The sequence below is a fragment of the Nymphaea colorata genome, chromosome 2 (genome assembly GCF_008831285.2).
Source record: "Nymphaea colorata isolate Beijing-Zhang1983 chromosome 2, ASM883128v2, whole genome shotgun sequence".
Lineage (NCBI taxonomy): Eukaryota > Viridiplantae > Streptophyta > Magnoliopsida > Nymphaeales > Nymphaeaceae > Nymphaea > Nymphaea colorata.
The window spans coordinates 4,308,355-4,380,443 of record NC_045139.1 but is presented as its reverse complement, the minus strand read 5'-3'; the positions used below and the strand labels follow the sequence as shown (position 1 = coordinate 4,380,443).

The following is a 72,089-nucleotide window of genomic DNA, read 5'->3' as shown; positions in this document are numbered from 1 at the left end:
GACGTGGTTCTTCACTGGCAGGCCCTAGCATCACCCATTCCCTACGACACTCAGGTGAGTTGCTCCGTGGATCTGAGCAATCGCCGACAACGGATAAACGTTGCCTCGACCGACCGACACCTCCCCTGCCCCTGTCCTGCGACAGAGGTGGAACTCCATAGCCACCGCACTGATCCATTGCCTTCCACTCACACCTTCTCCGTTTCCCGGCGGCATTCCACTCCATCACAGTCGCCCGCATCTTCGCAATGTCCTCCAGCCCACACAAGCCCATCCCATACTCCCTTGGTGCTCGTTTCATCTGTAACTTGGTGTTCCTACCCCTGCGCTTGTAGAAGAAGGCTGTACAGAGCTGCAGACCTTCATTTCCATCGATCTCCACCTCAGCCGAGCGTGATCTTGGGCGAAACGAGTTGGGGTCGGCAGCCTACGGCGCCTCCCGTGGCTTCCAGCTACACCAGACCTGGTATCAGAGCTATGTTCGGCCTGGCGATTCAAGATTTGCAGACTCTGTCCAAACGAATGAAAAAATCTTTTAATTCTCATTTTGATGTGTGTGATGACTGAGAAATAAATTTTCAAAAAAATTATTTCTTAGTTTGACGATAAAAAATCATATTTACAGATTTATATAACATGAATTAATCTAAATTATCAAGGTCAACCCTTTTGGGTTCAATCTGATGTTATACCTAGTGTCAGGTCATCAGACTAAAAGAAAAAGGAAAAGGCTTGGAAAATCTATAAAACAGACATCCGCAGTCCATGATGGAGTCGATACTTGGATGCAAGTGAAACTTTTGTGGATAATATGGATAAGACGGTTAATGACGTCATGTTAACAACATAAACTCAAGCTTGAATATAGTGCATATGAAGCTTTTGTTCAATGTCTAAAGAATAGTTATTACAAATTATATAATATATTTATTTGCTTGTCCTTAGTTACTAAGCCAGGTTTTTCACTAGTTAGTTATTTAAGAAACTACTTGCTAAGGTAGTCTAGTCACTGATCTAGGGTTATGAATACCGCTGCAACATGTACAAAAACAAATTTTCTAGGCAGTCTTGCCAAAAGTAATTTCCTTTCTCTTTTTCAAAAGTTTTTTTTTTCTTTTTAAATTTAGAGGCATTGTAATCTTCTGACTTCTATCCTAATTTCTAAGTATTGAAAGAGATCTTTCTAATAGCTATTATAAATGATGAATGGACCTTTTTAAGATCATCATGGATTAGTGAACCCTCCTCCATGATCATGACATGGGCATAACTCAAGTCCACATCCCAACGCCGACCAACTGAAGGATTAACTGAGAGGTATGGGGCGATCATTTGAACCCGTTCAATTCTCTAATATATATAAGAGGATGTCTTGCTTTTGTTCACTAGTATCCATCTAATTATTTATAGTTTTATGTGCATGGTAATGCCTAGTGCAAATTCCTCACTCCTTGTAAATTATCACATATCTTAAAAGTATCATCTGATCGTGTGTTTCTTTGTCCATTATTATTCAAAATGGACTGTCACATCCACAATATCCTAAAATATCAACAAATGGCATCTTTTATAGATACAATTATCTTCCAAAATCTCACATTTTCCCAAAAATAATACAACAATAAAGGCAATATTTTCTCTTTGGCGTAATATAATTTTATTAAAAAATACATCCTAAAAAGGAAAGACATCTTCACCCCTAGATGCAGTGAAAGAGATCACAAGGATATATAGAGGCTCGAGTAATAACGTTGACCAATCCAAGGAACATAGAGAGAGAGAGAGAGAGAGAGAGAGAGACCTCAAACCGTTTTTTGTACTTTCTCTTCTTCTTCTTTTATATGAATGCTTCTTCTGTGTCTTCAAAACTTTTATCTTGGTTTTTCCCTTTAGATTGTGTTTGATCCGAAGTTGCATTCTCCCATGCTTTAGTCTTGTTTTTTTTCTTCATTGGTTTTGGATTTGCATTTATTGTCTTAAGAATGCAGTTGCATTGCTAGTGCACCTTTTCTTCTTTGCAAGTTCCAATCGGTGAACCTATGTCTTCCCTTCTACGTGGGCAGGCTTAAATTTATAGGATGGTGTCCCCTTGGCAAACCAATAAAGTAAAATTAAAACCAGAGGACTGGGTGGGCTCGGGCAATCTGTTGCCAAGGCAAGCCACATTCTTTTGGAGAACTAAAACAGGATTCTGTTCTACTCTTGCAGGATATGAAATATTAGGATTTGGCATGGTGTGTCATTGTGTATCATTTCTTTAGGTGTATGGTTGTCGCCAATTGATGATATCTGGTAGAAACTGCGGTTGGTTTTGTTTGTTTTACATGGCTGTTATCATGTTTTCATGGATAGTCCCAACACTGACATTTCCCAGCCTGACCACCGCTTTGTCCTTGCAAGGCTGCGTAATTGGGGCTTAACCGGGCTTTCCTTTCGGAAAGGTTTTGTTTATAACATGAGGAAACTGCACTTAAGAGTTAAGATATGAGTTAGCGTCCTCATCCTCCAGCAAATGCTGCTTAGGCTGGCACGAAAGGTAGTGCTCATGGAATGTATTGCCTTTGCATGTTTTATCTCATCTAGTAACAATTTCCCTCCAACAACTAATTTATTGATCTACTGTTCAAAAGGGTCTTTTAACTTCAAGAGAATATTATGAATTCTGATTCCCAATACAAATCATCACTGCATGCACGTCCTAGTTAAAACCATAACCAAATCATTATCAATAGCAACAATCAGAAAAAATGATTTACCATTTGCTGGCATTAAAGGTTGTTTGAATTTGTGGATGTGGCCTTTTCTATTAATTGCTCAATGGGAGTGGTGCGACGGGTATGATGATCTCATGGTGTTCCATAGAAGTTGTTTTAGATGTTAGTATAATGCAAAAAGTGAATGTTTTAGGAGGGCATTGCATGGAAAAAACATTGTATTTGCAGAATGGTTGTTCTTGTGATAAAAAATTAGTGTAAACTATACTTGTTAGCTTTGTACCACACTCTAAGTACCCCATTTTGAAGATGTATTAAGACACAGTACCTATGCCAATTAAACTGGTGAAGTTTTCTTGTACAACCCAACCAGCTACTCTATACCTCTTGAGGTTATGTTTGAGTATCCTTCATAAGAAAAAATATAAAGCAATTTTTCCCTCACTATTTCATTGACAATTTATCTGAAAAAAGAAGTTAAAGACGTTATGAAAAGGGTTGAAAATAAATTAATTTTCATTACATGTTTATTCTATTAAACTAAAATTCTCAATAAGATGATAATGACTAAGATGACCTTTTATGGAAAAAAAATAGGCTCTTCCTATGAGAACAAAAGCGACAAAGGGGAGCACTTGTTTTTTAGAAGAACTAAAATACTTGTATGACAGCCGCTCGCGAAAGGTGAAGTATTATTGCAAAGTGGATATGACATGCAAATCAAAGTTGATTTTTTGCAGTCTTTTTCAATTTCCTTTGAAGGTATTTTTTTTTGTTTTACCAAAGGTAATTTCGCATTTCGTAAAGAGCAGGGTGTGAACACTTCGTAGGGGGAATAACCGGACATGGGTCCGGGTTTGTAAAGCGGGTTGGTCCGCTAATTTTGTAGCGCTCCGGGCGCGGGTTTTCTTTTTTAAAATCAATTTAAAATATTTGAATTCAATCTTTACGCTCATAAAATCGAAATATAAGGTGTTACAGTTTGATATGTGAAAAATAGTTATTTAAGCATGCTTTAACATCTTTTAGTGAGTTAATTGTAATTTATTGAGTGCGAGAAACATTTTTTAAAATAAAGTGAACTATCAAGCATTCATTTGGAAATTTTAGTTTTATATTAATGAAATAAACACTTCTTTTGGGATGTTTCCATAGAAGTGTCGTAAGGTAGAGTGAGCATACAGCATCAGTGTATTTATTGAGGGGTTTTAAAATGCTTTATAGACTTTGATGGGAGATTTGCATGGAGCAATGTCATTAGAGATGTTTTGGGGACTGACAAGTTGCTCATTGGGTTTTTTTATTGGATTTGAAGATGCCTTTTGAGCTCTTAGCTGTCTTAGAGAGTAGAGACAGGCCAGCCAACAAAGCCAGTTTCTGATAGGTTCAAAGCCCTTACTAGTAGCTCAAGCCTATCCGTTTAATTATCGAATCGGGATCGACTGACGGCTTCTTGTCCGTCACTACTCCATACAGTCCTTAATGAAGGTAATTAGTGACATGCTGAAACGCCAGTACTGCTACATTGTTATTTCCTGGTTTGTAATTAGTGCAGTTACAATACTCTGGGCGCTGAACACGTGCAACAGAAGCTCGGGACACGGGGACACGATGTCGCCTCCGTTGAAGATGTGTTGGGATTGAGGAAACTTACAAGTGTGCTTTGGAAGTGTGTTGGTAAAGCTTTAAAGTTAAATGAACGGTATCCTTGTTGAGCACGCCTCTGTTGAAAAATGACACGCTTTACCCATTCCATTTTGAAGAAGGGTACCTGTGCTTCCTCATTATCTTCTTTATGCGTGCTCAACAAGCATACCGTTCATTTAAACTTAAATGAGTTAAATGAACGGTATGCTTGTTGAGCACGCATAAAGAAGATAATGAGGAAGCACAAGTCACCTTCTTCAAAATGGAATGGGTAAAGCATGTCATTTTTCAACGGAGGCGTGCTCAACAAGGATACCGTTCATTTAACTTTAAAGCTTTACCAACACACTTCCAAAGCACACTTGTAAGTTTCCTCAATCCCAACACATCTGTTGCACGTGTCAGGGTCCTGGACACCACCTGAACTTTCCTTGTTTGCCTGTCATAGACGCCTAAAGAACCCGAATCTTCCTCAACTTCAATCGATCGGCGCTGTTTGCTCAGGCATCGGATTTTGACGAGTTCAGGTGCGTTAGAATCGTCTGGATCTCTATTTTCTGCCCTCCAAATTTTGGATTTTTTGGAGCTAGATCCAGGGCGTGGAGGATTTTTGAGTAAGGACTGGTTTGAAGCAACTTCTGTGACTGGGAGCAGCCTGCACCCCTCCTGGAAGACGCTACAGAGGCGTGCCTTTGGGGCTCAACGAGTCCACTGAAGAGGACGACTCTGCAGCGAGCCTGTGTGCGTTGGAAAGCTACGGAAGTGAAGAAATTTTCAGTCTAAGTTTCAACAATTTTGGACAACTGAGCAGAGAGAAATTGAATTTTGAACGGACAGAGGTTTTTGGACTGATTGCGAACCTGATTCCTGTTGGAGCAATTGGAGTTACAGTGGAAGTTGTGAGTCATCACCTGCGCAGTAAGTTCACCAGCAGCTCCAGTGTTCAAGTGAAGAAGGAGCGACTATCCCGGTAGAAGGCAGCAGTCCTTCGGCCATACATTGGAAAATTTGTTGTAGTGTACTTCGATGTTATTTTGGTCTTTAGCCTCACAATTTCTGATCACATTGGTCACCTGCGTCAAGTCCTAGAGACCTTGCGTAAGGAAAAGTTGTTTGTCAATGCCAAAAAATGTAGTTTTCTCACTTTGAACCTTGTCTTCTTGGGGTTCATCGTTTCGTCAGAAGGAGTGCAAGCTGATCCCTCTAAGTGCAAGCTACCGTAGATAGGCCAACGCCAAGAACAGTAGGCGATGTTAGGAGCTTTCATAGACTAGCCACTTTCTATCGCAGATTCATCAGAAACTTCTGCACTATTATGACTACTACCACATAGTGTCTCAGTTGTGAGACTTTTAAGTGGACCAAAGCGGCTGAGGATGCCTTTTGCAATATCAAGGATCAGATGACTCATGCCCCCATATTGGCTTTACCAGACTTCACTAAGGTATTTGAGGTAGAATATGATGCCTCTAAGGTTGGAATTGGAGCTGTGCTTAGTCAGAACAAGAAGCCTGTCGCTTTCTACAGCGAGAAGCTAAGCGGAGCAAAATGTGAGTATTTCACCTATGACTTGAAATTCTATGCTCTTGTACGAGCTCTTCGATATTGGAGACACTATTTAATCTACAAAGAATTTGTTCTATTTACAAATCATGAGGCACTTAAGTATAACCATAGCCAAAAGAAGATGAGTGCTTGTCACGTCAAGTGGGTTAATTTCATGCAAGAATACACCTTCTCCATCAATAAGGAAAGCTCAATAGAGTTGCAGACGCCTTTAGTAGAAAGAACAACCTACTGATGTCCATGTCTGTGGAGGTAGTCAGATCTAAAACTTGCAAGGACATGTATCATGCTGACCCGAAATTTAGCCACACTTTGTTTGAGTGCTCTAGTGCGTCTCCACCCCTAGACTCTAAATTTTCCATTCACAATGGTTACATTTTTCGTGGGAATAAGTTGTGTATCCCTCAGTACTCATTACAATTACAACTTATTGCAGAACTCCATAGTAATGGAATGTCAGGGCATTTTGTGTAGGATAAGACATATTCTTTGATAGATGAACACTACTATTGGCCCAAGATGAGGAAGGATGTCATCAAGTTTGTTCAATGTTGTCGTACTTGCCAAATCGCAAAGGGGCATATTCAAAATAGTGGTTTGTATACTCCCCAACGTATTCTAGATAGACCCTGGGGACCGTTTTCATTCCATGCAGGAGGACAACAGATGTGTCATTGGTTGCCTCTTACATTTTCAAAGATGTGGCACAGTTTCATAGACTTCCTCGTTCAATCACATTAGATCGAGATGCGAGGTTCCTGAGTCATTTTTGGCGTTCCCTATGGTCTCTGCTTAATACGAAACTTCAATTCAGTAGTGCTTACTACCCTCAGATCGATGGCCAAACCGAGGTAGTTAATAGGATTTTAGGAAACTTACTTATGTGTCTTGTAGCATAAAATACAAAAACCTGAGACTTAGTGCTACCACAAGCTGAGTTTGCTTATAATAACTCAGTCAACCGTTCCACGGAGAAGACTCATTTTCAAGTGGTGTATGGTCAGTCCTTAAACCACGTTGTTGACTTATCCCCAGTACCAGGTGCTGGAGAGCATGCTCCGGCGGCACTGGATGCTGTTGAATATATGCATGATGTCGAATGTCAAGTGAAGCAGAAGCTCCAGAAGAGCTATGAAACTACAAGTCCCGTGTTGATCGGAGTCATCGAGATGTCAATTTGAAGTGGGTCAACAAGTTTGGGTCTACCTACAACCTGAGCGATGTCCTCTTGGTACCTACAGTAAGTTAAGTCTTAGGAAATATGACCCTTTCCGTATCAGTCGACGTCTAGGAAAAAATGCATATCTGCTTGAACTTCCTGAGGATTGAAAAATTTCGTCGATCTTCAATGTTTTTGATCTGTTTCCCTACTCTGGTGATAATGAAGAATGATGCAGGGTAGGACCAGACGCGTCACTCTCCTGGTCCAGTTTCTCGCCTCAGGTTCCACCTTCGGGCATTAGTGCAGTCCATGAACCTTCAACCGTGGGATCCCCTGTAGACTTTGAGCTTACGCGAGAGGAGGTCCCTCTGCGTAGATACTCGAGGCGAACCAAGGGTTGACATGTAATTTTGATTTACATATGTTATTTTGTTATTCGTTTTGTATCTAAGTGGGTCTGTTTGGATTCAGGCACTTGTTCATGACCCAACCCGTTGCTATTCTCGTCCGTATAAACGGACGACAAAGTTATTTTGTAGACAGTTGATTTCGAATGAAGTTAAAAGGTTATTTTGTTTTATGCTGTCTTCCTTGTTGTCTTTTAGCACAAGTACTTTAGTTTGAAGCTTCGTTCATCTGCAAGTTCGTTTTTCTGCAAATTAGTTTGCATCAAATATACTTTTGGAAAATAGATCAGTCAATGTGGCCATGGTTTTTAGTTCTCAATCTATTGCAACAAGCATAAATAGTATGTCCGAAGTTGATGGAAACTTGCACAAAACGTGGATATTGGTGCAAGAATTTGATGATAAATTTGTGTGACTCTCAGTATGCAGTAGCCACAGTGTCAACTGGTGCAGGATTTCTAACGTGGCTTTATGAGATTCTATGGCTCTCTTGGAGAAGGGGGAGATGTCTCCAATCTTACCACCCCCGCTTGTGTTGAGTTGGCATAAAATAGGTGAATTTAGTTCTGAAGCATTGTTAAACATGAAATTTTTTTGGTAGGAGGTCCTTCAGATGATCTACATGTCATTTAATCATTTTGGCCTTTATTTATTTTAATGAGTTTTATGTCAGGATTTTTTGTCTGCAATCCATGAAGCTTATTGGGATTTTGTTTTAAAGAAAAGCCATATTTGAATCTGAATCCAAAACCTGATTTTGTAATCTGAATCCAGTTTTTATATTCATATCTGAATCTGAATTTTGAATCGGATTTTGTCAATTTTCAAAATGTAATAGCATTAGATATAAGATATTTGTCTTAAAATGAATCTGATCTGAATCCGTCTCTGAATCCGATTGGATATTTATGTATATCCGAATCTGATCAAATGCCGTTTATTAAATCCGAACCCGATTCGATTTCTTAATCGGATATTAGTTTTTTTTTCATATTTGATTTTTTCGGATTGGTTCGGTCGAATGTCAGATTCAAATTGGATATATTGAAATCTCTATTCTTCTACAACATAGCTAAAGGTCTCCAAGACCCTCTCATAGCACACTTTTAAGGGCAGATTTTTTTGTCAACAAAAAAGAGCAAAAAAATGTATCTTCTTTTTTGCTTACTGGAACTGGGATGGATCATAAAACTTGAATTTTCATTCCTGGTAACTCGCAGATTTCATGGGGAGGGGAGCAAATGTGCCCTAAGATACACCAACCCTAGATTGAAAAAAAAAAAGAGAACATTACATGGGTGAAAAGAGAGAACATTGTTGACAAAAATGTTTTTAAACAAAATATAAACATTTTACTGTGTTTATAAATGTTAATGCAACGCAAAACATGTTTTAATTACAGTTGTTTCTAATAAAAACAATTATTTTTTACTATTAAAAAATTGATGTCATAAGAGCTGTCATTTTGTGATTACCATAAGAGCATGTTGAACCCAAAAAATGACTTAGTTATGAAATGATTAACTTAGTGTATGATTCTCATCATAAAGTTATTAAAACCACATCTATACGCATGGATCTACCAGTAACTCTCTCTCTCTCTCTATATGCAAATAGGAGGTGAAATCCTCCGGCCGTCCAGCCGCTCGTCCGTCCATGGCATCTCTGGTTAAACAGACTGCCAGATGCATTGCATTAGACAATGTGATGTGACGATGCATTGCATTAGACAATGTGATGTGAGAGGCAGAGGATTTTTCCATCCAATCTTGCTAGAAAAAATCCAATAATCTATATGTATAACAGCTTTCTCTATTTTATAATCCAAGAATATATATATATATACACCATATTCCCAAATCGTCCGGGAATGGGATTGGATCCAGTCATGAATTAAAGAATCAGATTCAGATATGGCATTAATTCTTATTCGAATTCGAAAAGCCGAACATAAGAGTCCGAACATAACTCTAATTTGAACAACTATTCACAGCTTCTGAGAATATGAACTACTTATTTGATAAAATTATATATATATATATATATATATATATATATATATATATATATATATATATATGTGGTGATTCCAACACTTTCCAGTTCAAATCTGACACGTTCTAGTCATAATTTGATAGAATATATATATGTCAATTAATTTTTAAGTTTAAATATGGTTTTTAATCATCAAGAAATACTTAAGGCTACCTATGTATCAAAATTTTGATGGTAGAAAAACCTATATTTTCCACAAAACAACTTGAATTAAACATGTTTTATATACTAAACAATTGACATTCATAAGCACTTGTTGTCATGGTTCTTTAAACATTTGTTACAATAATTTAAGCAGTTTGTATATATATATATATATATATATATATATATATATATATATATATCTGTGTGTGTGTGTGAGAGTTTTTGCTGCAATAATGTTTGTGGTGACTGTTTTTCAGCGACAAGGAAGACATGTTACATACTTTGTCCAATCTGACTCTGAAAAAAGTGCTTTGGATGCTTTCTAACCAGTAAATATCTTTACATCGAATTACCCAGTTAAAAGGTTTTCAGTTTTTTATAATTATAAATACAGTAATATATGTTTTTTTTTTTTTACTAAATAGTACATACTATATGAGAAACACTTTTACCCGTTTTAATTCAAATTTGGTTTGGAATAATAATATAAAAAAGTTTATACCACATCTAATTTTAAATCCGAATCTGATCTTTAAATTCATAATGGAAAGATGGTGGCAATCGACCCGTGAGATCCCGTTTGCAAGCCAACAGTCCATCTCATGGAAACAGTTCAGAGAGTTGTTCTTCAACACTTCACAGCACATGCCAGAAACAAAATGATGCAGGAATTTCTTGAGTTGCACCAGAATCATATGAGCTTGGAAGAGTATGTTACTAAGTATCGGCACTAGGAGGTGTATTGCCCACACCTCTACACCATAGATGAGGTTAGAGCAGATCGGCACTTGGAGGTGTATTGCCCGCACCTCTACACCATAGATGAGGTTAGAGCAGACAAGTATGTGCATGAGTTGGAGTTGGTAATGGACTGTGAAAGCTAAGCCTTCAGTTGTTTTTCTTTTTTAGGTTTTGACGGACTCGAGGCAGGTTGATGAGATGGCTGAACTCACTTCCTATTGAGGAGGTTTTCAGTATATTGCAATGCCAACACGTCGTGTTTTGGTCATCTTGATGTCTTGTTTTTATTAGACATCAATGTTGTGATTTGGCAGCATTTTTATCGTATCTATTATTAAGAAGTATGTGTGATTTTTGTATAAACTGAAAATTATTATATAAATGAAAGTTTGCCACATTATTTTGAATAGCATAACTCATTTCATTTTGAATCGTTCTGTCATCGCACCTCAATGATTTATATTTTTTTTTATAAAAAAGGGTTATCTGAAGTCAAAGGGTTGGGATGTGACAACTTGAATATTCAAACCCAACTTTTAAACCAAACTAGAACTGCCCATGCCTTCTTTCAAATAAAATCGTTGTTAACAATCAACCATTTAAAATTCTTGAACTAATTGCAGGTCCCAAGATATCGGATCACCTTGGATTTCCTAACTCGCTATCACGAGAATCAAATGGTAGCAGCAACTTATTTCTTATGAATTGAATTGTACAATATAAAAATCTTTGAATGGTCAAAGAATTGCCTAATTCCACAGCAAGAAACGAAGATCACATTTTGTAATTCGTCGATATATATATGGGCGGACATTCAACTTGTTGAAACTGAATTTGGAAGAAAATATCTCGTGGATTTAAGTCAGTATTGGATTCCTGTTATCAGAATCGCCATAATCAGCCGACTTGAATCGATTCAGTGGCGAAACGGTTTTGAATATTCTGTGTCGCATTCAAGAGCACTATGTGCCAATTTTTTTATTGATTTTATTAATGTATTTTCATTTTTAATTTTCATTATTTTCGATACAATTTTTTTTTTGGAGCGATGCTTTATGATGTTTTTAGCTACGATTTATGATCTTTCTATCAACAAATTATTAAATTGTAGCTATGTGACAATTGAGAATATGAAGCCCAAAGCAAACAAACATAGCATGAGATCTGAAGTCCTACCACCACAGCTTGGTCTCCTATTGGACCTTGGATTCCAAGTTTTCTGTTATTTAACTTGAAATTCACATGTTTTATACAGTGGTAAAATTCCATTGTTTGTTTAAACAATGGCATCTACAAAATATAGATTTTAGAACAGCCTCAGGTCTAATATCAGCAGGCTTCATTGGCTCATAAATTTTAGCTTTCAAGTAAGGCGGAGTTCGAAAATTTTAGTCAAGGGATATGATTATATAATTTAAAATTTTTAAGGGGCACCAAAAAAATTTAAAATTTTAAAGGGCATCAACATATATATATATATATATATATATATATATATATATATATATATATATATATATATATGACAAAATTTACCCTAAAATATCAATATAAAAATAATAATATATATTTTTTAAAAGTCTGTGTGGAAAGTTGCCTACATAGTGCCCGCATCTACTTTCAAGTTGTTTCAACCTTGGCTAGGAGCTTGAGTAGGGGAACCTTATTAGTGAAAGACTACAAAGGGGATGCCTGAAGGCCCATGAGGGTGTCCTGGGACACCTTGTCTCAGACCTGCTGTCCGGGATTGTGTGTCCGTTTGGATTGTCCGTCCACAAAAGTCGGTGTTTTTTCTAGATAGATATCATAGATTTAGAGTGAGCATCAACTCACAATCTCGTGTTTGAGTTAAGAGTCATGTCAGAATTACATCGTGAAACGCTCTGCACAGTCATTCAAACACTGACAAACATTCAATTCCGCCTTCACCCATTGGGAGAGTTGGCATTCTTCAAGAAATCAAATGAGTTCTACGTCCAGCCTCAGAGTGATCTCCTTATAGGGAAGGACATATAATGTCTTCTGGCTTCTTGATTTCCTCCGTGTTTGAGTGGAGAACGGGCTTCGAATGAGGGAAAAAAAAAGTCTGAGACATTCTCATCCACCATTCAAGCAGTCCCTCACCTATGGGTCTGAAGGAGCTCGAGCTGAAAGATGCCTATATGTAGGCGATCCAACGGCATTGGAACGTGCCACGTTGGCAATCTTAGTGTCTCCACAGCTTCTGGAAATAATTATATACAGTAAGAAGGGACCATCAGAAGGCAGAAGCCCTGCCAACAGCATCCTTCCAATGGCCCCCACGCTTCTAACTTCTTGTTCATCTTCATAGTACATAAACAAACACATCCATCTCTCTCTCTCTCGCGCTATATACATATATATATATATATATATATATATATATATATATATATATAGAGAGAGAGAGAGAGAGAGAGAGAGAGGGAGAGAGAGGGATGGATCACTTTCTTTTGTACTGTGAAGATGAACAAGAAGACAGAAGCGTTGGAGCCATTGGAAGCATGCTTTTGGCAGAGCTAGAGAGAGAGAGAGAGAGAGAGTAATTGGTAGATCTCAGACGATAGGACAAGGATAAAAACCAGACCCTTTAAATTTTTTATAAAAAAAATATTTTAAACAAAATATGCGCATCCTAATATATTTATAAACCTATTTTGATATAAAACATGCTTTAATTCAAGTATCTAAGATGTGCCCTTTTCTATTAACAAAATGTTGATGCTATGGAAATCGTTCGTTTTGGCTTATTATAAAAATATCATTAAACTCCAAAAATGATCAACTTAATATACTGTTTCCCATCAACTCATTCTTAAGATCATATCAATAAGGATAGATTATAAGAAAAAACACTTTAGTTATCACATTTAAGCAATCTGGTTTTTGTCCCTAACGTAATGGTTTGAAATCTACCAATTTCACTATATATATATATATATATATATATATATATATATATATATATATATATATATATATATATAGAGTGATTGGTAAATGGACAAAAAAGGATATACGTAAATGGTCTGGTAGTTCCCAACTTCCTAAATGGGATAATATTTACCTCTCTCTCTCTCTCTCTCTATATATATATATATATATATATATATATATATATATGTGTGTGTGTGTGTGTGTGTGTGTGTGTGTGTGTGTGTGTGTGTGTGTGTGTGTATCAAGGTGGACTCCAAAGAGGTATATAAAGTGTAAGAAGACAAAAAGATTGGTGCCCACATGATGATGCAAGCTTTGGTGCCCACAGCGCTAGATTGGAAGAATCAATAAGGAGCAGAACCTGCCAAAAGCGGCACTGTCAGAAAATGCATTATGTTACAACATCACCCAACTCTTGAACCCCAATCTAACAATGTGAATGTACACTAAAATAAGAAAGGATTATGGATAGATCAAGTGTGATTATGGACAAATTGCTGGTACAGATTGTGCAGCAGAACCATAAGTAAGGTGTGGGTCGGGTTCGAGCTGCATGTTTTGCAGGATACATTGCAGTTCAATTTCTCGGCAGTTCAATTGGTGGAACATTGCGTTGTAATATTTCATGAATATGCTCCAACCTTGAACTTGGGATTCATGAATCATTATGTTAACGTTCCTGTTGCTAAACGGCCTCCGAAGGGATGCAGCTCGAGTATTGAACTGCTGACCTTGTTTAACCTGAATTTTTGAAGTCCAACTTCCTACCAAGTTGAATGAATATGAGCTTTTCTTATATGCATAATGTATTGGAGAAAATGAAACCTGATACCATAAAATACTAAATCATCTAAACTCTTTGCATTCAAAACACATGGTTACTAGCAGTTACCTCCATTTAAGGAAGATCTACCTCTACCACGCTATCAACTCATTGTGCAGCATGAAATCCAGAATCAGAGAAAAGAATTTCTTTGAAGAATACAAATTCATGTCACAGCAAATCATTTCTATTTGATTGTATTTAGTTGGGAACCAGTTCAAGTTAATGGGCAGTGCTAAAAAGGCCAGTATTGCACTGAACCATCCCATGTAAAGCCTTCATCATATATCAGCAAACATGAGCATGACCTTCATATTTATAAACAAGGGCAAAGGACTCACAGAAGTCCCTTCTGTGTGTTTGCATGTGCATGAGAATATGAAGTGCCTCCTTTTGTCTGGAGATGGTGAATCATGGATCAGTAAGAACATGATAGGGAATTCAAAACAGAGAAATCGATAAATTTCATATGATTACAAGAGGCAAGCAGGGGCTCCCATTTATCTTGCTAGAACTCTGAATCACAACTTCCAAGTTGAATGAGATCCAAAGCGGCACCATTCGGGGGGGCTTTATCTTCTTGACATAATCTTATAAGGATCTGCCTAACCCCAACAACCCAATAAAATACCAAAGTGTGGACCATGCATATACCAATGAAAAAACTATGCAAGTTAATTTTTTAAGGTGCAAGCTCCATCAAAACTTGACCAAATTCACAAAATGTGACGCCAAAGTCATGAACTGCCAAACACCAGCTTTCCTCTCTTTTAAGTCATTGGGTAGGAAAATGAGTTTGTTTGCATCTGCTTTTGGGGATTTCATTTGCTTTCCTTGCTCATTCAAAAAAGTCTGCTTCCACATGATGATCATGAAACATGTGGCTCTAAGTTCTTTGATCTCTCATGGATTTTCTCTTCTATCTTCTGCTTTCCATGCGTTTGAATGAGATCCAAACCCACAAATCTATGGTTTTAGTTGAGGTCGCAGTGAAAACCGACCAGCTCATGGAAAGGACAACATTTGGTGTTCATCCAATTAAGACAAAGACCACATTGATGATGACCACAATCATCATCAGTCATCAACATCAACCATTCTCACCATCATCAAAGATGTTGCAGTGCTTTTCTAGAAGGGCCTTTCTTGAGGCAAGTTCAATGGAATCTTTTAGCAAGTGGCTGCTGTCTGTTCATTGTCTTTAGTACCTTGGCTCTTGGGGTGAGGCAAGAGCTTCCAACACTCAAAAAAGTGCCCTCCAAGTTGCAATGAAGAGGCAACTTGTTTAGCAGATTTGAACTAATGAAAAAGCAGGGAGAAAACGCTTACCCACCAATGTTGAATTGCTAACTATGTGAGGCCTTCAATGATTAAGTGCAATCACATGTTATAAGTGAGGGTTTTAGGCAGACCACAGAGCATAAAACTGCAGCAGATCATGTGCAGGTTCAGATGGACAGTGAAGTCTTATTGTGTTCACGACACGCGTTCGATTGCCCAAAGGTGCGTTGGACACATGGCGTCTTTCATCAAAAGCCTTTTGGTTGAGAAGGTCTAGAGTCTAGTGCTAATGATTTGTGAGCTTTGTTGGGGAGGGGGAGACATTAGATAACTATTACAGACCACGATAAATGGGTGAATGAGCTGTTAATATTTGAACATTTTGTGTTTAGCCAACAGGTAACTTCAGGTGACTATGTAAGTTGAAAACGCTTCAAAAAACTGTAAACTGATGACCAATGGTGTCAGTGGAAGGCGCCCAGCTCTTTAGTTCAGACTTGATGGTGAAGAAGAAATGTGTTCATGACAAAGAACAGATTGAGACATGAAAGCTAAAACCTGCGGAGAGGGTGGATAACTTAGAGCATGTTCTCAATAATTACAACATCAAAAGTTAAGCCCCTCCTTGCAGACTTTTGAGAAATATCTATCAACAACTTGCATTTGTCAAAAGGTTGAAAGTTTTTCTCGCCATATGAGAGAGAGAGAGTCTCAAAGGGAAGAGTAACTGTTGGTTAGAGCTCTGAAGAACTCCTGATCAATTCCTCAAGCTTGTCCACTTTTTGTGAACGACATTCTATTATATGATTAAATATGTGGACAGGTTGAGTTGAGTTGAGTTGATTCCTAGGATCAGTTGCTCAGAAATGTTAGACTATATAATTAAATATGCTAACAACAAAGAGAAGCTATAAAGGTTTAATGGTACTAGAAAGAGAAATGGGGAGTGAACATATCTTCTCTCAACCTGAACAAGTTCGAAATATAGTGAGATATAACAGAATAAAATTCACTTAAAAAGCCACTAATCTTCACATTCGTGGGGCCTTTTTTTATGCTCTTTTCATACACAAAAGGCAGAGGTAAAAACATTTTATGTGAAAAGCCCATTCGATCCTCCTTCCAATTACAGTCGCCCAATGCAATGCATCATGCAGTGCAGTGTGTTGCGAGAACCTGCACGAAGATCTTTGTGTGTGTATATATATATATATATAAAGAAAAAAAGTAAAAAAATGCATTTTCTAAGAAAATAAATTCGACGCGTTCTTTTGCATTTTTTGCACTTTTTCGTTCTTCTCTTTTTCAATTTAATGCCATCACAAGTTAAACATCATTGTTGCCACCATTAAAACATTACTTTTTATAATTTACCTGGTTACTTTTTGTGCCTTCTTATTAGTTTCTTATTTTTTTTTCATTTTTACTTAATTCGTATGGTGCTTTTCATTGTTTTACTTTCAACGCACGCTACCGATCCGGCTGTTGGCCATATTCAGGTCATGTTGTTGGACCCACTACATCGCACTTTGTTCATGGCTTTGCTTTTGGAATTGGTGATGATGATAAGATCCCGGCCAATGGCTTTTCTCTCCTTTGCCAAGATATATATTTTTAAATTTGTATTGACATCTAATCTAATCTAATTACAAGAAGCTTTGCTTTTGATCAGAAGCTCTCATTGACGATGTCACATCAATCTTATTTTTGCTTCTGGTTCAAGGAACTGCCTTCAATGTTGCACACAGATATGCATCAGCAATAACTTTGTTTCATACATTTTCTACGCATTAATAAGGTTGTTTAACCAAGTTGGTGATCACTTTAGGAGCTTCTCGATGGAACGAATTATGATTGCTATATGATCAAAGTTCTTTGTTTTATGCATAATCTGCAAAATGAATCTGACTCGTCATGTATATTATAAAAATATTACAAAGAAAGAAGCACTAGCAAGATGGTACTGTTGTGTTAGTGATGTCAGTATGACATGGTATCTTCAAACATGTTAAGTTTCAGAGAAACATCTTTTTAATTTTTTAACATTTCCCTAGTCAAGTTCTATCTTACGTATGTGGCCATTAGGTTTAATACAGTGGAGATTAGCTTCAACTTGCTTAATTAAAAAATAACAACTAGTAGAGCACTAGCTCAATTATTGGATCATATGTTTGAACAAAACTTGAGCTCTCAATTCTTTGAGAGAGAAAAGTTGAGTACACAAAGCTTTGGCTTGCGCAAGGGAATGACGACCATGAGACTCATGCTGGCCATGCCGGTGCGCGACATGGTCACGTGGGTGTCATGTGGGCGTGGGGGAGGAGCTAGCCTGAGGTCATGTGATCGAGCCGACGGCACGCAGTGGTTCTACGTGGACTTTGCTCCTACCATTCGACCCACACCTTTTACGAGTCTCCTCTTTCTTTTCTTTTTCTTCCTTTTTTTTCTGGCCATTGATGTGGACACGTGGAGTGTGATCGGAATCACCAGAAAATTAGCCTGTAACAAGGGGACCCACTTGACCCATATCTGGAGGCCCCAAAAGGGAAGAGGGAAGGGGATCACTTTGATGCCCCCACTTGAAGTGGGGACCCTGTTCATTGAATGCTAGAAAAGCCTCTCTCTTCCTCTTTCTCTATGTGGGCCTCTTTTCCTTTGAATGAAAAAAAACTTCTTTGGCTCTTTTAAAGTTTTTCATGTTAAGGATATCTCTCTCTCTCTCTCTCTCTCATATCTGTACACCTAGAATGTCCTGCAATAATGTCTGCTCACATATTGACCTCATACATTGTAAATGCAGTTTAATTTTTATATCAAAATCTGAGATATTTGGGTCCAATTCAATTGTGTAGAACATGTTTAAGATAGTTCTTCCTTTTTTGGTTTGTGAGAACTTTTTTTTTTCGGATTTTTAGTAAAAGCAACTCTTTTTGTTTTGGGAAATGAAATGTAACACATTTGATGAGAATAAAGTGGAGGGTTGTTGTTGTTATTGTGATTCAAATTTCAAAAGATGTTAATACTTTTCTTTAGTTCTAGTAAAATGGGAGAATAAGCACTACCCAATTTTAAAAGAACAGCTAGAACACAAATTTGAAGACCCTTTAGACTTAAGCAACCTTCATCACAGTATGACGACAAGCCAAGCCTGTTTCTCATTCAATCTAAGGGGCCCCTTAATTGCAAGAAGGTTTTTTAAATGAAGAACTTCGTCCTTTTTGCTTAGAATTTATTAAAAAATGGACCCTTTTATGAAGACTTTTTCTTTATACCATTTTGTTTGCCTTTACAACAAAACATGCTCTTTTTGTTCTTTCTGTTTGATTTTAGGATGTACAATGATTTCAGGATAAAAAAAACCTTCGATATGTTTAATTACCAAACGATCCTAAAATGTCAAAAATCGAAGATATACTCCAGCTCACATATATTTCACTTACCATTTATTAGTCTCAAGTTTTCCCATTTCATTTTTCAAAGAATTGGAGAGTCCTGACCAAAAGGAGCTAGCAACAGTTCTTGCACTGGGGATGAATTTGTAATCTCCAAGAAGAAGAAGAGGGTTTTATTTGCAAATACATAAAACTAAAGCACATATTGGAAATCTACTAATATGGTAGGGACAATCCCGGCAAATAAACCTTAGTTGAAATAATAATGAAAAACATGGTTTCAAACCGCATTAAGAAATCTAGAGAGTTCTTAGCGAAAGGCAATTGGTAAAATTTTCAACTCCCAACGTAGTGCTTTCAACAGATGGGGATAAAGATTCCACTCCTGTCAATTTCCAGACAAGAAGCCAATGGCATCTTCGCCCTTCCCAAATCCCAATAGCATTTAGACAACGTGAACATCACAAAGTTAGCAAACTGGGGGGTCAGTCAAATTTCAACAGAAAGATAGAAGTAAAAAAATCTTCCAAAGATTCAATAACTTACAATTTATTTTTGTTTCATGTCCATCACTGCTTGTCATATTCATTCCCAAGTCCATCCCCAGCTTTTGCCAACCACCCATTTCAAATCTGTTCTTGAGGTTGAATTTGCAAGCAATGGTTGTTTTTCCTTCCACAGAATATGTTTCAGAGGGAGAGAAAAGAATGGCTTAACTTAGAATGGAGTGGAAGCATTTTTTATTAGTTATAAACTCATTGTTACTGATTACATAGATATGGTTAGCTTACTAATCATGGTTAAGGAATATCAGGAATAAATCTGTTTTACATTAATTTAGGCAGCAATGAATTAGTCAATTGCTTATGAGACCATGGATGAATGTAGGAAATGTTTTTTCAGAAAGAAAAAAACAGTTTCTTATGAGCTGTTAGTATCAACATAACTAAGGGTCGCTGGGAATTTAACTCGAATGCACAAACATCATATCAGAAGAGAAAAGCACTGGACAGGAGGGTTCCCTAGTCTCTCATTCATAGCCTTGACATATCTCTTTCAATCCATGACGCCTGACAGAAGTTTCTAGCTACCAAGCCGTCCATGCCTTTCCCGTCTCTTTCATTTTAAATTCTTTCAACTGTGGAAAATTTTCATGAAATTACTCAGGGTTTGGACTTTATCCCTGCTTGGAAAACAACAAACTTGAGGAAAGCTTTCTGCAGAAACCGCAGGAACAGTCTGCAGAAATGTGCCAAAGGAGGAAATGCGCACGAAGCATCTCATGTACATCATGATGTGCCAGGAATAGCATTTTCTTATCATGTCTCAATTTAGACGCGACAAATTAGGGATATTCCAAGCAAAACATGTATTTAAAACCATATGCACACAAGAAATCTGTCATCAACATGGGGCGACAGAAGATTTGCAGGTCATGACTGCCATTTTGGCAGAGGCTTATGGCATGAAATACATAATGATCAGTCACAATCTTCCTCACCATGTGAATTTCATGGTCAATAAAGAGTATACCAATATGTTCATACCCAATATCAGAGATTGGAAGACTGGAAATTAAACAAAGAAAGAGTTGACACAGAATCCTCCAAAAGAAAAATCCTCCAGCATGGTCTTCAGCATCCTTTTAAAATGAGAATATGTGAAAGTAAAAAGGAGCAACAATATGAAATTGTAGGAAGATGGATACATGTAGATACATCACTTTTATCAGGAGGCGGAGAAAGAAAGCAGACGAAAAGAAGGAAGAGCAGAGATCATAGAAAAAAGTATGTCATATTTCCCCTAAAAACCATGTACAAGGTACCTGACATACATAATGAGGAACTATCAGACGCATGGCACCACAGAAAGGACTATCACAGCCCTCAAAAAGGGTGAAGAAGGCAAATAGTTCACAGTGTTGGCCTTCCAAAAACCTAGACAGGAAAACCCAAAAGAGGTAAAAAGAAAAAAGGAAAACCCAGAAACACCATATATAACTTATCATCATCATCAGCAGCAGCAGCAGCACCAGCATCATCATGATCTAAGAGAACCATCCAAGTATTTCAAGGGAGACCTGCTTTTCCTTGGATCTAAAGGACTCTTCCTCCATCAGCGGCGCTCTGCATAGGGGACAATTCATCTTGAGCATCCCAAACCAACCGTCCAAGCAGGATCTGTGGAAGACATGGCTGCAACCCAACTTCCTGACCTCCTCCCCTTGCTGTATTCTGCAGAGGCAGACCACACACTCTCTCTCCTCTCCACCATCGCCCTCACAGGAACCATACCCAAAACTTGGGTTCTTCTCCAATTCCTCTGCCAAAGCCATAATCTTGGCCAGACCAAGTCCCAGATTTTCACCCTCATGGCACTCTTGGTGTCTCCATTGAAGAAAGCCAATTGACTCCAGAAAGATGAAGAGCAGAGCTCTCAGGTATGAGACCCAATTTGCTGCTGTAACAACTAGATATATTGGGATTGAATCTGATGAAACATCATTCATGCCCCCATAAATCCCCATTCTCTCTCTCTCTCTCTCGATCTTCCTAATTCTGTATGTGGGAGGACAGACACCCAATTGAGGAGAAGCTGAGCTCTATTTATAAGGGGTGTCCTCCCCTGCCAGATGTGAGAGTTATCAACCTGGAAAAGAGTCATTTTATCAGGAACACGCTATACGTGGATGAGTAGGCGATATTGCCTATGCTACCCTTTACTTTTTCCAAGGTTTTATTTTATTACGAGTTTTTTTTTTAATCTATTTCAATCTTAACTCAGGTTTAAGTTATAAAAAATGGTCAACTTTTGATTAAGAAAACATGTTTAAGTTTTTTTTTTTATTAACCGCCTCGTTATTTTCTCTCTATGTTTCTTTAGCAGCTCCACTTCGAAGAATTCAACAACATGGAAATCACTCTTATAAAGAGGTGTTCTTGGAAGGGGATTTGAGCCTGGGTAAGTGGTTTTGAATATTTAATATGTCAATTTTTTGTGCTGTAAAAAGAAGTTATTGAAATGCGAGGAGGAGCTTCAGCTTAGCTTTCTTCTGAACAATATGATGATCATTCTCACCTAATTATAAAGTCGGACTTGGGGTTTGATCGATTGCTTACCACCTTTAAATTAATTCACATATCATGGAGCCATATCCTTCCTAGGTCTCGGTCTCGGTCTTGAATTTGAATTTCAATCTTTACCTCAAAAGCATGATACCCAGAAGAAGGGGGATGGAAAAAATTTTCTTTCTGCTGTTTCAATTAATATTGAGCATAATGGAAGCAAATTGGGCATAGGAAAGGTGCAGTAAAGAACTCTATACTGTCCACGTCCCAGACAGGTCCCAGAAATCCATCAAGTCACTATCTCATGTCACAATGACACGAGTAGATCCGATACCAGGCACTGAATTCAAGGTGCGAATCGGATTTAAAATACAAATCTAACCTCTTAACTAAAATTTAAGCATGGGTCTGCCTAATTTCAACGTATTTATTCATCAAGATTAAGCAAACAAAATAAGAATTCATTAACAAAAGTCAGCAAATTATTCATCGATATTAAGATATTGGCGGTTTGGCCAAAGACATGCTGCCAAGAAGGTGCGTCCATGTGACATAGTTCAATGGTAGCCAGCTTACGCAAGCTTCAGTCAAAATTAGAGACTTGGCTACCAAGCTTACCTTGGTAATTGCGTGAGTAAAACGCTACTTAGAATTGAATGAATGGATTAGATCAACTCATCACTTGTTTCACTTTGATGACTAAAACGGACCTTCAAGTAAATATTATGGTTCAAAAGATGAACATACTCCTGAAAGGAAGATAGGAAGTAAAAAGAACCCTCCTCTAGAAACAGAATTGGAAGAGTAAAAAAGTTAACTTTTTTCACAAAGGCCAAGAACAAGAACCCCTTCATGTGACAGTATGTGGTTCGTTAATTGTAAAACCTATGGATGTCAATGGATCATATTCGAATCAAATATAATCTTAATTATATCTGTTTTTTCGAATATTCACATATTTGAATTTAGTTTTGAACACAAATAAAGAAAAGTCGTACCCAAACCTGAATATGAAACCTGATTTTACAATTTGAATCCGATTCGAGTCGGTTTTTTACATTCATATTTGAATCCGAATTTTGATTCAAATTTGGCCCATTGTCAAAGTATAAATGCTTTGGATATATAATATGTATTTAAAACTAAATCTGATATTTATATATGTCTGCATCTGAATTCGAATCTGATCAGATGTCATTGCTTAAATCTGAATCTGATCTGATTCCTTAGTTGAAATATCAAATTTTTTCTATAACCGACTTTTTTTCAAAACGATATCCGATCCAAGTAGAATATATTGGTATATCTAGTAAAACCTTTTCATTTGGGTAGTAAAAATGATCTCATATAAACTGACAACCCTCGCAAGGAAAATTAGAGAACCGCATTGGTGGGGAGTTCATTATACGCCTGCCTTATCTCTATTGGATTTGAGAGCATAATTATTTCTCCCCTCCATATAGAACAGAAGCATGTGGCTTCAAAGTGAAGGAATTCCAAGATTGGAAGTACTACTAACGTTTCACGACTTGTTTATTGATCAGATAAGGTTGGATCTGATTGTTAATGTAATAATCTTATCTCTAATCCCAACAGGTCGAGGGGCCACTTTTCTACTTTTAATAGCAATTAAGCTGCTCGTTAGGTCCCCAACTCGAGCAGCAGATCTTGTTTTTATTGCCGACATACGTCGCGTAAAAATCGAGGCTCAATGGGCCACCTCGGGATCTTTCATGTCAAGATGCAGGCCGTTAAATAAATACATACATACACACATACACATATACAAAATTTTATCATGAGGTGCCTGTAAGAACCCAAGAACGCGGAGATCAATAATTTATGCCTCACACGTGGACTGGTTGCTTCTTGTGGATTCTGACCATGGTGACCTAACCTAATGTTCTTTATTTATTTCTTTTCACGTTTTCCTTACGACGACCAAGAACTTGGATGATCTCATGCTTGAAAACGCGCGTAAAGAATACATGTCATCCTTGGCTTGCTTGTCCACAAGATCAATATCTTCTGTGATCTCGGGTTTTTAATTACGACGACCGAGATATATGAAGATCAGTTGTTGGTGAAGGAGCACTAGTTTAAAAATACTCATATCTGGTGGAGCACTTATATGTATATATAAGGATAAATGTTTAAAGATGACCATTCAAAAATGAAGAAATTTTAAGAGAATGGTGTGAGCAACTGCCACAGTAGTTACGATGTGGCTCTGCCACTGCCAAAGATCTTGGATTTGAAAACCGGAGCAAGCGATAGATGTCATCCTTAGCTTCCATGACCACCAAATCAAGATCTTCCATGATCTTGGGTTTTGCAGGTACCTACCGAAGGGCTTGTCATTCTTGATCTTCATATCCACCGACTGTGATATTTAATTAATGGGGGGAGTTCTTACCTCCATTAGTTGACAATGAAATTTTGGTTGTTCTATCATGAGGTCGGGTGATTGGGGGGCCCTTCAATCTTTAGGCTTGATCCGAACAGGTGGATAATGCCAGATCCAGATACATATATTTTTTTCTATTCTATTGGACCCATGTTTTGCTCATGGGCAGCAGCTTAATTAAGCTTATGAGACACTAATTAACTACTTTGGTCAAACCACCGGTTCGTTCGGCCCGGCATGGGTTCAAACAAATAATTAGTTGTCCATAACCAGGTGATCAGACTAAGTAAGACGGACGCAGCTGGAAGGCCGCCGTACCCATTTCGACACTGACACATTTGCACAACTGTTTGATTTTTACAGGTTTTCTATTGAATTTTACATATTTTTTTTGTGGAATTTTGCATTTTTTGTGATGTCTTTCATATTTATTGTTTATATATATCATTGTCACATAAAATGTGTATTATTTGAAAAAAAACAGGTATAATACCTGAGAAATAAGTCAGTTGTATGAAACGGTAATTAGACATGGTTTTTTTAATGCCAAAAAATAAAAAAACGTGAAAAAATGAGTATTAAACTCATTTTTTGTGTTTTTTTATTTTTTATTATTTTTTATTTTTTTAAAATTTTTAGGATTTATTAAAAGTTTTAATTTTTTTAAAATTTGCCAAGATTTTCTTGAGATATACAATTTTGCTGTATTATATCCAAAAAATTCCTCGCCGTATAATACTAGTACACAATATATATGACTGATATATATATATCACCATGTCCATAATTTTTAAAATTGCCATATCTGTACCGGTATTCCTATGTTTGTGACTTAGAGGTGAGGGCAATAAGATCTTTAGGCAGAATTTTACCTGTTATTGCGCATGATGAGTGGAATTAAACTTGGTTTGATGTTTGGATCAAAAGAGACTGTCGTATTAGGCAGGATTTGGATTGGAAGTCTTAAAGCAGATCCAATTCCTACTTGTAATTGCTAATGATATGACTGATCTGTTTCTTAGCTAAAACCCTAATCATGCGAGTCGGGTTCGGGTTACCCATCTTAGTCAAACTGCGGAGATCCATATAGAAGGCTATCAAGACACGTCACCGTCGACGCTACCTGCCAAAGATGGGTCCGTGTCCGGGTCTTGTCGCAGTCGAATGCAAATGCATTGGAAAGCAGAGTTGGATCCAAATTCACAGAATGCATCATTACTGGGTGTGCAAAATGAGCCCATGTTGGGCTCAGCAGCTTTCACATCTATGAAGGTGCAAGGAATGAAGGCCTACCAGTCATGTGATAGAACAAGTACAGCAAGATCTGAATCTGACCACATGACAATCCAAGAGACATGCTGCCTGGATCCAGCTCATTGTAGAGAGGAAGGTTGTGCCTGGACCCAAGCTGCCCAAAGTTTTCAGTGTATCTCTAATTGGAGCAGACAGCCACAGATGACCCTCAGGATGTGCTGACCCACCATGATGAGTGTTAGCTCCTCTCTCCCCACTCTATCTATCACTTGAAAGAGACACCAAGCATGGCCTTGTAAAAAATAATATCTGATTTCTCAGGCACTCACAAATGCAAAAAGAAAGAAGTTGGTATTTCCATTGTATTGATATCCAAACCTCAAATGTAGATCTCAGAAAACCCAGCTCTTTTGGTTCCTCATACACACACAAAACAAGTTGGGTGTGGGTGCGGGTGCGGCGTATCTCAAAAAATTTGGGTACGAGGGTGGGGCGAGGGGTGTATCTATATATATAATATATTTACTATATATATAAAAATGTATGTATTCATAGTATATATATAATTTTAGCATGTTTATTAGCTTAATCTGTCAGTTTATTTTTACTTTTATTATTGTACATAAAGAAAGAAAGGGACAAGAAAAGAAAGAATAGAAAATATTTTGAACTTGTATAAGAAAATATGCGGTTCGAGTGCGTGTCGAAACTGCACTCGTATCAGCACCAGCACCAGCGTCATGTCAACACAAGGGCGGCCCCTTTTTTGAAGAGTCGGTGTGACATATAGTGCAAATGCATTGATGTCTGGATTTTAAATGTGGAGAGTTGAAACCCTACTGTTCATCCACACAAAGACGCATCATTGAAACCCCACTGTTGGATCATCCACACACAGAGAGAGAGAGAGAGAGAGAGAGAGAGAGAGAGAGAGAGAGAGAGAGAGAAAAGAAGTGGTATGCAAGATAAGAGCAGATGCATTGATATCTGGACTTTAAATGTGGATAATTGAAACCCAACTGTTCATCAATTATATGTTTGAGTTACATGTCTTCATTCATTTTGGAAGCCAAAAATTTGCCAAGCCGCTTAAACTTTGCGGTGCTTAAGTTGAAAGGTGCACTTCTACCATCCCTCAGACGCGATAGCCCTTTACCCCGAAGGCAAGAGGAATGGGGCCTTCAGGCTTTTTTCTGTAAGGCACTTCTACAACCCTACCTAATCCTTCTGCTCACCTGAAAATTGGATTGTATGCATTTATTGGATCTGAGTCGGATCCATTTGTATCTAGTAGTCAACTTGATTTGCTGAGGGTTGAATGAACAAAGCAGGTTCACATCAACGTGGAAAACGATGGAAGAAGCGGCTACAGGAAAGAGATGCTGCAAATCATAAGGTCCATAATTTAATAGATTGTGGTGAGCAAATTTGCAGAGTCACAGTTGGTTGAATTCAATATACAATAGATGGGAACTGAAAACAAGTAAAAGGCTGACATGATTTTGTAGAGCGCCTACAATGATGGAGTGAATTTTTTAAACCGGTGATGCGGAAGAACCTGAATTTATATACAATATAAAAACACATTGAAAGGATGTTAGACCACGGTTCATTCTTTTAGATTATATCTTTCCAATCATTTTATATTTTATTTTATTTTTCCTCCTTTTTATTCTATTCAGGTGCCAATCTATTGTTATAGATTCTGGCTTTTGTCATACTTTGTTTATTTATTCATTTTCTAGATCTTTCTATTTTGTTTTATTTGGTCCGAAGCAGAGCATATATATATATATGGGGTCTCTGACGGGTATATGCTCCATGAAGCCTACTTTTCGAAACTTTAATTCGGTGTTGGATTTGAGTCCATGGAGCCTACTTTTTGAATTTGAAACTTTAATTCGGTGTTGGATTTGAGCGGACTAGGTCGAGTCATATGAAACAGCCTTATTTGACTGAAGTCACTATCTCATAACCAATTGAAAATTTGTTAACTATATATTTAATATGCAACCAAAATTTTTTTTTAACTCCACCCTTGTTAGACGCTAATGAAAAGTGTTTTTTTTTCTTTTGTTGAAAGTAACTTTGTTCTTTAATTATTAGTCAAAGAAACTGCACCCCATTTCCCAAACAAAAGGAAAAGCACAATCAAGCATCAAATGCAATTTTCTAAAAATATGTCATTTTCATTTCTTTAATTCAAGAAATAAAAGTGCAAAAATAAGTCTAAATTAGCCCATGTATTTCAACTAGAGTTTCAAATTGATAACAAAATGGAAGAATTTTTCCATGACCAATAATGCATTTGATTGGTTTGCAGACAAGCAGCTACCTGACCATAATTTTCAACTAAGGTCCGATCCAAAGAATCTTTTGACAATAACAACAGTATGTTATTTTTTCATAAATCTGCCTCAAAAATTAAGACAAATACATGAAACCATATAACACGTCGATCTATAAATTTACCCTAATCTTTACAAAGATTAATAGAATAATAACTTAGTATTACTGTTATTAAGTACACACCAAAATTGACAATATTACTTGGATCTTGGTTCATAGTTGTGCTCGAAAGTTATCGAGATGAAATGTCGACCACTTTTCTTATGAAAGCTACATTACGTGATCCTTTCTCCTCAAAAATGTTGTTTCCAAGGCTTAAGAATCTTATTCTGGACATATCGGGGAGCTCAAGTCTCGAATGTTGTCGGACAGCTAAAAATAAAAAAAATTATTGCTAAAAAAAGAGTTGCTTAGGAGCATTAGCGAGAGTTTATGGTGTTCTAACAGCACATGGCGCTTTTAACAACGATTAATGGTACTTTTAAATTTTCAGACATCCGGCAACTTCTAGTATAGTAAATCCCTCGAAGTAAGGGTCACAATTGCTCTTCTGACTCTGATCCCGGAGTAGTTTGGATGTGTGTTTCATTAATCAGCATAAAAGATTAAGTCAGATTCATAAAACATTAGTTTTTGAAATAGATTCATGAGACACTCTTATAGTGCTTACTATCAAATAAACCCCAAAATTTATGTATGATGTAATTTCACCCTAAAGTTTGGTGAGGAAAGCCTAAGCCTTCCGTTTGGCTTGAACATATAATGGTAGACACAGAAATTCTATGCTTGCCTCTCCAAAGAAAAATTAAGTTGAGGAATACTCGCAGTCGTGTTGAGCAAGGCTGCAGTCCCATCCTCATTCGACTGCCCACAACCTAGGCTCAAAGCTTGGCCCGACTGGGTAAGAATAAAAATAATATTTTTAATATAATTTGATATATAAATATAATTAATTATAACAAATATATATATAATTATATCCATATTTAAATAAAATAATAGTAAAAAAAATAAATTATCGAGATGAGCAAATAACTTATCAAACTGGCCCGTGCCGGGCCCGGGCCCTAGTGCCTAGATACCTAGAACCTATTGGGTACCTGGCCCTATGGCCCTATGCCTACCCCAACCAATACATGCAAATAAATAATTTTTGTAGCTTTTCTGCGGCTGCTTAAACATTAATGTATGGCAACGAAAGAAGCCATGTTTCATAGTTTAATTTGTCAGTCGCTTTAATTATATGCTTTTAGAATAAAAATTTATGTGAGGTTTCAAAATCTGAAATCAACTTAGTGATTCTGGAAACCGTGGCATCGGATTCGTTAGACCATCTTAGTTAGTAAATGGATATGGGTTTCACATCAAGGACTGCTGTATGACTAGACCTAGAAGAGGAGATGACCAGTGTCCAATCTGTCCTTTAAACGCCACACCAGCATTTGATGGTAGGAAATACATTTTGTAAGCGTGAATCCGTCACAAAGATTTAGTAAGTTCATCGAATAATAGATTCATAAGATACTCACGAAGTGTTCTTACTGGCAAACAACTTTCCTCAATAAACAAACATTAGCCTACAAATCAATCAGTTTGTGAAGCCGGAATTGACAAACGGACAAACTAAGAAATGGACAAACCGACGGATCTTTCAGATTGTGAACTGATCTGGTGGTGCTGTCAATTCAACTCGAATGGTTGTGACTTATGAGTCTTTATATGCACATATTTATATGCGCATAGGGTAAGTGGTAGACCCCAAACCACTAGGTGAGAGATAAAAACTAAACAGTTAAAATACTTTTTTTTGGTACAATGTATAAATATGACATTAAAAATGTTTTAAAGAAAAACATATAGTAATAATAATCCTTGAGTTTAATAATATTTTTATAGTAACGAAAATGAATGACTCTTATTATAACATGACACTTTTAATAGTATAAAAATCAAAAGTTAATTCTCATAAAAAAACAACATGAATTAAAACGTACGTTTTACTTTAGATTTGTATATAGACATATTAAAATGTTCGTGTTAATTTGTATCAAATTTGGTTTTTATCCATGACCTCGTTGGAGACCAGTAATGTTGAGTATTCTCTCTCTCTCTCTCTCTCTCTATATATATATATATATATATATATATATATATATATATATATATATTATGACTCTCACCAAGGTAAGCGGAAGGCATTAGGATAATGAGAATGTCAAACGTAAGACATTTTTTCTTTTCTTCTTCACAGGTTGAAAAATCAGGGGTGTTTTTTCTTTTCGTCTCCGGTTGAAAGCAATCACGACTCTCATTTCCCAGTCCGTGTTTGTTGGCGATAAGGTTCGCATCCGTGAAAAACAGTCTCAAGTTTGGACTTTGGAGAGAATTTTCTTTCACAAGATATATTTGACGGTGCAGTTTCTGTTTTTTTTCTACATCTTACACTAAAGCCGTAAGGTCACGCGGTTGGGGAAATTAATCGTACCTATGATTTCTTTGTCAGCACGGGTTGGGGAAAAGAAAAGTCACCGGCGAAAATTTCTCAGCCCGTGTTTGGTGGTTGCGGTGTCACGTCACTAAGCTAAATTTCTCAGCTCGATCGTAATAAATGGTGGTTGCAGAGTCACGTCCGCGATTAACAATCACAGGTCTAAAGGGAATTTACTTTCACAAGGACAGGCCAATGTTTTACTGATTCTCATTTTATAAAGTTACTTAGTTATGAGAATCTTTCATTTAACACGGGAATGCATTATGCATGTTCCCACGGTCTTATAGAGGGGTGTTTTCGTAATTGTATAGGATATATATATATATATATATATATATATATAATCTCTGGTTCCTTAAGACCTTGACATCTCTATTACTATGTCATATATAAATCCGGGGCAGAGATAAGTAGGATCTCGGTGGGTTATATGCCCCATGAAACACAATCTCAAAACCGTAAATTTATATGTTGGAGGGTGGATCTGGGTCTAGTTATATGAAGCGACTAATTGAAAATTTATTAATTATATGCTCCGGCCATGCAATTTGAGGGCGAGCCTCGACTACTATGTGTTACAAGGACAATGCTAATGGTGAGAGGCTTGAACAGAAAGGTTGACACTTAATCTCAAGTATTCAACTTCGACACCCTTCACAATATTAACATTTTTTGCAACTTATATTGGTACAATCATGCTCTAATAATTAAATGCGTCTATTGATTTGTATTAAATGAAAGGAAAGAGATCCCGGAAAGTGGCAAAAAGCATGCTCCTTCCAGGCATATCAAATATCAAACACAAGCGAATCAGAAAGTAAATTAGTATTCTCTATAAGCAGGCAAGAGCAGACACTAAGTTTCTAAGAAATAAATAACATGATATGATAGTTTGCGTTTACAAATATTACGCTGACAAGTTTGTCATCCGTAGAGACATAGGCAACATAAGATCAGTATGCATAAAAGCCATACATGCTAGACAGTGCAACCTAACACCGTCGGGGGTGTGGATGGTGCCAAGGTGGTGGCGGAGGCCCTGGAGGCGGTGGCGCATAGGGATCGAGCCATGGCGGTGGCGCAAATGGCGGCGGAGGTGGCCGTGGCCTGGGAGGTGGAGGAAAAAACACACCAGGAGGAGGGGGAGGTGGTGGGGGTGCAAAAGGATCAAAAGGGGGTGGTGGAGGAGGTGGTGGATGTCCACGGTGAGGCCCTAGTGGCCCATGTGGTAGTGGCGGCGGTGGCGGTGGCGGTGGGTGGTGGTGGTGGTGGTGATGATGATGATGCATCTTCTCGCCGGAACTATGCTTCCTTGTGCTTTGTTTGTAGCAGAAATGGCTGGGAGACTCAAGAGCATATATTTTGTTGGTTGCTTAGCATGTTTGCATTCCTCAATTCATGTCCTTCCAATATTTTGACTGTTTGGTGAAGACTGGAGGATAAGAAGTGTGCAATTCCTTCAATTGAAAGGAACCACTTGTCTAACTGACGATCCCAGTGGACTTCTAGTTGTCAAAGACTTAGCACATAAGTAAGCAAAGTTTCCCACATTGGTAGTTCAACATTCTTAAAAGTCTTATTCCTACCAGGTCTCAGTTTCTAATTTTCATTTCACCTCTGTTATTGGATTTCCCAATCTAACATATTTTTATGTGCATTTCTGTGGCAAATCAAAGGAAAGTCACCTTGTTTCTCACCTTATCGAAGTTGGGAGCTTTCAATATGGGAAAATACTAAATACTAAATTGCAATTTGAAATTGCACCTTTCTCGCCCTCCTTTGTTAAGCAGTAACATGCAAATTTTAGAGGGGACTTTATGTAAATAGCTAATATGAAGGTGTATTTTCATCAATTATTCATGTGCTTCATGATAAACCCAAACACCTTGCTTCCTTCAGTTGCTTCTTCGTCTTCTCTTGGATATTATACAACGGATTTGGTGAACTTTTCTTTTTTCTCAAGTAAAGAAATTTATAATTGACGAATTCATCCTCATCTTATTGTGAATGACAAATTCATGTTTTTCCTGCACAAAAACCATGATTTCTTAGCCTATTTTTGTTTCAGCAATTAAGAAACTAAAATCAAGAATTTTGATTCCTTTCTAGTTTGAGGTGGAATTATGCTTCTAGAATTTTCATTTTTGAATCAAAATTCGAAACCATCAAACACCTCCTAAATTACTGTTCTTTACAATTCATCCTGTATTCATCAAGAAAATTTGGTTGCTTCATTTTGCTGACCAAAGCCACACACTCTAGGCGCCAAACTCTGAATCACCATATAGATATGGAGGAGAATCTAGTTGCATAATGTCTTATGTGCAACATAATTCAATAATGCCTAGATAAGAGGGAATTAGAGATGCCAAACTTATGCAACTTTTAGTAAGAAAGGATGGCTTAATACAAAACGATCAACGTCAACTTTGAGGTTTTGGAATCTTATGCTTTTGTTTTCTATATCATGAAAAGACAACTGCTCTTGCTTTCTCTGTTTATTTGTTTGCAGATAAAATTCAATAATCACTCCATTGATGCAAATGGGTCCTTTTCCAACTTGCTAATTTTGTTTGATATCTTTCATACAATGGAGGCTGTTTGGCATTGTCCAGATGAGCCAGAAGGTTATCTCATAGATTGTACCAAAATTCTGTGACCCATCTGAACTATTTAACTCTTCATTCCATGAACTCGGTTGCCACATGAGGCGCCAAGGAATGCTTCTGCTTGGATCCAGGGAAGCTCCTTAAGATTTACTTTAATACAGAAGGGAAGAGAGCTTATCAGCTTACCTCTGATCTTGATTAATCTCTTTTGATTTACTTTGAAGGTATGTGGTAGAGGGAAGTGAGCCGTGCCGCGCGTTAGGCAGGTGATCGGAGGTTCGAACTCTATGAATGCCTGCTTCATGATTATAGTCTCTCAAATCGAACTTCTTGTCTCCATATGTAAAATAAAAATGATGGGGCAAGTGTCATTGATACTTTTATGTGAATTGGCATCCATATTTTCTTTGCTTCCTACCCAAATCTCAAAACAACTTCGGACTCCTCTCTGGACAGGGGAAAAAGGAGAAGATTTTGTCGTCTTCGAGGTATCTCCTCTCCATTTGGTGTTTTCCTTCACCAGGTTTTTGTTTGGAGTTTTGGTTGCCCAGAGAGGCGTAACTTAGCTGGTAGCTGGTCGAACTGATAAGTTTGTAAAAGTTCAGCCATCAGTTCTATTTCGGTAGGTGTTACTCATTTGAACTGCAATTGATAGAATTGATAGATGCACAATATTCTAGTTGATAAATGTCTTGCTACTAAAATCTCAAAACAACTCCTCTGGACAGGGGAAAAAGGAGAAGATTTTGTCGTTTTCGAGGTATCCCCTCTCCAGTTGGTGTTTTCCTTCACGAGGTTTGGTTTCATTTTTCAGTTGATTTTCTGTAATTCGCCGGCTTTCATATTAATTTCGTTCCTCGGAGGCAAAGGCAGAGAAAGAAGGTGAAAGATACCTCCGTTATTTTGCAGCATTTAATTCAATTTTGATTGAAGACGCGGCTTCGATCGCGTCAGAATCATATGTTATAACTACTGAAGAACTTTTGTTTCTGTGAAGTTTTGTATTTTGAGAAGAGATGTTTCATCTCTCTGTATGTCAGTCCAGCCTTAACGCGGTTTACAGGTTCTCTTTTTCCCCTTGCATTTACATAAAGATTGAAAAGTAGATAGAAAAGAAAAAAGGGTCAACAAGCATGTACAAAATGGAAGGTATTGAACTCATTGAATACATAATCTGATTGGATGTACATGTTGAACTAAGGATTTGGTCATATGAACGCACCACTAAATGTTAAAGTGCAATTCTTTGACAAGTATTTGGGTCTCATCTTGCTCTTTTGAGTCCCAAGAGATGGAGTGCATATTTATCAGTGTCCAACCTGAAATTGAAAAGGTTAAGGCCTTGATTCTTTCATTGGTATAATAAAAGTATTATCAAGAAACCTAAGGTTTCCTCTTTCACTACTGAGATTTACAGTTGCAGTATCAGTTGGATTCACTGATTGTCATATACAGAGTCAGACTGCAGATAACATACGAAAGAGATGCCAACAATGAGTTTCTGACTGTTCACAAGTTGCTCTTACAAGATGAGCGGAGAGGCACCTTTTCATGGCAGAGGAAATCTCAATCAAAAATTGGAAGAAGAAAGCACAGATCTTTTCAAGGTTGCTGCTCTTTTCCAACGACAACGATTAAAACCCACGATTATGATGCAATTAATTTAGACCACTGATTGATTAATTTGCTTCTTTATATCCAAAGCAGAATAGGTACAAACTAAAACTGAAGCTACCAACTAAATCAAACATATAGATCTAAGAGACTCATATTAATAGTTCTTCACACCAAGAGCAATTGCTTTTAGCAGGTTGCCTCCCATTGCCCTAATAGATAAATGAGGCAAGGCAACAAATGGTGATATGTAATCACCAACAAGGAAAAAAGGCAGTTTGGCATTTACATAACAGCTGCTAACAGAGTTAGAACTGATCCAAATTTATTGAACAAGCGAAAATCACAGCATGCATAACAGCCAATCACTGTTGTAGTTGGCTAACATGGAAGGAGAGCTTATGGGATCCAAGATCAAGGTGGTGGCGGTGGCCCCCTAGGTGGCGGCAGAAAGGGCTGGGGAAGGAGCGACCCCGGCAGAGGAATATGATCAGCAGGAGGATCCGCCTGGCCTGGTGGTGCAGTCACGGGGTCCGGGTGCAAAGGCGGTGGCGGAGCTCCAAAAGGACCCGGTGGCCCTAGGAATCCTGGGGGAGGCGGCGGTGGAGGATCCTGTCCATGGTGGTGCATCTTACTCTGAGCTGCAAGGAACTACTTCCCTAGTGCTTGGCACTGTAATTCCTTCACCACTTAAATAGAGAATTGGCCCCCATGAAAGCTCTACCCTGCTTCCCTCACTGCTCTCCTTGGTTTTACATGCTTCTTGTCCATATTGCCAAATGACAAAGGCATGGCCTGACATAGCCATGCTGCATCATTGCATGGTCCAAAGACAAGAGGCGGCAACTATCCTGCAACCAGTCAAAAGAGGACCAGTAGTTGTCTTTGAAATAGTACTGTTCTGGGGCGTACCCTTGCTCCATTATTTTTTATCATTTACTATCATGTAAAAATCTTCATGCCAGGACAAGAAGATGATCATCTTGCATCGCAGAAACAGATGAACTCTTATTGGGATCATATGGGTCATGTGACAAGGACCAAGTTGGTGAACTCCATGGAAAGGTACAATTTCACCTGCAGCATGTGATAAAACACTGAGTTATGCTCAATTGGCAGGTCTCTGATTACTTTGAAATTTCTGTATCTGTCTTCTTGTGAATTAAAAATATTTGCTGTTACTGATCAGGTTTGTTCTTTTCTGCAGCCATGATCTTAGAGAAAGTAACATGACGACACCTTCTAGGGTTTCCACCTAACTCCATTCACAGAATAAGCTAAGTTTTGTGATTTTGATTATCCAGGAGCTTGAGTCTTCAATGTGATTACGGTTTGTGGACAAGCCATGAATGTTTCTTGAGATGCAGTGTGCAGGTCAACATCATCATTCAAGCTAAGGATACATCCTGTTTATGAACTATGAGTCTTATACTTCTCTCTCTCTCTTTCTCCCTCTCTCTTCTTTTTCTGGGTTTCTACACCCTAAAAAGAACTTCATTACCAGCTCTAGATTGTTAGGTTTCTTGCGGTTTCTCTACCCAAAACAGGTACTTTCAGCTTTGTCTTTGCAGCAACAGGCATATACCTGTGGAGTTTAATTTTATGGTGTCTTGTTAATTTCGGGGAATTGACATGTTGCCCTTGCTGAAGAGGTGAAATTCTTTCTTAATGGGGAATAAACCATTTTCCAAATGGGACAACATGTGGGGAGCCTCCTCAAGATTATAAATCTCCTAATTGGTGCATGTTTGCTTCATTGGCAAAATCATCTGTGGATTACTTTTTCAATGAATGGTATCCGAGGTGTGTTTGGTCAAGGATCACCTGTTCTTAATGACTTCTGAAGTTTTGTTTGTATTAGCATGAGATTGATGCTAAGAGAGAAAGCGATCAAAAGGGATGAGAGGCTAAAAACCTGGAGAAAAAGTCGAACACCTTTAAGTCCTCGCTCTAATTCTGAACTTTGTTAAAAAGTACAAGTTGTCCATGGTGCCCATGTTCAGCGAGTTTCGTAACTGGAAAACGGCCATTCTTAGAACACAGTGTTCTAATTAATTAAAGTACTAAAGTTTACCAAACGCTGGACGGGACAATTAATTGTTCTTGGCGATCTTTGGGAATAGAACTTTTTGTTCTTTTCTGAAACCACTAGACCCACCAAATAGTTATATCCGTAGTAGGTTTTGTCTTTGCTCGCATCTTTAAAGTACATCCTTCAAATGAGGATGATCTCAACTTTCGGGTAAAAAATAATCACATACATCAAACATGTACATGTCTAAGTGACAGGCTTTTCGGGCTCAAGGAATAACAGCTTTCACAAGACTTTTGAGTTCCGAGGGAGGGGAGACCCGACCAACTATGGATCCAAATGAGCTAGTTTATGATGTCGGCAGCTGCCCACACGGCCGCACCTAGCCCACATGGCCACTCCTAGCCTACGCCACTGGGCCATCTACAAGTCGCAACCAGCCACCTACTGACTAAAGATCCACTTGAAGACATTTGTTCTGCATGCAAGCAGCGGCGGAGGCAGAAAAATTGGCTGCAGGAACACTTGTTTAAAAACATTCATATCTGGTGTGACACTTTAATATATATATATATATATATATATATATATATATATATATATATATATATATATATATAAAAGCATAAATATTTAAAGATGTCCATTTAAAAATAAACGCTTTTAAGAGACTGGCGCGGGCAATTGTCCACACCAGTCACCATGTGGCTAAGCCACTGCATGCAAGTGAAATAGGCATTCCAAAGAAGATCGAGGCGGTGATTGGTGGGCTTGACAGAGGCGGGTGGTCACCGACATCACTGGTGTCTGGATCAGGTCGAGATGGTCCTTGAGGGGCGGAGAGATGGACCGGGGGTAGGGTGAGTTTATTACATGTAGGACACTGTAAATGAGAAAAATTACTCAAAAATATTAATATAAAATAAACAATTATTTAGTGTCTGTATAGGTAATTACCCACACCTACCTTCGCCTCTATACACTAGTGGAACCAGAAATTTTTTTCGGTAGGGGCATTCATTCAATACCTTTAATTTCTTTGAGACATTTACATGTATAACAATGAAATATATCAAAACATTAACATATATATTCAACTAATTTTGTGAGGTTGGTGTTGGTGTGGGCAACTGCCCGCATGCTACTGCCCCCCCGTGTAGGACCATGCATGCATGGTGAAAACCAATAGATCATAGAGTTTGGGTCGCTTTTAGAATCAAGCTACCACACCTACCATATCTGAGAATGGTTAACCTGAGGGCCACATTTACATATATTCAGATTCTGATTCTTGAGAAACTTTGGATTTAGATTCAAAACTATCTGAACTGAATCTGAGTCGAGACAAGTAACTAGATCTCATATACATATATATTTTTTTACCACAATGTTCCAAGTACTTGGTAATTCTAATGCGTCCAATTCATTGAAATACGTCACACCACCTGGTCTCTGCCAAACACCAATTAATTGTATGGCTGGAAGTTGGTGGCGCTTGTACAATGTTACTGCTGCATAAGTTTAAAAAGCTTTAATGGCGTCGCCTTCTTCTCCCGGGGTCTCAACGAGGAACAGGCTGTATGATGTGAGGGATGAAGTCGCAGACGGCTGCTCCCATTCACACCCATTTTTGGCCTTCAATTAATGGCTCTGCCTGTTTACCAGTGACTGGCTTTCATCATTTGCTGTCATGAAGTCGATAGAACACCAAGAGTTCAAACTCAGAGCCCGATCCCTTGTCGTCGTGCATGATTTTATGTATATATATATGCCCTCAAGTTTTTAGTTTCTTGGTCATTTTTCAACGAAGTTGTTCTTGCCTGAAAATTTCAGGAAATTTTAAAGACGCAAAAATATTAAAAATATGGAAAAGATTAAAATACATGAGAAACTAATAAAAATGTGAAAAAAATTCAAGGAAAAATAGAGAGAAAATCTTTAGATATTCATTTTTTGCCGAGCTCGAGTTTTTCCCGTATTTTCGTTTTAGTTGTTTCTTTCTCGTAAATATCACAAATGTTAGATATATATTATGCGATTTGAATAAGGATGTTAATAGGTTGGCAAGATCTGATTTGATATTGGAAGCAGAATCGATCTGGTGTAATCTGGCAAAGGAAAATTTTTTTATATCTCGACGAGACTCAGGCATGGTGTACTGGGCGATCATCGAATTTGAATCTGAATATGAGATCCGATAAGAAGCGAAACCGATTCTATTATATGTAAAGTTTGGATTTTTTTTTTTTTTTTGGGTCGATTCTAATTCGATTGCAAGGTGGTTCAAATGCGAGTTTAAGCCATATTTTGGGGATCTGATTAGAGACGGCGGATGACCGAATCTAGAAAACTGGAACTTTAGAAGGATTGTTGCCTTGTGGAAATTAGTAGACAAAGGGTTCTATGGTGTAGTGGTTAGCACTCTGGACTTTGAATCCAGCGACCTGGGTTCGACTCCCGGTAGGACCTTCTTTTCTCTCTCCTCATTTTTCGTCCGAGATTTCGGTTGCCTGAAAAGGCACTCTGTGACAAACGCGGAGCGTTTCCCCTTGGTAAGACGTAATGTTGTAAAATTCAATCCTTTCGGGTCACCATTTTCTAATTTTAGGACTTATTTTATGAAAAAAGTACTTAAAACAAATTATTTTAACTTTTTTATGTAACTGAAGGAGAGGCACTTTTTTCTTTTCATATTTCCGTACAGTTAATATATTGTTTATAAATACGAGCAAATCGCACTAAGGACATGATCATTATTTCAAAAAAGTGCTCCTAGAATACAGCCAAAACCAAAACACCCACTTTCTTTCTTGTATTTTTTTTTTGGTATCTTTTATGGGCTGTTTGGCGACAAGAAAATTATTTAAAAAAGTTATCTCCTCCCTATCTTCTTAGATATAGCCAAAAACCGAAACCACCACTTTCTTATATAGTTTTTTAAAAGCTGTTCGGCAATAATAATCATTGATTTACAGTAAAAATTGTAACAGTTTCATAAAACACTTTTTAAAATATTTTATAAATGTGCTCGAACTTTTTAGGTATGTACAGTATGATTTCTCGATCTGTTGAAAAAAAAATACATTAAAATTCGTTCTTCTAATGCTTAGATTTCTTTTTTGTTCGAGCAGAAATGAATATGATCCCCTCCTCTTATTAGGCTGACAATAATTGATAGCAAAAATTCATCTTTTTATGTACTAATTTGGAAAAACTGAAGCGCATTATTTCATATAACCATATTTGTATGTTTGAATGGAGTCAAGAATACGTTTCTCATTTAATATTGTATATTGATGGAAACATTCTTATTGGCGCAAAAGTATTCATTAATTAGTCACATTTAATGGTCACCTTTTTCTCGAACGTCTTAATTGAATGACTTAAATTCTAAGAAAAACTAGTGGCAAAAAATTAGAATAAGCTGTGATTTGACCGACATTATGCTTTCGTAAGGCGTTTGGCAACGGGAATCATTCAATATTCATTTAATTAGTCACATTTGATTAGTCACATTTGATGGTTACGTTTTCGTAGAACTTCTTTTTGAATGGCTTAAATTCTAGGAAAAACTAAGGAGAAAGAAAAAAAATTTTAGATCAAGCGATTTCGATCCAAATTACTTATTTTTGTTATAATATGAGTAGGGATGTCAACAGATCATATTCGTCGGATCAGATATCTTTAATCATATATTGTATATATGTTTTTTCAGATATTTACATATTCATATTCAAATTCCAATAAAGAAAAGTCATATCTCAATCCAAAATTCAATTGTACAATTCAAATTTGATTCAAATCTGATTTTTATATTTATATCCAAATTCGAATCCGAATCCAAATTTTAGAAAAAAAATTTTGCCTCCACGTAGGGCATTTTTGTCTTTCTATCAGTCACGTGGGAGGCATTTTTGCCTTTTCATAGAATGGTAATTTTTGTCAGCTTTATAGATTTTGTAGTTTGAAGAACATCGTTTTTACCACTAAGGATATTTTGGTCATTTTATTACCCGATCATTTAGTCCAATGTTCGAGCGTCAAGCATTAAATCTGCCTCGTCACTACAAAGATTCTACATGAAGGGTTAAAATTAAAAGATTAACAACAACAATTGGGCCCTTTACATGCATGAGAAGTTTTGCCTAAATCAAAGAAAGGTTAAACCCTTTCACTTCCCCTCCTTCTGATATGGACAATGGGTGAGCCCACTGTCCCTTGCAACCGCTAGAGTTCAACAGGAAATTCCTGCCATGGCCAGTGGTCACCTAACAACTAGGCAGGCCCGACATGATAAGCTCTTCTACTACTTGTCAAAGAGACATCTGTCTTCGTAAGCGACGGCCGGACCTAGCAGCGGCCTGACACGACCACCTGCATTCGGTAAGAAAGAGGCTAATTGGATGCCCTACCGGAGCCATCTTGTCTTCTATGTCGGTCTATTCACCCAAGAAACTGCACCCAGGTAGAGAGATTTTACCTTTTCTTCTCCTTTAAGATTTCGGGTATGTAAGTTGTAGGAAATCCCATCATTGGAGGGAAGACTGAAACTTCTCTTTTTCTCATCCCCCAAAGTTTAGGGTTGCTTTTTGTGTCTCATGCATGCGATTCAACTTATATATAAGTGTCTTCTTTTTATAGCATTAGCACAAAAAATGTGTTTTTTTTTAAAGAAACGTGATAAATTAAATTGCCGTTTAAAACTTTAAAAAACGTGTCTTTTGAAAAAAAGCTAAAAACGAAAAAACACATTTTGAACATGTTTTTTTGCTTTTTTTATTTTTTTCATTTTTCAATGCCAAACAATTTTTTTTCATTTTTTTGATGCCAAATAGTTTTTTTTTTAAATTTTTTATTTGTTGTAAATGTACTTATCTTTTGGTATTTGTGTTACTAATTTCTCACTTATTTTATTTTCTTTAATTTTTAGTTTTTTTTTTAATTTAGCATATTTTTTTTCCTCATTCTTTTCAAGCTCGTAGTATTATACCCTAAAAAAAACATCGCCATTTAAAACTCCAAAATGTTATTTATGATTATGGTTGATACATAAGAGTTCAAAACAAAAAGTGGCCACCTACCTGTCTCCGCCTTGTCGGCTATGAGGACCCCTCGGAGGTCCCCCTTAGATCATATGTCAGCTGATTTGGCGTAAGCAGAGAGTTCGAAGCTCATAGGCATCAACCTGTACTGCCTTATCTTTATATGTAGGCTACTAGCCAAACCCGTTGTTGTTTCTACGCCCATTCATTGCCCAGTGTGCTGCATGATCATCTTTGATTCTTTTATTCCATTCATTGGTTTTTTTTTCCCCTCTTCATTCTATTTTATGTTCTTGGATGTTTTTGTGCCTCCACAAATGTGTACACACATTTGTGTATGGAAATGTATACACACAACGTCCATCTTTTTCTTTTCCATTTTTCTCTTGAATGTTACACAATAAATATTTAATGTACAAAGAGATTTTATATATATATATATATATATATATATATATATATATATCAACATTGAATTCTTACTTGTGATCAAAGACGAATCCAAGATTTTTAGTTGCAGGTGCTTAACTATAGTTTCAAAATTTTAGTAATGGCTGAAATATTAACATTTTTATATGAGTTAACCTAAAATTGAATTTTTAAAAATTTGAAGAGAGCCCCTGCCGCACTGATTGTAATTGGATTTGGGTATCGGTTTGTGTTGGTAGAACACCACGTAATGAACGCGCATTCAATTTGAAATCAGATCCGGAGTTTTTTTATCCAAATCGAGTTATCAGATTCAAATATACTGACCTTCCGAGCTGGGTGACATTATCTCAAAAGTGGCCATTGAAAACCGAGATTAGAGCATGATTAAACGGTGACCTTGACGGCTATGAAACGGTTCTATGGTGTAGTGGTTAGCACTCTGGACTTTGAATCCAGCGACCTGGGTTCGACTCCCGGTAGGACCTTTTTCTTTTCTATACATTCTTTACATAAAATATTTGCAAATGGTCTTCCAACTTTGGGCAATATCAAAGTCATGCTCCTTGGCCTTAACAAAACACATACCATCTCTCCATTCTTTTAGGTAGAAATTTCTTGATTAAGCGCTGCATTTCATTATTTTTTTCATTTAAGTGTATTTAGTTTTTCATTTTCATTTTAGAGAATTTCATCACATTTCATTATTTTTTTCATTTAAGTGTATCTAGTTTTTCATTTTCATTTTAGAGAATTTCATCACCAGAGTGAGAGTTGAAGCACAAGTTTCCCCAAGCTCGTGTGCTTCACTACCACATTTTAGAGAATTTCATCACAAGTTCTTTGCTTTGTCTATAAGATTTGAGATGATTTGAAAACACTGAAGATCTCAACTTTTTCATGAGTCCTCAAATCTGAGGTAATGGCTGCCACATTTTGAGGATCTAAATTGTCCTTTCTATATAGACAAGAAATCCAGGATCTAAGATCTGAAAGTATGATGCATCAAACACACCCTAGCCGTAATGAAAACTTGCAGAACAGAAAATGGTCAAATTTATGCAAACATTCTTGACAAACATCTTATAAGAAAAAGTGGAATTTCTTAATAAAAAAGAAATAAAATTTAGTAAAGGGAGTAATTTGAAAAAAAAAAACACAACACTAAATCTGCTTTAAGAATTTTTTTGAGTCAATTAATTAATAACACGAAAACCAATGGCTACAAATTAAGGCTAGAATTTCATTTAAAATCACGTCTCAATAAATCCAAGCAGACTCTCAAGAGCTTCAAAATTTTTGGTTCCTTGAATTTTTCTAAAAAAAATTAACATTGCTTTTCTTCCAGACTTCCGCCTATCCCACTTAATTTATTAGAATTGATGTATCATTTTCTCTCTAGGTTTGTTTCTCTTTTTTGTTTTTTGCCATTGCAAACTTGAACAATCCTTACAAACATGTTACAATGAGATTCAGTTGAAACAATTATGAATTATTAATTAACGTCATTATATTTATTTTTGAAAAATAAACGAAAAAGAAACAAAAGATAATTTAAACTAATTAAAGAAAGAATAACATATGGCACCTAGATCACTGCCTAATGAAATGAATCAGTTTGTTGTCGATTCGAACAAATTTTCTTCAACGCCTGTTACTGCCAACAAGATTAAACACTCTCCCAAGATGGGTTGATCTTCAACAAATCCCTAACTAAAGCTGAACAACAAGCCGAGCAACTTGAACTAGAACTTGTTGAAGGCAGCTCAAACTCTAGCTCGAATCTGCTCTTTCACTGAACAAATTGAACGCTCATAAACAGTCTAGTTTGAGTTGCCTTGACTCAATCCGAATAAGCTCAACTCAACTCGATATAATGCACATTTATTATCTCATTTTATATTCCGTAGATTAGGTTAAACAAGCCTAAGAAAAATTCGTGTCATCTTATATATATTGCTAAACGAGCTTAAATGAATCAAGGACGAGCTTCGACTCGGTCTATGAAGTCAAGTTCAAGCCAACGTTGTAAAACCTGACTCGAACTCAAGCCAAACAATCTAACAATCGAGTAGAACTTAAACTGGCCGAGCTCAAGCACGACTCATAACTCAAAAATCATACGCCTAAATAATAACTTCCATGATTCTCTTTCCTGCGCGTTCACTTGCTTCCCTCTTACTTTTTTAGGGTCGGCTCAAAAGGAGTGACGGGTAGAGTCAAACTAAAAAAAGTTAATTTTTTCAGTATAATTTTTTTTTTCTACGCTCACCCCAACCATAACGCCCTCTGCCTCTGCCCCCTGCCTTGAGTTCATTACAACACAAAGGAAAAACCCAAGATTAATGAAGTCAAATGATGCAAAAGGTTTTATAAGGTTGCACTTGAGTATTAGATTCAAAGCTGCATAAAAAAAGGTGTGTTCTTGAGAAATGCACTATGTAAAACATAAAATTTATATTAAAAAATTATAAATTCAATGTTGAATAGGAAGAATGTTCAATAAGAATCTCAAATCACCACGCATTTTAGATTCACGGTCAAACTCAACCCAAATGATGTTTTAATATCTAAGAAAATGGTCACTGATATTCAGGAGAGGAGAAAAGGGAGTCAGGAGAAGGAGAAGTGGGAGACAAAGCGTGATCGTTTTAAGCCTGTCCACTTTGCAAGGATCAAGAAAAGAGAATCAACAGAGAACACAGATCCCCATGATCAGTTTATTAAATAATCCAGACCTGTGGAAGAGCTCGAGTCCTGTACTTTTCTTTAAGGTGAAACCCTGCATATGACGTGACCATTCCAAACATCACCACTTTTTTCTCTTCACTGCATATGATTTGACAACTCAAATCACATCACCACTCCCTTTTTCCTTGCGTCTGATCGATGATTTGACGATTCATAGCAAGAAGACGATCCCAGCCACGGCTTTCAATATTTTGAGAGAATTCAATTGTCCGTAAGAGTTTTTTTCTTGCTATAATTTTAGAAAGAATAGTTGTTTCTTTATGCTCAAAAGTTTCTTTCTGCTGTACCAACCGACCAGCAAGACAAATACTCCATTCACTCACACAACTGGCAACTGCAATTTGTTTCTAAATCGATATTTTCCTCCAAGTTCTAAATCGACCATAGTTTATACTTCAAGACCAACACTTCTGGTGATAATTTCCAAATAAAAATAAAAAGTTGTGGTTTCCCAGCATTATTTTTTCAAACAAGGGGATCCTTCTGGTTTAGTTGTTGGTTATACAAAAGAAAACGCTATATTATATTAGTAGTGTTATTTTTTTAAAAACTTAATTGGCATTTAATTTCACAAACTCTTATCTAAGAACTGTGCACATGACTCGTATAAAAATCTCTCTCTCTCTCTCTCACACACACACACAGAGTCACTCGCTAACTGTAACACACACAATCACAATCTTGGTAGTATGTATTGCATACCTAACAGGTTTTCCCTGGCGGCATGAAAGCAATGAAAACATGAAGCTTCCATAGTAAATCGTTTCCAGAAGCCAAAGCATGCACAAGCCTCGACACCTAAGTTGTTGAGATGCAACTAAGTCTAATTAAAATGTCACTTCCTCACTTAGAAAATGAAACAGAAGAAAAAAGGGGAGTTCAAAAGGATACTCCATCTAACTATTATAGTATTGAGGTACAACACTTCAAAGCACTACAGTTTAAGAAAATGAAAAAAATAAGGGAAGTACATCACTAGAGAGAGAGAGAGAGAGAGAGAGAGAGAGAGAAACAATTTCCCAAAATCAATAAGTTAAAAAATTATGCGGCCGGATTTAGTAGCCGAATACTTATTTAACTTGTAAAAGCAAAGAGCATTGGGTAGGCTTGTAGGACCTGCAAAGCATGCTACTGTGCTTCGACAGAGGGGAAAGAACTAAAGTTGTTACAATTGCTACACAACTAAATACATGAACTTCTTGAAGAACATCTCCAACGCTATGCATTGAAGAGAAGGAAAACTTGGTCTTCATATAAGCTGCTAAGGTCGCTTCTCGAATGCTTCTGCCAAAATTACAGTAAATGTTGTTCACTCAATCAATGAAGATATTGCTTCCGTTAAACTGAGATTAACTGGGTCTGTTTCCTCTTCAGCAGCTGGAAACACTCTCAGATGATATTTCCTTTTGGAAAAAGAAGAGAGGAAACATCAAATAGGAAGCATAAAAAAAAAAAAGAAGACCAATGGCACAGAGAATTCTAAACCGGTACAACACTTGAAGCAAGTGGAAACTAAAATTTCTTACATGGACTCTGTCGTACTTCATCTCGTTCGACTAAGCACCGGAGCACAGAGATAGATACAAACGACGGCCCATACTGTGTCTAATATACTGAAACACGAACCATATTCATGTATAAATAGTGAAACATCATGTCCAATTTCTTATAATTCTTACCATATACATCAAAATTAAAACATTTAATTTCTCATTACCAAAAGAAAATCATTGAATTACAATGAACACGTGATTACAACCACAGAAACACACATAAAGGGTTTATGGATTCTGCCATTCCAACATTCAGTTGCTTTTTTTAAATCTAATTGTACGGGAGAATCAAATGCCCAAATTTATCTCCTGTACCGAAGAATCAGTCAAAGGTAGATCGAATTTTTTATTACAGCGAATCACAACCAATGTTTCATAATTTTTAGAAACATGATCGAAGGACATAAATCACATCCACACATCTGATTCAACTTTTTTCGAGACATACAGCTCTGGACATTCAAACATTATTCATGAAGTTGGATTTCTGAAAAAGCAGCCAGCAACAGATGACATCCATGGATAATTACGAGCAAAAAACCATCCTGCCAGTATACAAGCCAAACGTTCTTGACGATGAACAACTTTTGGAGCTAAAACAATTATAGATATTTGGAGTTCAGCGAGTGCTTTCAAATCCTTAGGGAGCCTATACATGCATCTTAATAGAGCAAACCAAAGTTTTAGTTTCTAGAAAACCATCCATGTGGGGCCATTTTATAATGAGCACAGTTTATAACTGTTCCATGAACATGCCCCCAAGTTTGGGAAAGATTTATGGAACTTCTATATGGCTAGTTTTATGAAAGAAAGAGAACAAAAGCATCATAAATATGAGCAAGCTGTTATATTTACCAAGTCACAATTGAGTCACTCCATAGGTGGTTAATGTGTGTGCATTTGTGACCACACACACTCATGTGAAGAGAAAAGACATACGATTTCTCCAATACGCTAGTCATATAGCATTTATAAAAACAGTAAAACAATATTGCAGGTGTACAGAAATGAAAAATTTTCTAGATTTTGTTGAATATAAGTTACTGGACAATAAAGAGAGAGCATCAGATCTATTTGGTGATGCTGAGAAGGAAATACCAACCGCTACCAATCCAAGGGAGCAAAACAAAAAATGCAATACGCATCATATTCCTGATCAAAGAATGGGAGAAAAGTCTATCTGTATTATTCAATGACAGGCACAAAAGACAAAGAACAGCAAGATGAAGATGCCTTATTCGTTCTCCCAACCTGAAGAATGAATCATACATGTGCATCATCTAGTTTGTGTACTTTCTCTATCATGATCCACTTTGCTACAAAAACAAGTAACAAGTGAATAGGAAGAACTAAAAGGTCGCAAGAATAGCCAGTGATAAGATATAAGTTGACAAAGTATAACCAAATAAAGGATTCATTTTTTTGCACGTTTTTTGCATATTAGTATTGAGCTTGTAATCAAAATTCATGAACTGAAGCAGCAAAAGGAAAAATAAATGCAAAGGTAGCAAATATTATAGCAAAGGGTACAATGCCATCCTAAAAGAAGTTCAGTGGCACATAAATTTCCTGTTCCAACAGTTTAATTTGAACAGAAAATTTCCTTGTCAAGACAGGCAATATATGCCAAAACATGATTCCCTATACATTTCATTTTTGCAAGTACTGATACTGCATAGAAGCCATATTTCATTTATACTGGATACCTGAAATGATTAGCTCCATTCTTTCTCTATGTGAAGACACATGACTTTCTAACATCAGCGGTTAAAAGATTGTATCAATAATGCACGAGTCAATTTTTGTAATATGAGAAAATGTCGAGCTCCGAAAGGATCATCATGTTGGCTTCTGAACATAACATTAGGTTATAGAAAACCGATTGACTAATCTTGGCTTTTTCAATATAACATTAGCATATGGAAAAACTAATTGAACCATAGAAAAGAATAATCCATAGATGTACTCATTGAGATTCCCCCTTATCCCTTAAAATGTACACTAACCTTGGCTTTTAAATATAACATCAGGTTATAAAGACTAACTAAACCAAAGGAGAACAATAAATCTATAGATATACTAATTGAGATTCCCCATTTATCCCCTTCCTAACTGGATTGGAAACAACCAAAAATAAAATGTAAAGCAAATCTACAATGCAAAATCAAACATCAAATACAGCTAGCTTGAGCCATCATAGCCATCAATTACAGTTCATCAGTTTTGTATATCCAATACTAAAGGAAAATAAGAATCTGAATACACTAGTGAAAGAATAATGAATACTAAAGTTATATAATGGAAAGACCACCTCTAATGGATCTTATTTAGTAAGGTAAAGTACACTATATAGAGTATAAAATGTCGTGCACGCAGTTATTTATCATCAAATTCACAAAGGAAACATATGGTAAGACTGTAAAGACTAAAAAATTTTAGTTTTTGTTTAATAAGTACATCTTCCAAAGTAAGGCAGCTTCTCTTTATAAACTCAGGAACTATGGGGCCAAGCTCAACTATTTCAGATAAACATATAAAATTGCAGTTTCAATAACTAACCAATATAGGACAGGACATGTTGATCAGTCTTCAACGTATAACAAGCAATAGGTCATCTTATTCATGTGACTTCATACTAAAGCCGTAGTAGTTAGGAAGAACTTTGAAAAGGCCAAGGAGGAAGTTTAGGAAGTGATTTGGTAAGCCAAAAAACAGTAAATGAAAGAATAAAAAGGAAGAGTTAGAAGAAGATAAAGAATAACATAAGTAGAGAAATACAAAAGTAGAAGAAGAAGAAAATAAATGAAAAGGAAAAGAATTTTAAGACATCTTTTTCACTTGGTTTGCTTGGTGGCTCAGTCTAGTTGAAAATGTGGCTGTCTAGAGAACTTTCATGGCATTTTTTTGACTACTAAGACTCAAACAGACCCAACAAGGATTAGCATCAAACCATTTCAAGAGCAACAAAAGCCAATAATATCAAATGCGATGTATATATTCTAAATAGTTTCTTGTGAACCATGTTGAGTACATCGAAAATCCAAATGAAACTGGGCTCCATATTAGTTATCATGATTTGTCTACCAAAATAACTTCTGCTTTTATTTATTGATTGTTGTACAACATCAGAACACACACTGATTCAAACATAATGGAATAGCATCTATTAGTGGAAGACAAGAAAGATTCCATTGTTCTTCAGAAAGGTGAAGGAACAACAAAATTCTTTTTTTTTTTTTTTTATGTTACCCAACACTATATTCATGACCACCAAAGATTTATCGATTACATAACCTTCAAAGATTTGTTGATCATTTGGCAAGATATTCTCATACTGGTCCCTGTGAAGACACCACTTTCTACTCTTTTCTTGTGAAAGAGACATTATATAAACCATATCCATCCTAAAAAAAAGGAACTATTATTAACAAAAGCAATAGACAAAAACATCAATGACAACCATGAATGTTAGGAAGCTGGTCAAAGCTGGTGTTGTGTGGGTATTGACCTATATCAGCCAATACACATCACATCAGCAATTAGAAGAATAGATGCACATGTACCAAAGGACTTTTTTTTGTTATATTTGTATTAAGCTCCTCATCAACTTCATGTATCAAAGGAGCAAAAAGAAATCTAAATGCAAACATAGCAACTATTGTAATAGAAGGCACAATGCTTCTTAAAATGAAATTCTCAGCGGCACATAAATGTCCCATTCCAACAATTTGTTAGCAGAATTTTAGCGTCAAGATAGGTACCAGATATTATGACATGATTCCCTAGTGAATGTGTCAGGGTCCTTAGCTACCAGATACACTAAGGATGCAATCAGTCATGAAAAGTTTGCAAAAAAGACAAAAGGAAAAAGTGAATGAATTGTAAAGTTCATCTCATTTAATAAGTTAGCGTACAATATATGGAATACCAAATGTAAAGCACACAATTATCTACCATCATCAAATTTGTGAAGGAAACATGAGGTAGGACCAATATAATGCAAGTTTCTGATTAACAAGTAGAGATTTCTAAGTAGGGTAGTTTTATATATATCCTAGGAACTATAATGCACAGGCTTAAATAAGTCAAACATATAGAACCAGAGTTTCATTAACTAACCAATATACGATAGTATCCATTGGTTAGTGTTTCTCTTACAATCAGGAATAGGTCGAAATACCGGTGTCTCCACAATCTTGCAGCTTCAACATTCAAAAGTGCAAGGCATGCCTAGGCAATGGACATAAGAAAAGACCTATGAGGGAGATTAAGAAGGGCTTTGGTAGACAAAAAATGACATATGAAAGAAACAAAATGACCTAGAAGAAGAAGAAGAATGAAAATGGAAAGAACGAAGAAATATAATAAGCAAAAGGTAAAAGTAGTAGTAGTAGTAGCAGCAAGAAAGAGGAGGATGGAGAAAAGAAATTAAGTTACTATTTCCGCTTGGCCACGTAACTGGGTGTAGCCCAAAATAAAGCAGACCAAGCGAGTGTTAAGGCAAGCTTTTCACTACTAACATTCATGCAAAATTGATTTCTGCTTACAATTTCTGCTTGTTTGCCAATCGATTTCTACTTACATACGTTGATTGTTGTAAAAAATATCAAACAATATAGCAACTAATTGGTTCAATTGTGCATTACATACCCAATTTTGGTCCTCCTACAAATTGATGGCACCTCATCCAAATCCCATTTCATATGACATACTTTGCAAGTTGCAGTGAATAACAGGTAATCATGACCAAACAAAAAGCAAAAGAAAAAGTTCAAACCACACAACTCAATAAAAAAAAGTGATACTAAAAGTTAACAACGATCAAACAACAATGACTGTCGACTTCCAAGTCAACCAACTTTAGGGTGCTACTTCAACTTGATCTCTCTATCACCATATGGTTGTCCGTCCTTTGATTTCAAATATAAAAGCTTGTGCAAGATTCAATGTGTTGTTGAAGATTCAAACATAAAAGAATAACACCTAGTACTGATGAAAGACAAGAAAGACAATTGTTCTTAGAAAATGTGAAGGATCGGATAAAAGGAACAACAAATTCTTCTTTAGTGGCATTATCCAACACTTAATTAATTCATGGCCTTCAAAGATTTATTAATTATTTTGGCAAGATATTCTCATACTGGTCCCCATTAAGACGCCACTTTCCATCATTTTCTTGTGAAAGAGACATTACGAAAATCATATTCATCCTCAACAAAAACCAAACTAAATCATGAACAAAAATAACAAATACACCAACACTCACCATGTCACGAAGCTAGGTTTAACCAATGTCCTTAGCATCAGTGGGTGTTCACCTATATCAGCAAATATGCCTCATGTCAACCCCTCACTATTAATGAGGCAAGGGCCGATTTAGACCCTTTCAAATGTTAGCTGGTATGAGGCTGATTCACATTCACATTCAAACAACTTTTCAATAATAAAATAACAAAGAAAACACCTTTTTTCTTCTTTTACTTTATTCAATAGAGGGGTGAGCATGCAGATACAAGCCAATAGCCATTGCTTAGGTTGCGGTTTGCAACATTGGTTTTAGAGTTGAAACTTGTTTGGAAGAACTTGTTTTCAAGATAAAACTAAGGTTCATTTCTCATATGGTTTTACTATCAAGTATCATCAAAACTAATGTTGTTGATGATGATGATAATCATGATGATCATAATAACAACAAAAGTGCCAATTAACAATGTTGATAAGAACAAAAACATCACCAACAATAGCAAAAACAATAATGGAGATTGCTTCACCAACTTCTTGTTCTCTTCAATGAAGCAACTTTCGCTAGAAATTGGTTTGTTGTTGTCTTCAAAAACACTTCAGGCTTAAAAAAACATTCAACTAATAATGTATTATCATTTCTTTTCTTGACCCAATAATCATGCATGGAATGAAAGGAAGAAAGGAAGCATAATCACAAGAGATCTTCATCCTCATGTCCAAACCAATGAGGTGGAAAAGCACGTATGTGGCAATTGTGTTTCAGTTGTAGATGAGCTCTACACTCTTAGATAGTTCCAAGCCACAACTTCTACCATTTTTCAAGTTCATCAACTTTTGAGTTGGCGTGTGCCAAGAACCTGGACACCACCTTTGGTAGAAAAAGTCACACTTTTGGCCATCCAATGAGGCCTGCTTTTTATCCCACTACTTGTTATACTTTTGACTCATCCGATAACCATTGAGACTCTAGCCTTTCATTTCAGAGAACTACAGTATAATAGTAAACCTAAAAATGGTTTCCTTCGATCATGAACCAAGCTAAAAGAACAGACAAAGCTAAGAAAAAGAGCTACCATAATGGTCATGAAGTCATCAAGTTAACTCCAATGTTTGAAGAAAGTAAACACAATGAAACAACAAGAGAAAAGTGTAAAAGAGCATGCAAACCAAGACAAAAAATCAAATGCATAAGGTTAAATATCGACAAAATATTTTAGTCATGAAAACATTTATAAGAATATTAATTTGTACCAAAAAATGGTGCAAAAGTTAGACATTTTAGGAGAATACTCATGGAAAATGCAAGCAAGATGAAAGCATCATACTGATAAAACCAAGAAATGTTAATTTCTGATAGGTTTCAATCTCTAGAAAATAGGTTTTAGATATCATCATATAAGAAGCACATTTACGATCATATTAACTCTCTCGCACAACACACATCAAGTTACAGCTGAACATCTAAGAAAAGACATCGCAAAACTATATATGAACATGTGAGTAGATTTTGGCCTCTAAAAATGCAACAGCCCATTTGTTTTTTGGACATGAAAATATTTAGAAACATATATGTTTCCATTAAAAAACACAATCCGGATTAATGTTCTTTCAATTGATAATGAACGTTGGTGCTTGTCATTGACTATATAATGAGGAGCATCTAGTAAATTAGACATTTTCAATAGTACAAGTATCCTATAGAGGCAAAACATTGATAGATGGCTCAAATAGCATAAGTTGGCAATAAAAGTTTTTAAGACGTCATAAATGATGAAGCACATAAAAGTCAAGATCATTAATTAGAGTCTTTTCTTACCCCATAGAAACTATCTGTCTGAGACTGTCCCTTGGCATGTAGGCCACCCTATTCTCGACTTTCAAGCACATTTAGTGTACCAAATAGATCCTGTAATTTAGGAGTATAAATTAAATTTTTTAAAATTTTAAAGCCTACCTTAGCTTAATATATGTATATATATATATATATATATATATATATATATATATATATATATATATATATATATATATATATATATATATCTGTGTGTGTGCAAGCGTGTGAGTCTGTGTGTATATATAATTATAGAGAAAAATTAAATGGTGGCTCTAACTTTTTAAAATCACCCAGCCATCTAACAAGGACTGTCTGATCTAACGTGATGGATGATTAAGAAAAAAACAATGAGAAAAAAGTGACAGTATTTTTATCATCTAACATTATTCCTTGTTCTCCTCTCAATCCATCTACTTGATATGGACGGTCCTAAAATGGTTGCATGACTTATTGCGAGAGTTATCATTCACACACACACACACACACACACACATATATATATATATTTGTATGTGTTATAATTTTGTACAGACCCATTCAGAGTTATACGTATTATGCTGAAATAAGCCACAAAGCACATGGATGCACACTCCTATGTTCAAAGACAAAAAGGATATATATCTATAGGTAGATAAAGAGAGAAAGAACTTAAAAGCATGTGATGGGGATTTGGTTTACATCCTCAGATAAAGCAGCAATGGTTAAACTACGTTAAGTATGAAGACAGCATGCTAAAAGATTAAAGTAATGGAAAGCCATATCATACAAGTACTGGATGGAACCCGAGCTATGACCCGCCAGTTGCACGATGGTACCAGGCAGAAGTGACCCACATATAAAACATGGAGGTAAAGTAATTAAACATTCCAGAATATTGGATGTACTAAGCTGTCAGATGAAATGAATTAAAAGCTAAATGTTCAGAACATTCCAACATATATACAATTAACTGATTAAAAATGAAAATAAACAATATAAAGTGTAACGCCGGTATTTTGGAGCCTAGGCTGTAACAAATGACCATATAACAAAGGAAAATTTCTTGTATTCCGAAGGCATGCAACTATCTATTGTTTAATTCAAATTCGAAAGGAAAACCAAAGCTATGCACGTGTACGAAGAACTCTCCAATAGTTAATAGACTCTATCCTATTAGGGCAGGTCGACATGGAGCTTGGATCAATGACGAGATTCTGTATCAATACACAACCAAGTTCAATATTATTTCAACAATGCATGAGACAAGCAGTGCACTAAATTAAATTGTGCGCAACAATAGACCCAATGAAATCAAGAATCACATAAATAGGTGCACCTTTAGAAGGTGTGCCAGGAAGAAGGGAAAATCTTTTTAACAGGAATCACCATTGTCAGACAAAGGTAAAATGCTAATAGAAATAAAGCTTTCTTTTTATTTGCCAACAAGATTTTAGAGTGACAACAATCCAAAATTAAAGTAATGGTAAAGGAAAATTGCAGGTAGGTTTCCTTACTTAAAACCTCATGCATCGATTGGATTTGCCAGTGCAACGAATATAAACTGTTCCTTGGATATTATGTAAACCATAGCTACGGTAAGAGAAAGAAAGGTCGAGATGAAAAACAAGATCTTCTTAGTTTCTCTAAAGTTATGGAAGAAACCCAAATAGATTAGCTTCCTGAATTGAGCAGGTTACGAGAAAAGCTTCAAAAATGCCATAGCTGCCCCAGAAATTGAAGAAAAAATGTTAATTTGAATCGAAGAACAATTATCGTATGACAAAGATTATTGTAGTAACCTCACCCGACAACAGAGAAACATGTCAGGGAACTAATTAGTTAAATTAATTCTCCAGGAATTAAAGAATACCTCTTATGAGGCAGACTCTTCTAGTCCATCTCCTCCTACACAGTCAGATACCCCAACTTCATCTAATCCACTAGCAACCTTAGGCCCTTAAGATGGGAACTTTATATTTTGGTAGGAATCTGAAGGTTAGGTTTTGATTTTGGGATTTTGGTTCTTCTGGTTTTATGACGTTCAATCAAATTTGATTGCCAACATACCAAGTTTTTGAGAAGTCTCAACGTTTATATCTAGACATCATAATCATGTTATGTTTCAGAGCGATCTTAAGATTACTTTAGTAACCAATGCCACCCATAGTTATATTAACTTAATTGTCGACAGAACCTTTGCTGATCAACGTGTATGTTGCTTAGGATAAGCTCAATGGGAACAGAAGGCATGCAGAGAACAAAGAAGATAAGAAACAACATGAAAGTCTAGCCCTTGATCCTTTAGACTATTGGAATTTGAAGCTAAAGGATTAAGCCTTTAAAAGCTACTGTGCATGGTAAGGAACGATGAGTTATTTTCAAGCCTCACAGGTCATATGACAAAAGAGGGAGAGGGAGCGAGAGAGAGAGAGAGAGAGAGAGAGAGAGAGAGAGAGATGAACAATAACAGATTAACTTTACAGAAGGAGAAAGAGAGGGAAGGGAGGTGAACAGTAGATTAATTTTACATAAAGGGAGAGAATGAGTGACACAGTGAGGGAGAGAGGGAGAGAGGTGTGAAAGTAAAGGGGGGAGAGAGAGAGAGAGAGAGAGAGAGAGAGAAGTGGACAACAATAGACTAACTTACATAAGTTCACCAAGGGACAAAATAAACAAGTAAATTGCACCCAGTACACTTCGTATACATAAGATTGTGGTTTAGATTACTCCAGTTAGTCAACTGACCGGACCACCTTTGGATTTTTTGAATGGTAAAACTCATTTGTCATGCAGATGAGAGAGGTATTATTGCCTATAAGGCAGGTCTAGCATACATGCTTTAGGAACACAACAGCCTTGAATTCTATTTTTTGTGATGAGAACCCCAGATGTGACCTGCACCGTTTCTAATCGCGGAAAGCTTCCCATGACGACAGATTTGATTGCAAAGGAAACACTATCAGGTGCTTTCTAATCAACAATTATATATATAATTTATCTATGCTCGACAATCGACAAGCTGGAAATCTCTTAATGAGAAAAATATATTGTTGTTAAATGCTAAATCCTTCTTCTACTCAGGGGGTAGACACGCTTACGAAGTCTCGACATTCTCAGGTCTTTTCAGGTTCAGGCGTCGACATAAAATTGAACACGTCGTGATCATGAGAACATAAAAGACATTAAATAATGACAAGATCCATATTTCCAAATGTTTGTTGGCAAAGATTCATCAACTTATAACAGTTGTTTGAACCAGATAATTAGCAGAGTACATATTTTCCACATGATGGGACATCTGATAGTTATCTTCAAAGAAACACTTATCTGAATCGCGAGGAGAATGAACAAGAAACACCAGGTTATGCAAATAAAGTCCGCTACTAGAAGTGGCATCCTCAGTTAATATAATATTACATCCTGCTTCGTAGTACATCACACAGAACGGATAAACAACCAGTAAACAAGCAAAGCCAAAGAGGAGAAATCGTATGAAAATGAATCACCAAGTTTACCTTATGATTCCATGGCTGTGCAGACGATCGCCTGTTAGATTTCAGCCGGCTTGCTCCATGAGAAGGATAAGATGCTCACACTTGCCTTTCAACGGAGAACCGTGAGAATGAGTCGCTTTCTCCTGCTATCATTTTTGCAGAAAAATGGAGAACTTTGAGGGGTGATAATGAGGAAGAAGACGGGGGCAGGAGCCAATAAGGATCCAATAGTTTTTCAAAGTACACTGTGCGGTTTCCAATAGATGTTTCAGGGCTTTTGTCATGGGAACTTGGTCAAGTTTGGCTCGTCTAGGACACCACGCTTTGTGTATTGATAACTTCAGTTTCTTTTCATGAATAGCCCTAAGGGGAAACACATGCACCCATCGGGCACTTCAAAAGGCATGCTACACAGACACACCCTTCAAGGATTCCTTCAACAGCAATGATATCTTCTAATACAATTGCTCAAAATGGACATATTATATATCCCTGCCAGAGGCCTGTAAAGTAGACCCGATACAGAACTAAAAGGAAAAAACCCAAAAATCTCATTGGTAACTGAGAGAACCAGTCGTCTAAAGGGAAGCACATGCACACATGAACAAGGAGCCAAGCCCTTAATGGATTTCATTTGGTTATTCTTACGCAGTGAACAGTACACAAGTCTTGTTGGTTACAAGTGAAGGAAAAAGAAGCCTGAGAAACCAAGGTCCAGAACCATGCTTTCCTTTTTTCTTCGTCATTTAATAACAGAAACATGGATGGTCCGTTACAGATCTATCCTTTGTTTAATCTTTTTCCAATCTTGGGTGTTGGTTTACACAGATCTCAGTCGGTACTTTGGCTCTTGAATCCACAAAGAAAACGCACCCCCGGCCCGAGATGATAAGCAAGCGCAGAGAGGGGTTGTTTTCCCTAGAGACGTCCCATCACAGTCGTTGAGCAGGAAGCACGTCTCCCCACATCCCTACGGACCAAGCATCGAACCTGAAGAGAGGAAAAATACTGCAAATCATTAGGCTCGCCAGTCATTTGACACATCAAACGCAGGAACCTCAAGAAAAGGAGAAAGATGAGGGCACGAGATAACAGAAGAAAGAAATCAAATGAGAAAAGATAAAAAGGAGAGGACGCTGGAGAGGACACGAGGTAATGACAGAAGCCTAGAGAGCACAGATGCATAAAACGCACATCCCCAGTTGCACTTTACCATCAGTGCTCTCTATCTTCTGTCAACAGCACCACAGTCCCTGCCTCCTCTTACCACACCACCATTACCAAAACAAGGCTTTGGGCTCCCCACGTCGCACCATCTTCTCCACCATCCTTTTCACCCCAACATCTCAAAAGAACAGAAGAAAAGTAATGGGGAGGGACAGAACTAGAAAAGGAAGAAGGGGAGGTTTACATCCCCCTCTCACTTTCTCTTCTAGGTTTTGCCTTCCATGATAAGAAGCGAGTACTGATAGCCGTATTTATAGAGAGAGCAGCACACCGGATGCTCCTGCGTGTGCCTTTCTTCTGCCTATTTCGAAGGCGCCAGAAGAGCAAAAGCGGTTTCACTTGCCAAGAAGCATGGAAGGCAAACCACATGCCGCAACTAATTTTGGTAAAATAAGCTGAAGATAATGTTTTCCCTTGTTTTATGTATTTAAAAGTAAGAAAATTTGAAAAGTAAAAAGAAGAAATTCTTTCTTGGGGCAAATTCATTTGGACCATTGATTTGGTCTGAAGCTGTCAAAGAAGATAATATATATCACGCATTCATCTCTGCTGCGCATGGTCCCGCCCATAATGGCAGAAGGCCCCCTTCCTCATCAAACTGCACCCACCTAGACCAATTCAGATTCCAGTAAAAAACTGAGTTGTCCCATTGATTGGACATGAAGGGCTCTTTTCCTCAGGCTTAATTGGATCAAATTATCTCCCTACCCACAAGCCGATTGCCTGCAACTACATGCTTATAATTATTATGCTTGTCGCTCAAATGAGTCTATGGCCCAAATGGTGGTAGCATCTTTAGTTCATAGTGAAACAGACTGCTGCTTTGCATAGATTCTTCTTTTCTTTTAACTCTCACCAAGGATTCATATTTGTGCTAACAGTTATGATCACACTAAAAGTGTGAGATAAGAACGCGGTTTAGGTAAGCCCGTGGATGGAACTCACAAAGACAGCGTGACACGAGAAAGCCTCCTGTTCTGTAAATACTTGTCTAAAATGAGAAGGATACACGAAGAAAGTCTTAAAACAATTAAAAAAACAAACTAAAAGAGAAAAGGAAGAAGAATATTGAGAGATGGAGAACCAGCAAAATTGACGGTGAATCTTATCCCAAAATTCCCACGGTCAACTTTGGACTCGAAAGAACAGGCGTTCCTTTCTCCTTTGTTGATTTGTTGAGGAGGAATAGATTTGGATTGATAATGGGAAGTGGGGGGTCTCTTGTTTGGTGGGGGTTTCACTCATGGAGACGTGGCCGCACCCCAATTGTTTATGCACCTCCCTTTGCTTTGCCGCTGACATGACACTTGGCATGTGAAGCCCAACGCTGTGCTGCAGTGCTCTTTCGGCGCCGTTTCAGCTGAGCCAAGAGCGTGCACTGTGCTGCTCGTTCTGCCACTGTTTCTTTCTTCATATTTTTATTCAATCATATTTCTCTCCTTTCAAAACTAGCATTTGTTCTATTCTTGTATATTGTTACTTTCTATCTTTATAGCATTTGTTCTATTCTTGTATATTGTTACTTTCTATCTTTCCCCCTCTCTGTTTCTCTCTTTCCAGAAGTAACATCTGCTCAATCTTTTTACATTATGGTACTTTTTAACTTTTCTTTCTCTTCTCTCCCTCCCTCCCTCTCTCTCTTCTCTTATTCATCTTTCTCTCTCTCTCTCTCTCTCTCTCTCTCTCTCTCGATCGACGACCAACCATGCGTTGTCATATTTATTACTGATAATTAATGTACAGAGAAACATATGATGGTTCCTTTTTTGTTCATCTTTTCAAATTTAGAGACTTTTGGAACTTTGCCAAGTTTGGAAAGCTAACACTTTCCAAATGTGGGCGACTGGCGTGGGAGGGAAAACGCCTCAAGTGGAAGTCCCCACGGGTATCTTTTTTTCTCTGTCCTGAGGATGCTTTTTTTTTTTTTTTTTCCCTAAAGGAACATTTGAAAGCGCTCCAGCGAGGTGAATTTGATTTCTTTTGCTTTTATTGGCAGCCATGCTGTGAATCTCTGCTGTTGGGGAGGCATAAAAAATTGTGAGGTGTACTTTTCTTCTTAATTTCTTTGCTTTGTTATTACTCGATCGACTTCAATTTGTTATTGACTGCTCATAAAGTTAGATTCATTTATGGCAGTGGAAGTACAGGGATTATACCTGCCGTTTCTCCCGTCATTCGATGCTTATTTGATTTCTAGAATGCTTGTTTAAGTTTAAATAAATTTAAGTGTCATATTCTTAAGGAATATAGGAAAGGAATAGTAACAATGCTTGCTTTATTTTATTTGAATTGCTAAAGACATATCCTAAGCGATTTCAAACTTGTTTGTGACTCTCAAACGAATATATAGGTGAACAGTATGTTTCTTTTTTCTTGTTTTTTTAAAGGGTTAGATGGTTTTATAGAGGTTGATGGCTCCCTTACTTTATGCCTACCATTTTTAGGGTTCACATAGCTTGCTTCGAAAAACTTATTAGGTCCAGAGTGGCAGCACATTAAGATTTGACAGTGACTACCCCAAAAACTGAATTCAAGTTCCTTTATAAGGTGAACGCCTTATTGTGCAGTGTGATACAAGATTATTTCTTTTATTCTCTTTGTCATAGATGTTGAATATGCTTTCCTAAAATTTATCATTCATCATTTTTGTTTGTTATATAATGGATCCTGCCTTTTAGAGTTCTTTTTTCTGGCAGGACCTGTTAGAGATACAACCTGCTCTTACCACTTCCTAATCATGGTTAGATACTAACCATGGTCATATCAAAGATTACAATTATACTTTGTTAAGGAGTATGGTATTTTGATTTGTGAGAGTGATTTGACTTCCTCTATATTTTTGACCGTCTTTCTATGACTCTTTGTAGGAGTCGGTCTAACCCCAACTTGCTTGTTAAAAAAAGGAAAAAAGAATTATGTTAAAGCAAATACCATTTGCTACAATATAAGTTTAATGACATTTTGTGAGAGTTATGTGATCTAACATATCCATACCCATGCACATTTAGTGTGGTTGCGAAAAGGTAAGAACCAGGAGTCAGGACACAAAGTAGTAATGGAAGGATATAAGAAAGTATTTGGGAGTAACTAAAATATAATAATATGGTAGTTGGCCGTTGTTAACTTTTGCTAATAAAAAAAGAAAAAGAAAAAGAAAAAAGTCCATTAACGTAAGGGCCATAGTGCAGTATATGTTTTACAACTTTACCAAAAGCTAATAAAGTGATCTATCGGATACCAACCTGCATTCAAACTCTAACTAGTTCAATGTCCAATAAAGATGCAAATAAAGAAACAAAATAATAACTATACATGGGTAGATGGGGCATTATTTTCCACAGATTTCTTAGGTAGTAGGCTATTAGATTTGAAGTTGTTTTGCTGTGTGTTGTGAACCTCAGATATGTGATTTTTTAAATAAGATTCTGATATTAGAGGCTAATCTGACCTTAAATCAGAGATTTTGGCTAGATGCTGAGGATTTCAAATCCCAAAGCTGGTTATAAGCGGCGGCTCCCTATAAAAACAAAAAAGTAATGAAAATGTTAAAGATTAAAAAAAAGTCCTAAAATACCCCAACTCTCCACTTCTTTATTTTTTGATGCATATCTGTTGCATGCACCACCCTACTGCATGCAACTCACTGGTATTTTACATGCCCCAGATATGGTTTACAACCTTTTTTTCTGTCAATAAATTTTCAAGGATAATATATGTCAAGTTTGAATCCACGTCCGACTTTTGTGGTAAAGGACGCTCAAAGTGGGAAGGAGTGACTGCAAGGAAAGAGTAGAAACAACTTATGTCAACTTCATTTGTCACAACCCGCACAAGAGGAGAATAATGAATAGAAGCGGGTGGTATATGGAGAGAGGAATGTTTTTAATATAGAGCATTCTAGATTAGACCATGCGAACATTAGTACTGTGAAAGTTTATTTTGTCAAACTCTAAATTTTCTTTTTATGACGATGCCGACAATTTTATGTTTTGTGAAGCGTGTCAGTGTGCAAAATGCATGTTCTTCCTTTCTCATGGATTGGACATAAAGAGAAAACATGTCTTCAAGTCAAGTCGTGCACTTAGACGTATGGGGACCGGCCCAACTGATTAGCAAAGACAAATACTATTATTATGTGTCATTTATGGATGAATTTTCTAAATTAAATATATGCAGGTTTACTTCCTTGCTCACAAATCAGACGTTGAACAGACACGTAAAATTTTTAAAGAAAAAGTTGAAATTTTATTTGATGCCAAGATAAAGTACCTTCATTCGGATGGTGGTGGAGAGTTTATCGCTCTTCAAAAATTTTTCCTAAAGCATGGTATAGAGAGGGGTACGTCCTACCCACACACTCATGAGGAATAGTGCTGCGGCATGGAAGCATCCATCCGTCATTGAAACTGGACTACTTTTTCTCAAGGATAGTGGTGTTCCAATGGAGTTTTGGATTCATGCTCTTAGCACTGCCACTTATTTGTTGAATCAGATTCGTATTGTTGATTTGCATGGGCAGTCCCCACATGAGATTTTATTTAAAAGAGCTTCCTGATCATGGTTTCCTTGGCATATTTGGATGTGCTGCCTATCCTGATCTTCATCCATACCGAATACACAATCTAGAATTCAAGCCCCTAAAACATATATTCGTAGGCTACTCAAGCATCCATAAGGGAGTGTTTTTGATGTCTTTGAATTTTGATTCTAGAATATAAATTCTAAAAATAAAAAACCACGTCAAAATTTCTATTTATGCTCGATAGTATGTAATTTTAATTCCAGAATTAAAATTATAGAATTGATGAACTAAGACCATCATGACATGTCTTAAAGAGGGATGAAAAAATTTTAATTCTGGAATCATAATTCCATTTCCTAGAATAGAATCATGATGTTGGAATTTCGATTCAAGAATGACCCTACCATTCCTAATCAAAATGCTTTTTTTGATAAAGTAATTATCATTTCATAAAAAATGAGAATTTTAATTCTAGAATTCCACAATTCTGACCCCCATCAAACATCCCCTAAAGGATATGCATCCCCTAAAGGATATGTTTGTTTCAGCCTCCCAAATTCCAAGACATTAGTAGACAAGTCACCTTCAACAAAAACTATTTTTCATTCCTTGAGTTTCACTAGGACCACTTAATTAACTTCATCCGCCACTACAGTCAAATAATGAAATCATGTTTGTAGATGACCCTCCAATCAACTCTGGTGTCATTAGCATCACCATCTTCCCCTATGTCTCCAGAAACCAAACCTTCACCACCACCAATTATACCACCTGCCTGTACCCATAGTATGATCACGAGATCAGGCTATGATTTCTAATGTTTATCTTGCGACTGCACACCCGTTAACTATTGCACTTATCTCAAAACCCGATGCCGACCTAGAACCCAAAACCTAGAACTGTTCATGAGCAAGTTTGACCCGAACTCGGCTCGAGTGACTTGAAAGAAACTTGAACTCAGCTGGAGCTCGCGTCGACTTCGATTTTATTAGCTCGAGCTCGACTCGGCTCGATTAAGCTTGAGTCGAAGATTGGCTTGAGCCGAGCCAAACATTTTATTAAAAAAAATTTATTTTTTTTAAAGAAAGTGGCAGCATATAGATTTGAACATGAAACCAGTCACGTGTATACCCATTTGAGCAATCTTTTTTAAAAAAAAAAAACTTATAAGACGTATTTTATATTTTCTTTCTTGAGCTTAACAGAGTTTAACCGAGTCGAGCCCACTTAGCTCGAGCTCTACTCATTTAGGTTGTAGAGTTCATTTCTTAACTCGACCTCGATTCGTTTAATAAAGGAGTCGAGTTTGAGTTAAATTTATTGAGCGAGTTTGAATCAAGCTCGAGTTAGCTCGACTCGTTGAATAGCCCTACCAAAACCTGTACACATGCGCTAAAATCCTCAGAATGGATGGATGCCCTGATCAAGGAAATGCAAGCCCTTCAACAAAATGGCATATCGACTTTGGCTCTCTTATGTTGTTATCAGGTGCAAGTGGATCTTCAAGATCTAAAGAAAGTGAGACGTCAATGTAGGACAGTATAAAGGGAGATTGGTTGCAAAAAGGTACGATCAGGTCAAACATATGGATTACCTTGACTGCTAATCCAGTTCTTTATCAGAAAAGTAAGCAATTGGTTAATCAACATCAATTGGTTGTTGAACACCTTTCGCCTTCCCATCAACTTGCTGATCCTGTAATTGAACCTTTGGCACATTTCTTGAAGGCTGATTCAAAATCAATGTTCATTCTAGACCCTTACAACCTGTTTGGACGGAAGGGGAGGGAGGGAGATAGTATTCATTCCTGTGATTGGTTAGCTTAAATCCAATTCCTCCAAAAGTGGAGGGAATGAGATGGAAAGGAAAGATGTTGATCTTCTATACCACACATGTCATCTTCTTTTTTGACGATCAAGTTATCAACAATGCAGCTCTCTCTCTCCCTCCACGATCGTTTTGTTTACATAGGTATGCTATTCTCCCTCTCTCTTTCAGCATACCCGACCTGCTAATCTCTTTCGGCATACCCGATCGTCATGTTTGATTTTAATAATCTCTTTCCTTTTACTTCCTTTTTATCCAAGTAACTTCTTATTATCATCCATTTCCTTCTCTTTTTTCCTCTCATCTCTCTCCACTTTTCATTTTGTTTGCTTTCCATCCGTTCATTTCTCTCCTTTTTCATTCCATCCAAATAGCCATCGTTAACTATTGGTCATCGAGTCGTATTCTTAAAATACCAATATCTACAGCCGTGGCAATAGGGGTGTGGTTTGGTAATACTTTGATTTAACCACTATTAATAGATAAAATGATTTCTTTTACTTCTGAATCCCAAATAATTTTATTAGTAGTACACAAAGATTTAGGGTCATTTCTTCAATTTGCTATATACTTTGAAGTTCGTAGTAGAAAAGGATAAGTTGAAATCCCCTTCTCTGAAGGACCAGTAAATACTTCTGCTACGAAGAAGGGTTGCAATAAGAAACGTTCAATTTTTTGCACTCTTGTTACTGTTAAATGATCATTTTGGACAATTCGTTTGTGAAAGGTGTCAAGTTGAAGACTTTGGATTAAGTGCATACCATCTCGAGAGGGGGGGTGGGGACGGAAGGGGCGTTAGGCTCCATGCTAGTATCTATCTTAATTATTAAATGCATGTGTCAAAATTTAAACAATGGGACTCTTGTTTTAAATAAACCCAAAGGTAAAGAGACTTAGGATTCACGGCCGAGACAAAATTTATTTTCCAAGGGACACTAAATATATAGTTAACAAATTGTCAAGAAAATGACTCGGGGTCTCGTAGGGCTTCCCCATATAACTAGACCTAGGTCTACTCAAATCCAACACTATAACTAGACCTAGGTCTACTCAAATCCAACACTGAATTAGGGCTTCCCCATATAACTAGACCTAGGTCCAATACTGAATTAAGGTTTCAGGGAATACATATCTCCACCCATGTTAGGATCCAATCAATCAGGTGTAGGGTACCTAGCAAGTGGGTTGGGTTTGGTACTCGCCTTTGATTATTTTTATCACATCTAATGTTGTTTATACACCCATTCCTATGTACTTGGTTGTCCAATATCCAAGTTCATCCCAATAGCAGAGCCAAACATAGCTGATCTCACATTTTAACATGGGATCGACCCAAGCAACATTAATCTCAAACTCTCCATCTATTAAGATCACACTGGCTTAATTTCTTGTGAGAAGAATGTTGATATTGAGTTCCAATCCCCATGATATCTAGCAGTAGAGCTGTGTGTGGGTTGGTGTGGGCCACTGCCCTCAGCTTGTCAAAATTTCATCAATGCGATAAAGCTGATCTGGATTGGTGACTAAGTGCTCCTCAGCCAAAAATTCCTAGCCCGCCCACTTATGAGATTCTATGAACTTATCATCTTCCAACGTTTCCTACATGGACCTTTCTTCTTTTCTTTTTGGGTAAGCACAAGCCAGTCCTCCCCACTTTTCTTTCTGTGCAAGCTGTCTACTCAGCTTTAACCTTATGTGCTCGCAGAAAATTGGATCTAGCCAATCCAAGACCGAGGTGCATGTTTGCCAATTATATTCTCCACTTCGGTTGGTTGATATTCGAACTTAACCACTTCAATGTACTCGAAAATGTCCAAAAATACATGAAAAGAAATTGATATTCTCTGAATGTGTAAATTGCATTGCAGACCATATAACATCAAAAAGAGTAAATGCTAGATTTACTTATCGCATATTTTGTGGTTGGATTTAGGAAGATTGGCTGGGTTCTCGTAAATCTATGATATATATATATATATATATATATATATATATATATATATATATATATATATATATATATATATATATATATATATATAGAGAGAGAGAGAGAGAGAGAGAGAGAGAGAAAGAGAGAGAGAGAGGAGACTGGTATAAGGGAGTACTGTTCTCAACCACCTGACAATTGAATTTTGAAGTTTGTAATGTTCATCAACTTTATAACATATTTCACGAGTGCCCACTGAGTGCACTCACCTACGTCGTTTAATTTGAGGATCTATAGAGAATTAACCAACCTCTTAACCAAGCGAATGCGACTCTTTTTGGTACTAAAATATCCCGAAGTTTTGGTTTTCAAGCAATTATCGAATTTCCCTCGAAGTTTTTTAGTAGCGTCAGCGACTACCAACTAGCTCCATGATCAAACATAGGCTTTATAGGTGTAAAGTATATGTGGACAAACTGTAAGTTACATGCTCGTTCAATTTCTTTTGTCATCTTCCCGAAGTCTAGATAAGATGGCTCTGTCCCAGGACACGTATGTGACTATAAATTTGGCACACACGTACACACAGGGAGAGAGAGAGAGAGAGAGAGAGAGAGATCTTCTGGTTCAAAATTGGATGGGTTTGGGAGAAAGGGTCTTGTGCAAAGATCGATAGTCGTGGACACAAAGAGTGCAGCTTGACTGCTAGTTTGAAGGAAAACATTGTAAGATGCCACATGTTTGGATCTTGCTATGCATACAGAGTGGCTTGGGAAAGGGTAAACTTTGTTTACGCTCTAGAAGATAAGCCATGGCCCACCAGAATGAACCATCTATGTCTCATCCTTGATTAAAATTGTTCCATGCATGAAGGTTTCAGTAAATGTGGCAAGCTTTTTAATTCATTGAATGAAATATCTCTCTCTCTCTCTCTCTTTCTCTCGCCCTTCGTATTGGCCGCAAGATGACATTTGCTTCTGACTAGCTCTCTCTCTCCTCCTCCTCCTATTGCTTTTGTTTTTGTTCTGGTTCCTATTCTTTATGTTTTTTGTTCTTGTTTTGCATGCTATTTTTTCTTTTATGCCTTTTTTTTTTCATTGCCTTTTTATTGGTGATGCCTTGTCACCAGATATTTTTTTATACACATCTGTGTGGATTCTTGAATACCCTAAATTGACTTGTCAAGATATACATGTGGTGGGTACTCCACTATAGCAAGAAAGTGACTTTTGGTTGGAACGCCTCTTTTGTGAAAACCAAAGAGATTCTAGATGAAAAATTCGACAGCATCATTTGTCTATGTGTTAGATGCATCTTGATGAATATGTTCTTATGCTTACGTATTGCCCCAAGGGGCTATAGTGTAGCTGGTCGGGCTGGTGATGTGGGAAAAAACAAACACCAGTTTGATTTGTGAAAGTTATGCATACAATGTGGAGAAGAATATGGTTACAAGACCAAGGTATGTTGCACTTCAACAAGGCTCATGAAGCCCTAGACTTGGGTTATGGGCAAAGGAAAGGAGGACATGAGGAGGGATTACATAATAGGATTTTCCAACACAATAGGATTTTCTTTCCTCTTATCAAAACATACGCTTATATACTATGTCACATGGGTGCGAGATGCAGATGCTGGTGTTGGTGCCGGTGCCATTGCGGGATACAACAAGTTTAAAAAAAAAGGGTGTAGGTGTAGCGAGAGCATATAAATGTAAATAAATAATATATATATATATATATATATATATATATATATATATATATATATATATATGTTATATAAGTAATTTTATTTGTCTATATTTTTAAACTTTTTTTATCAACGTTACCTTAATGTCATACAAAATTCAAAATTTTATTAAGTAAAATAGTGGAGGAGAGAGAGAAGAGGAAAAAAAGGAAGAGAGAAAGATAAGGAAAAGAAAAAAAATGAAAATAAAACAAGTGAAAAGAAGAACTGGTGCCATCAGCAGCACACAGATTCGGTTTGACCGAGTTGGGTGCCATGTCGGGCCACACCTACACCTGCACCTGCACCCGTGTGACTTAGCTTATATATTTTGATTCTTTGTTCTTTTTGATCTGTTTCTTTGAGTAGGTGGCAGCATAGGAATGGTGGGTTGTTGATTTGAAGGCTTTAGATAAGTCTGGAGTTTTGTCACTATGATGATGAACTTCTTAGTGTTACCTTCGTAGGCCTTGGCAGTCGAGACACCGGCATTTAGAAACAAAAAAACTTTCCGACAGGAAAAGATAAGTTGGCAAGATAAGGGGCTTCTTTTCTCACCAAATTTGGAACAAATTATTGAAAAAGACAAGCTATGTGAAAATGACTCATTAGTCTAATGGAACTCAAAGCATTTTTTGTCTCCCTGCAAAAGGGAAAGGATGAAAAAATAAGTAACATCATGGGACTACCGGCCTGTGGTGCATCTCAAAAAAATCATATCATTCGAAAAAATTGTAGCTTTCTTGATTTGTTATCCCAACTCAGAGTTTATTTCAAGTCCAGTGTTGGAAAAAAATTATTGTGGAATTTCAAATATAGACTGGCACAAGTTCCTAAAGAGGGTGTTTGGACCAATAACACTTTGAGAGTGTTCTGTGAATATGCTTGATAGATTTTGCAGGTACATTTAATACAAAACTCAATGTTTCATGAATCTATCTAAATTTTGAGGCAGATTCATGAGACACTCATATAGTATTCCTTTATCTAAACACCCCAGAAGCATCTTGCCAGAAAGCTTGTTTAAAAGGAGGGAGAGGTGAGACTAATTTAGACAGCGAACACTAAGGATATCAGGTGGAAAATTCTAGACCAACTTGTGTTGTAAGGCACTTTTCTACTTCTTTGTTCTTTGGTTCGGCTGAAGTGGAAAATAATTTAAGCGATATAAAAAAAATCCCATCACCTCAAATGTATCAAGATAAGAAAAACGATCCTTTGTCTGTTTGCTTATCCAATGAAAAAGAGAAGAATTTTCCCTTTTCTTGGATCACATATACACGTTACCAATACAAAAAGGAGAAGGGGAAGTGGAGAAAACTCTTCATACTGGATACCAAAGTGCCTCGAACTATGAGAGTGGGCAAGAAAACTTGGACTATAGCTTTGTCTGTTACTTTTGTCCGTTTTCACTTAGGCCTCATTTCTTTCTTCCATACTTGCCTATCAAAATATAGAGACCAACATATCTGCCAAGAATATGGCAGATTTTCTTGGTTGAGTGTGACAAAGACAAGCAGGAAATACAGTGCAGCCCAGCATTAACGAAAAACCATTTTCCTCCATATATCCCATGTCTCGTTTCCATATATAGAACATTCCTTTTCAACAAGGTCAGATTGGAAAATTTCCTGGCAGGCCTCATTTGCTGATTAGAAGAGGTAAGATAAGGAGGGAGTTTGATTTCCCCTGATCTAAAATCTTCAGGATCCAAAAATCATGGTTCAAAGTTACAATATAAGTCAGATTTTTTTTCAATGCAAAAAAGTAAAATATGAATGTTTAAGTGTGGGTCTTAGGTCTGACATAAGATCCTTAATTTGATGAACCATGAATTTTTCTGTGAACCTTTTGCCACGTCAGTAAATACATACCATGTCAGATGCACATCAGATTCATGAATTTTAAACTGAGTAATCAAACGCTGAAGGTTTTTCTTACTTTCAACTGTTCTTACATATTTTTCATTGACTTCAAAAAATAATTGTAGTAATAACTTTACCGAATCAGCTGGATCGCCAAATTCGTTGATTCGATCATAATCTGATTTTTATAGTACTGCTTCGTGGACCAAATAGTTAGAGTCTTATGGCTTTTCATAAAAAAATAGACTGGGGCTGTCAATAGCTTAGTTTTTTGTTTGATAATTGTTTGAATCCATTCTTAACTTAACCTATTTTACTCGGACATCGCTACTTAGTCATTACAGGCAAATCTGATCTTGAATCTTTGTTTCATTTCTCAGAACCAATGTTTGATTTATCTGTGTTTGTATTCTTTAGCCATAATCTCAAAGTGGGCCTACATTTAATTTTAGCCCTTTTTTGTCATTTATTAACTGTCAAACAAGGACCAGAAATGCATGCATCTTGTTCCAAAGCAAATGAAATACCTTACATTCTGCTAGACCTTGCTTTATTTATTTATTTTTCAAACGCCATTGAGATGCCTTCCAATTACTTCTGTGATATATATATATATATATATATATATATATATATATATATATATATATATATATATTTGTTTCGTGTCATTGAAAACCATCACAAAAGATGTATTTATAATGATACTCGCTTGGCTATGGACTTTAGAGGTGTCAAGCATATATGCCAAGGCCGAAACAATAGGATGATTGACCACCAATATTTAATGTGTGAATTGCTCGAAGGATCAAGTTTAGATGTGTGGAAGTGTTTCACTCATTTCTGAACGATAGGCTAAGGGAGATGGGTGCTAGTAGTTATATCATAGAGCTAGCGAGGGATGTTTGCTGTGTGTGTTTGGTTTTGTCGTGGCTACCTTTTGACTTTGTTTCTGCTTAATTTATTTTTTGAATGAGCGAGAGGAAATCTCACTGCTCAAGTGCATCCTCTTTCCTCCTTCTATGTTAAGGTCCATGGTTGGCTTTAATGCCCGAAGGTGATGCTCTTAAAATACTTCAACTTACATATTGGTGCTTCTCTTTCTGCAGCAGAGAGAGTTGATGCCACTAGAGTTCGAAACAGAGACTATTTGCATTCCGGCCCCCACCCATATATTGTGACAACCTCCTTGAGGATATATGCTTAATTAGTTTTGTTAATTCTTTTGTATAAATTGATGTTTGAAAAAAGGGAGGAGAGTATAGTGCTCCTCCCCTAGCAGGGTGGTTTGGATAATGGATGTAAGGAGTTTGGATTTGTGGGTTGTAACCGTTTTTGAATAATAGACTTCACTCAATAACATCTTCCTTAATTAATTGAATTTGAACTCTGATTTAGATTTTGGCATGAAGTTTTGAAGCCAATTGTAATCGTGTTGGATTCTTATTGGGTGTTGAAATATTCAAATTCAATCAACATGATATGCCAAGCCTGTGTTTGAGTAGTAGGATTCAAACCCGTTTCTATCTACGGAATTGACTAAATGGATTTGGGTCAAACAAGCCACTCAAAAATTGACATTGTTTACATATTTTTGGTTGCTTAGTTTGCATGCGGGGATGACTGTAGATGGTAAGAGAGAATTTTTGTTCCAAAATTAATTGCTAAGGGATTGTTTGGCAGAAGAGACATGAACATGAATCTATTGGAGATTTATCAAACACTAAAATTTTTATTTCATGAACAATTTTTATTTCATGAACCCTACTGCCAAAAGACTTCTTAAGATTTTGGAAATTCACCAACAAGGGTTCTCAAGTCCTAATCATGAGCTCATGAATTGCTATTTATTCAGTAAAGGTAGTGACTTTCAGTATAATGACTGAGTATGAGATTTAAAAATATTTTTCATTACCACCCACTGTTTTTTAGAACAAGAAC

The 72,089-nt window shown here is 36.8% G+C and overlaps 1 protein-coding gene, 2 long non-coding RNA genes and 2 other non-coding genes across 5 annotated transcripts; 3 read left to right on the top strand and 2 right to left on the bottom strand.

The window, feature by feature from the left end:
* Positions 1 to 20,056: 20,056 nt before the first annotated feature.
* Positions 20,057 to 21,402, bottom strand: LOC116248178 (E3 ubiquitin-protein ligase RHA2A-like). Its single transcript, XM_050075745.1, has 3 exons — positions 20,951 to 21,402; positions 20,719 to 20,830; positions 20,057 to 20,110 (listed from the first exon to the last, which is right to left on the bottom strand). Exons 1-3 carry the CDS (start codon positions 21,400 to 21,402, stop codon positions 20,057 to 20,059), a joined length of 618 nt encoding a protein of 205 aa, XP_049931702.1.
* Positions 21,403 to 33,165: 11,763 nt separating this feature from the next.
* On the top strand, positions 33,166 to 36,356 carry LOC116248979 (uncharacterized). The gene is made up of 3 exons (XR_004171077.2): positions 33,166 to 33,693; positions 33,800 to 35,750; positions 35,893 to 36,356. It is a non-coding gene; the product is annotated as an uncharacterized LOC116248979 (long non-coding RNA).
* A 2,758-nt stretch (positions 36,357 to 39,114) lies between these two features.
* On the top strand, positions 39,115 to 39,186 carry TRNAQ-UUG (transfer RNA glutamine (anticodon UUG)). Its single transcript has one exon. It is a non-coding gene; the product is annotated as a tRNA-Gln (tRNA).
* Positions 39,187 to 42,604: 3,418 nt separating this feature from the next.
* TRNAQ-UUG (transfer RNA glutamine (anticodon UUG)) lies at positions 42,605 to 42,676 on the top strand. Its single transcript has one exon. It is a non-coding gene; the product is annotated as a tRNA-Gln (tRNA).
* Positions 42,677 to 57,759: 15,083 nt separating this feature from the next.
* On the bottom strand, positions 57,760 to 58,490 carry LOC116248684 (uncharacterized). The gene is made up of 2 exons (XR_004171045.2): positions 58,328 to 58,490; positions 57,760 to 58,036 (listed from the first exon to the last, which is right to left on the bottom strand). It is a non-coding gene; the product is annotated as an uncharacterized LOC116248684 (long non-coding RNA).
* Positions 58,491 to 72,089: the final 13,599 nt, after the last annotated feature.

Excerpts from the sequence above, each read along its gene's own strand:
- LOC116248178 (XM_050075745.1), bottom strand. The coding sequence starts at position 21,402 with ATGAATGATGTTTCATCAGATTCAATCCCAATATATCTAGTTGTTACA. Across the intron at positions 20,831-20,950 it reads TCCCTTGAAATACTTGGATG|GTTTTTGGAAGGCCAACACT; the intron begins GTTCTCTTAGAT and ends TTTCCTGTCTAG. Across the intron at positions 20,111-20,718 it reads TTCCTCATTATGTATGTCAG|AAAGCTTTCCTCAAGTTTGT; the intron begins GTACCTTGTACA and ends CGGTTTCTGCAG.